At 39.3% G+C, this 54,784-nt stretch overlaps 2 long non-coding RNA genes across 3 annotated transcripts; both read right to left on the bottom strand.

Moving 5' to 3' along the window:
* Nucleotides 1-2,787: 2,787 nt before the first annotated feature.
* On the bottom strand, nt 2,788-8,181 carry LOC140138395 (uncharacterized). Its single transcript, XR_011856993.1, has 4 exons — nt 8,072-8,181; nt 6,668-6,722; nt 4,119-4,266; nt 2,788-3,620 (listed from the first exon to the last, which is right to left on the bottom strand). It is a non-coding gene; the product is annotated as an uncharacterized lncRNA (long non-coding RNA).
* Nucleotides 8,182-19,022: 10,841 nt separating this feature from the next.
* LOC140138394 (uncharacterized) lies at nt 19,023-28,960 on the bottom strand. 2 transcript variants are annotated; one of them, XR_011856991.1, is made up of 6 exons: nt 28,849-28,960; nt 27,441-27,495; nt 24,881-25,028; nt 22,978-23,032; nt 20,426-20,573; nt 19,023-19,077 (listed from the first exon to the last, which is right to left on the bottom strand). It is a non-coding gene; the product is annotated as an uncharacterized lncRNA (long non-coding RNA). The 2 variants fall into 2 exon arrangements; XR_011856992.1 differs by lacking the exons at nt 19,023-19,077; nt 20,426-20,573; nt 22,978-23,032 and adding an exon at nt 23,856-24,382.
* Nucleotides 28,961-54,784: the final 25,824 nt, after the last annotated feature.

Genomic DNA, 54,784 nt, shown 5'->3' with positions numbered 1-54,784 from the left:
TAAAACTAATGCTAAGTTCTTAAAGGGATTATACACTACGATACAGTTCAGACATTTGACATTAAAAATATTCCATTAAAGACCCATTCAGTGATCCTAGCGAAAGTTTTAAAAATTAAATTGTTTATAAATTGCTTAATAAAAGTGAAAGATAAGTCATTCATTGTCATTTGGTACTTTTGAAATGAAAACATTGGCAAAAAAAACTAATAAAATAGCAGTATTGACCCATTGAAATACATGTAGCTAATTATAGGCCTACTGTCAGTAGGCCTATATAAATTACAGATTCATGTGAATTCTTTATTTTTGTCTTAAATGACAAAGCATTGGTACCAAAATCTGAAGATTTTTACGATCGTCCGAATGAGCAAATCACTTTATGGGCCTTTAAATTCCACAATGAATATTCTCTAAACGCGACCCGGCACGGTCTTGGAAGAATTGAATTACATTTATACAGCATGTTGTAATGTGCACTGGGACCCTATAAACATGATAAAGTATTGACAATAATTTACAGGGAAAACTAGAGGTAGACTTGCTGCAAGTGAGTCCTCAGGTTTTCTGTGAGAGGATGCATTTTCGCCAGCCCATTCGGGGCTGGTACCTGTTTCAGGTTTGGGGTCAGTTTACTCAAGAGATTATATTTTAGTGGTATTGGAATGATTTATTTTTTTTACTTTTTGTGGTTAAATTTTTTTTTAAATATTTTAATTCGATTTGTTAGGAAAAGTAAGTATGTTTTGCCGTTTCAACGAATGAAAACGAGTGAGTATTACCAAAGTTATGTTTGAACTAATTAATTATGACTTTAAAAGTTTAAAGGCCTAAATGTAACAATAATAGTTAATATATATAGCATCATATGATCAGCAGAAGAAAATCTGACATCACCTATGATGTCATATCAGTGTCCTTGACCGGGGTCCTTACTCCTTGACCACTGAACAGCGTGATATCATGTTGATAACAGATCTATAGAATCAAAATCTTCATCATATCCCGGATCATATCACAGATTCTCAACAATCTGTGATCATATGGACCATATTGATGTGAAAGTAGTTATCTATCATATCCTGTGTCGTTTTATGGATAAAAATGACTCAAAATGTTATTGATGAAATGGTTGCTATCATAAACATCAGTTTTGTCTTTTCAACGGGAAAAATCCGATGCAAAATAAAGTTTTTAGGGCCTAGCTATAATATGGGCATAATTTATGCATATAGTATTGAACAATGTACCCCATTTGACATGCACTTATAGATAAATAAATTGTCTTACTTTATTAATTTAATAACTTCTTTATTATAAATAAAATGACACATAACTATTTGATTCATAAAATTACATTCAACAAAATGATTGAAGAGAAAACACACAAGGCACTAGGCAGACTGTTATAGAATGGAGTATGTAAGATGCCATGTCCATAGCTTCATGCAGGAGTTTCCGACTAGCAATCAACATGATCAGCACATTCAGAAAAACACAGTTTAAGAGTGAAGATTGTAGTGAGTAACCAGTCCTTTATAAATGTGCTGGCCACTATCTATTATAATATAGTAGGCTTAAACTATACATTGCGAATTAATTAAGTTATTTTAAAATAAAATGAACATGTAAGTTAACTCAAACCGGCAGTGTATATATCGAAAGCAGTGAAATCGGACATTCCTAAGCGAAGATATTGAGTTCGTAAGTTCTGGTATTACAAAATTGGAAATTGAGATATCGTGGGTAAAAAGCTGAAAAGACAAAAAAAACCAACGACAACAACAACAACAACAACAACAAAACAAACAGACCAGAACAATTTGGAGTACATGTAATGAATTAAAAGAGTTGACATGAGATTAGGAATTAATGTTTTCTGCTGTTTCAGTGTGCATGTTCTCATCGTTGATGGTTTGGTGGACTGTCATGTAGATGTAAGCGTGATCCTAAAAATGCCTTTCACATTGACCAAAACTAATTACAAGACCTCTTCTACATTGAGGCTGGCTTTCCTTTTAAAGGGAATTTTTATTCTATCAGTTGATCGTTTTTTTTGACAATTAGTGCTGTGTTGTATGGTTTGGTCGATTTTAGGATCTTTGATGAAAATGATGTACACAAACTCAATGTCTTACAAAAAGATGTGCTAGAATTATTTTGAGCGTAAATTCCCAAACCTCGTCTAATGATATGTTTCCAGTATTAGGATCAGTGGTATTCACTTTATGATCGTTGCACTTATTTTAAAGCTTCACTGCGCATGCGTGTATCGCACGGGATGTGATGACGCAATCACCCAAATCCTTTTTTTTTTCTCACCGCTTTTGTCGACTTTTTTTTTTTTCAATTTTAATGTATACTTTTATACAGAGTTGGTGGGGCAATTCACTCTCACACCAGATGTCTAGTCCGTGGATTTTTGTATAGGCCAGTTTGTCACTTTTAAATTGGACCATCATCTAATGAAATGCTTGTAACTTTGCTTCTTGGAGTCACATTGGATTCAATGGTGTCATAATGTGCCGGATTAGATAGTGCATCTATTAAAAGAAATTGCCCAAATATGGTTAAGTGTTAAAATTAGGATTTTTTTCCAAGTGTAAGGATACTTTTTTGGCGCAGTATATTTACATTTGGAAGAAAGATATGATGGCGCCAGGCCATTAAAAGATTTAAATATCAATACTCAGTAGTGCTTTTTTTTAAAACTCATCAGTGAGGCAAAATAAAACACGGAGAGATTTCTATGTATATGCTGATGACACTATAGGGATCACACCACTAAATCAAGTTCCTATTCTTTTATGTGTTAAAAGGTACACAAGAAAACGTCATTTTCTCATGGATATAGCGTCATCGTTCATTCAAAACACCATTTTTCTAAAAGTTTATGATATATTCTACCCTAGAACCAGCATTTTTTTGGTAGTTGAGCGGCTCGATTTTTCGCAGTGGTGCATTGAACATGATGTAAACCATACCAAAGCCTACATCTCAGCGCCCCTATGCTGTGACGTCATTTGGTGCATGGAATTAAAAAACCTTCCTAAAATGTCAGAATTGTAATATTTTTATTATTTTATGCTTGGATGATAAGAAAAACATCCACAGAGCACAACTATCGCCAAAAAATGGGCACATCAGCCTTCATTTCAAACTTTTTTTCCATTAAAATACACCTGGTATGGTTAGCGAATTAAACACTGGTTCTTTTTTCTTCAGTCAGATAGGGTTGGACCCGATTTAGTGGTGTGATCTCTTAAGGGGGACAAAAAAGTTTTAAAACATCATATAACATGAACTGCATGCTTTCTTAACATAAACAGACCATTAAAAGTGAAATGGTTCAAGTTTAAGTATGACAACATGCCGATTCAAATCAACAGCATACCTGCTATCTACTGAAGATAGCAACATTAAAATAGCCATGTACTGTAATACAAATCATGCTTTTTAAACAATTTCATTTGAGACTCTCAGTTTTATAAGAGCAGTCTTTCATTGAATTTAATATTTCTTGTGTTATTGTGTCCTCCCTGTTTGTTTCCTGTGAGTAGACCACTGTGAAATAAATTTTGATCACTTTCTTTGTAAACTGTCTTCTGATGCCTTTGTTTCTGTTAAAATTAATCAAAAATTTCAAAATTAGCTATCTAATTAAGGTGCATACAAAAAAAAAAAAAAGATATTTTGTGTGAATTAGCTGTCTCTGGTATATAAAGCAAGCATGAGTTCAGGGTGTGGGTGATGTGAAGGGATAATCAATACCTTCTGAATAGGGTTTTAATAGAAAATCAATGGGCGATGCACTTGACTTTTGTCTGGTTGGGATCACTTCTGTGAATTGGCATCATGGGAAAGCACAACTGATGAGAGCCATTGCAAACATATGTAAGACTGTTGTGTACCTGTGGTTCTACAGAGGTCTATTTGTTTGAGATTTGTTCTTAAATTCTATCACTACTCATGGGTCGCACATACAAAGGTCGTGGAGCAGCTAAGCGCAAGGAGACTGGATTTCAGAAGAATAATACCCCATGGAACAAGGGACTCGATTTCCAAGGACTTAATAATGAGACAGCTAAATCCACACCTAAATCAATCAAAAGACTTACTAAGCAAGAATTTGAGAGGACCTTTTCATACACTGCCAAGGGAGAGTTTGTGCCATTTGCTGATAGACTGTTATCTTCACCTGCTGGGTATTCTCCTGGTGCACGTTTAAGGCCCCAATTGGTTGAAGATTCTGATGTGGAGAAAATTCTGAAAGAGAAAAAGATGAAGCAGACATTGGTGGTTATACAGAAGTTCATTTGCCCACTACTGTGAATGCTGTTCAGGACTGCATCGTTGAGCACAATGAGACTACACCGAGATGCACAGGTCGTCTTGTAACTGCAGTGAACCTTGTTGTAAAATGGGGTCTAAGCGCCATCATGCAGCTGAAATGTAACACCTGTGCCTTTGTTTCTAGAAAACACAAACTGTATCGCGAGGTGCCCGTGTCGGACGAGGGCGAAGATCCGCCGAGCCAAACCGCGCTCTTGCTGTGGGTTTGCTTTCCACCAGTATTGGCATAGCAGGTTCACAGCGCCTATTCTCCTCAATCGGCAAAACCACACCAGCCCCTCCAGCATGCAACGACAGCTGAACATAGTTGGTGAAAAGATATGATCCCTAAAAGAGAAAAACATGGCTATGCATCGAGGAACATGTAAAGATACACTAGAGCATGCTGGTCATGAGCGTGATGCACCCATCCCAGCTGAAGCTGACCGCCAATACAACAACAGTCTACGAGGTGGGCGCCGCCACACTCCATTCGCACCTGCCACACAGACACGTGATGTGTTAGCAGAGAATCTGACGCCAGCTAAGAAGATAATAGCCTACAATCATGAGAACAAGCTGTGCAAACCTGGTGAGTTAGCAAGGACTAGAGGTGAAGATGTTACGTGTCCAGGTCACCCAGGATGCACTGCCACAATTTCGACAAGCGACAATGTTGGCGATGAGAAACGTGGTGGCAGGAAACTTGCAACATCTGCGACAAGTGGGGTTGAGCCGCTAACTGTGAGTATGCTCGTCACCGATGCCGATGGACGCATGGCGAAGGCTTCAATGAGGAAATGACAAAGGCTAGCAACGTTACCACTGAACACTTTCTGGACACTGTTCATTTAAATAGATCCGTGTCGCGTGCCATCAGCAAAGTGCGAATTGAACCACAGCTTTCAACATCAACACCTTGTACTAGTGCGCAACGACGCCAAGCCAAAGAAAGACTTGCTGACAGCATGGCGTGGCGTGCCGAGAGAGAGATTCGTGCTGCTCTCGCCAAATACACCAACAATGAGATCAAGACAGCAGTGGCGCACACAATCCCTGCCATCATATGGTGCTACCAGGGTAGACATTCACTGTGTAAAAAATTCTCCTTAGTATGTGATGGCCTACATGTTCATTATGAGTACTTACCTGATTATGCAAAGGGAACATTTCGCTTCTCCCAGGAAGACACTAGACTGCTCACAACCATCTTGTCAAAGCGATTAGGGAGAGAGGCACTACGTAAAACCCGGCTTGGACTGACAACACAGAAAGCCGAATCTATGAACCATGCCTTCTGCACTACCAACCCCAAGCACTCCATGACATGTTACAGGAATGCTGCCAGTCGCGACCACAGCGCAATACACATGGTCAATAATCTTGTCGGAGATTCCATTCTGATGAAAGCCAGAGCATGTGGTGTGCCCATCTCACCCAATGCACTTTGCCTTCCTACCTTGCTTCAAATGAACAGGCGCCAGGTGTATTTTCGCCTTCGCAAACATTCAAAGACCTTCAGGAGACGACGGTCACAGATCCGAAGGAAGCGCTTCTCATTGTATGACAGGACAAAAATGAGAGTTATTACAAGAAAGATCAACTTCTACCAAAGTAACAGACATTTTGCTCCTGCATTCATCAGCATGGAATCGCCGACAAGATTATTGACCATGTGTACATCGTGTTGAACTTGGAGAACCTTCAAATTTGGCTCGTGAATATCTGTAGCAACTTTACCCAATTTTTAAATATTGAAGAAATATTATTATCTTATTTTGTTTGCATTAGTATTGATGAAACCATTGTGTAAAATATCAAAGAAATTGTTGACCTTTCTTTGGAAATGAGCCTGATGTGAAGCTCCTCAAGTATCATTTTTAAGTACATGTAGTAGGTCTATCTAATTTTGGCGGGAAAATTAAAATCATGTAAATAATAAACCCATTTGAAGTTAAAACTCACCTTATTCCTCTTTTTTGGCTCCAGGATACATGCCGTTAATACTTTCCCATCCATTTCATGACCAGTGCACTCACCTGCCTCACGACATCTCTCTCTGTCAATGTTGATGGTATGCAGTTCATGTGACAGATGGTCCGGGTTCACACACTGAGGTTGATGGCAACAGTGAGAGATGTCGTAAGGCAGTAAAAACTCGGTGTGGAATGCAATATATGACGCTCTGTGGGCATGGACCGTCATCCTATCAGGCCCGATTTTTAAATATTCAATGCCATATGACTTGGGGTTGGTCTTATTTTGAAACTACCACCCCACGCCCAGCAGTCCTTTTAAAGGCTTTCTTGTTTGGCGTTTTTTTAATTATTCTTACTTTTAGATTGTCGTAAAAAGCTTGAGGAATTTCTTCATCCATGATATCATCAAACCTGAACAAAAACAAAATTTAAATCAACCAGATTGCTACAGTGCATACAATGTACCCAACATGGATTGATGTATTTTGACTCAAACCTGATTTGTCAGTGTAGGCCTTATACAGCTCACTGCATACATTTCATCTCAGAGAGTTCTGTGTGCGAGAAGACTCTTTTGTTGGCTATCTGATTAATAATTACATAAGCATTTGGAACTTCTCCAAGTTCCACTTTTAATTTTTCATGCTGTACAGACAGTGTAAGTAAGCTTAAGTTTCAACATGTTTAACAGCACTTCAGTCTACACCGATCCATTTTGAGCACATTTAGCATGTTTAATGTAAATTTAATAGAAAACTTACTCCAAAACAGGAAAAAATCAATCAAACAGTGAGCAATCTGGTTAAATATTAGTTGATATTGCTGAACAATTTAAATTTTCTATCACGGACATGTAAACACAGCGTCGCCCACCACAAGTATTTCTAGATACCATACACATAGCAAATTAAAGGGGACAAAAAAGTTTTAAAACATCATATAACATGAACTGCATGCTTTCTTAACATAAACAGACCATTAAAAGTGAAATGGTTCAAGTTTAAGTATGACAACATGCCGATTCAAATCAACAGCATACCTGCTATCTACTGAAGATAGCAACATTAAAATAGCCATGTACTGTAATACAAATCATGCTTTTTAAACAATTTCATTTGAGACTCTCAGTTTTATAAGAGCAGTCTTTCATTGAATTTAATATTTCTTGTGTTATTGTGTCCTCCCTGTTTGTTTCCTGTGAGTAGACCACTGTGAAATAAATTTTGATCACTTTCTTTGTAAACTGTCTTCTGATGCCTTTGTTTCTGTTAAAATTAATCAAAAATTTCAAAATTAGCTATCTAATTAAGGTGCATACAAGTAAAAAAAAGATATTTTGTGTGAATTAGCTGTCTCTGGTATATAAAGCAAGCATGAGTTCAGGGTGTGGGTGATGTGAAGGATAATCAATACCTTCTGAATAGGGTTTTAATAGAAAATCAATGGGCGATGCACTTGACTTTTGTCTGGTTGGGATCACTTCTGTGAATTGGCATCATGGGAAAGCACAACTGATGAGAGCCATTGCAAACATATGTAAGACTGTTGTGTACCTGTGGTTCTACAGAGGTCTATTTGTTTGAGATTTGTTTTTAAATTCTATCACTACTCATGGGTCGCACATACAAAGGTCGTGGAGCAGCTAAGCGCAAGGAGACTGGATTTCAGAAGAATAATACCCCATGGAACAAGGGACTCGATTTCCAAGGACTTAATAATGAGACAGCTAAATCCACACCTAAATCAATCAAAAGACTTACTAAGCAAGAATTTGAGAGGACCTTTTCATACACTGCCAAGGGAGAGTTTGTGCCATTTGCTGATAGACTGTTATCTTCACCTGCTGGGTATTCTCCTGGTGCACGCTTAAGGCCCCAATTGGTTGAAGATTCTGATGTGGAGAAAATTCTGAAAGAGAAAAAGATGAAGCAGACATTGGTGGTTATACAGAAGTTCATTAGCCCTCTACTGTGAATGCTGTTCAGGACTGCATCGTTGAGCACAATGAGACTACACCGAGATGCACAGGTCGTCTTGTAACTGCAGTGAACCTTGTTGTAAAATGGGGTCTAAGCGCCATCATGCAGCTGTAATGTAACACCTGTGCCTTTGTTTCTAGAAAACACAAACTGTATCGCGAGGTGCCCCGCATCGGACGAGGGCGAAGATCCGCCGAGCCAAACCGCGCTCTTGCTGTGGGTTTGCTTTCCACCAGTATTGGCATAGCAGGTTCACAGCGCCTCTTCTCCTAAATCGGCAAAACCACACCAGCCCCCGCCAGCATGCAACGACAGCTGAACATAGTTGGTGAACAGATGTGCTCCCTCAATGAGACAAACATGGCTATGCATCGAGGAACATGTAAAGATACACTAGAGCATGCTGGTCATGAGCGTGATGCACCCATCCCAGCTGAAGCTGACCGCCAATACAACAACAGTCTACGAGGTGGGCGCCGCCACACTCCATTCGCACCTGCCACACAGACACGTGATGTGTTAGCAGAGAATCTGACGCCAGCTAAGAAGATAATAGCCTACAATCATGAGAACAAGCTGTGCAAACCTGGTGAGTTAGCAAGGACTAGAGGTGAAGATGTTACGTGTCCAGGTCACCCAGGATGCACTGCCACAATTTCGCAAGCGACAATGTTGGCGATGAGAAGCGTGGTGGCAGGAAACTTGCAACATCTGCGACAAGTGGGGTTGAGCCGCTAACTGTGAGTATGCTCGTCACCGATGCCGATGGACGCATGGCGAAGGCTTCAATGAGGAAATGACAAAGGCTAGCAACGTTACCACTGAACACTTTCTGGACACTGTTCATTTAAATAGATCCGTGTCGCGTGCCATCAGCAAAGTGCGAATTGAACCACAGCTTTCAACATCAACACCTTGTACTAGTGCGCAACGACGCCAAGCCAAAGAAAGACTTGCTGACAGCATGGCGTGGCGTGCGAGAGAGAGATTCGTGCTGCTCTCGCCAAATACACCAACAATGAGATCAAGACAGCAGTGGCGCACACAATCCCTGCCATCATATGGTGCTACCAGGGTAGACATTCACTGTGTAAAAAATTCTCCTTAGTATGTGATGGCCTACATGTTCATTATGAGTACTTACCTGATTATGCAAAGGGAACATTTCGCTTCTCCCAGGAAGACACTAGACTGCTCACAACCATCTTGTCAAAGCGATTAGGGAGAGAGGCACTACGTAAAACCCGGCTTGGACTGACAACACAGAAAGCCGAATCTATGAACCATGCCTTCTGCACTACCAACCCCAAGCACTCCATGACATGTTACAGGAATGCTGCCAGTCGCGACCACAGCGCAATACACATGGTCAATAATCTTGTCGGAGATTCCATTCTGATGAAAGCCAGAGCATGTGGTGTGCCCATCTCACCCAATGCACTTTGCCTTCCTACCTTGCTTCAAATGAACAGGCGCCAGGTGTATTTTCGCCTTCATAATCATTCAAAGACCTTCAGGAGACGACGGTCACAGCTCAAGGAAGCGCTTCTCATTGTATGACAGGACAAAAATGAGAGTTATTACAAGAAAGATCAACTTCTACCAAAGTAACAGACATTTTGCTCCTGCATTCATCAGCATGGAATCGCCGACAAGATTATTGACCATGTGTACATCGTGTTGAACTTGGAGAACCTTCAAATTTGGCTCGTGAATATCTGTAGCAACTTTACCCAATTTTTAAATATTGAAGAAATATTATTATCTTATTTTGTTTGCATTAGTATTGATGAAACCATTGTGTAAAATATCAAAGAAATTGTTGACCTTTCTTTGGAAATGAGCCTGATGTGAAGCTCCTCAAGTATCATTTTAAGTACATGTAGTAGGTCTATCTAATTTTGGCGGAAAATTAAAATCATGTAAATAATAAACCCATTTGAAGTTAAAAACTCACCTTATTCCTCTTTTTTTGGCTCCAGGATACATGCCGTTAATACTTTCCCATCCATTTCATGACCAGTGCACTCACCTGCCTCACGACATCTCTCTCTGTCAATGTTGATGGTATGCAGTTCATGTGACAGATGGTCCGGGTTCACACACTGAGGTTGATGGCAACAGTGAGAGATGTCGTAAGGCAGTAAAAACTCGTTGTGGAATGCAATATATGACGCTCTGTGGGCATGGACCGTCATCCTATCAGGCCCGATTTTTAAATATTCAATGCCATATGACTTGGGGTTGGTCTTATTTTTGAAACTACCACCCCACGCCCAGCAGTCCTTTTAAAGGCTTTCTTGTTTGGCGTTTTTTAATTATTCTTACTTTTAGATTGTCGTAAAAAGCTTGAGGAATTTCTTCATCCATGATATCATCAAACCTGAACAAAAACAAAATTTAAATCAACCAGATTGCTACAGTGCATACAATGTACCCAACATGGATTGATGTATTTTGACTCAAACCTGATTTGTCAGTGTAGGCCTTATACAGCTCACTGCATACATTTCATCTCAGAGAGTTCTGTGTGCGAGAAGACTCTTTTGTTGGCTATCTGATTAATAATTACATAAGCATTTGGAACTTCTCCAAGTTCCACTTTTAATTTTTCATGCTGTACAGACAGTGTAAGTAAGCTTAAGTTTCAACATGTTTAACAGCACTTCAGTCTACACCGATCCATTTTTGAGCACATTTAGCATGTTTAATGTAAATTTAATAGAAAACTTACTCCAAAACAGGAAAAAATCAATCAAACAGTGAGCAATCTGGTTAAATATTAGTTGATATTGCTGAACAATTTAAATTTTCTATCACGGACATGTAAACACAGCAGCGTCAGCCCACCACAAGTATTTCTAGATACCATACACATAGCAAATTAAGGGGACAAAAAGTTTTAAAACATCATATAACATGAACTGCATGCTTTCTTAACATAAACAGACCATTAAAAGTGAAATGGTTCAAGTTTAAGTATGACAACATGCGATTCAAATCAACAGCATACCTGCTATCTACTGAAGATAGCAACATTAAAATAGCCATGTACTGTAATACAAATCATGCTTTTAAACAATTTCATTTGAGACTCTCAGTTTTATAAGAGCAGTCTTTCATTGAATTTAATATTTCTTGTGTTATTGTGTCCTCCCTGTTTGTTTCCTGTGAGTAGACCACTGTGAAATAAATTTTGATCACTTTCTTTGTACACTGTCTTCTGATGCCTTTGTTTCTGTTAAAATTAATCAAAATTTCAAAATTAGCTATCTAATTAAGGTGCATACAAGTAAAAAAAAGATATTTTGTGTGAATTAGCTGTCTCTGGTATATAAAGCAAGCATGAGTTCAGGGTGTGGGTGATGTGAAAGGATAATCAATACCTTCTGAATAGGGTTTTAATAGAAAATCAATGGGCGATGCACTTGACTTTTGTCTGGTTGGGATCACTTCTGTGAATTGGCATCATGGGAAAGCACAACTGATGAGAGCCATTGCAAACATATGTAAGACTGTTGTGTACCTGTGGTTCTACAGAGGTCTATTTGTTTGAGATTTGTTTGTAAATTCTATCACTACTCATGGGTCGCACATACAAAGGTCGTGGAGCAGCTAAGCGCAAGGAGACTGGATTTCAGAAGAATAATACCCCATGGAACAAGGGACTCGATTTCCAAGGACTTAATAATGAGACAGCTAAATCCACACCTAAATCAATCAAAAGACTTACTAAGCAAGAATTTGAGAGGACCTTTTCATACACTGCCAAGGGAGAGTTTGTGCCATTTGCTGATAGACTGTTATCTTCACCTGCTGGGTATTCTCCTGGTGCACGCTTAAGGCCCCAATTGGTTGAAGATTCTGATGTGGAGAAAATTCTGAAAGAGAAAAAGATGAAGCAGACATTGGTGGTTATACAGAAGTTCATTTGCCCACTACTGTGAATGCTGTTCAGGACTGCATCGTTGAGCACAATGAGACTACACCGAGATGCACAGGTCGTCTTGTAACTGCAGTGAACCTTGTTGTAAAATGGGGTCTAAGCGCCATCATGCAGCTGAAATGTAACACCTGTGCCTTTGTTTCTAGAAAACACAAACTGTATCGCGAGGTGCCCCGTGATCGGACGAGGCGAAGATCCGCCGAGCCAAACCAGGCGCTCTTGCTGTGGGTTTGCTTTCCACCAGTATTGGCATAGCAGGTTCACAGCGCCTATTCTCCCTCAATCGGCAAAACCACACCAGCCCCTCCAGCATGCAACGACAGCTGAACATAGTTGGTGAACAGATGTGCTCCCTCAATGAGACAAACATGGCTATGCATCGAGGAACATGTAAAGATACACTAGAGCATGCTGGTCATGAGCGTGATGCACCCATCCCAGCTGAAGCTGACCGCCAATACAACAACAGTGTACGAGGTGGGCGCCGCCACACTCCATTCGCACCTGCCACACAGACACGTGATGTGTTAGCAGAGAATCTGACGCCAGCTAAGAAGATAATAGCCTACAATCATGAGAACAAGCTGTGCAAACCTGGTGAGTTAGCAAGGACTAGAGGTGAAGATGTTACGTGTCCAGGTCACCCAGGATGCACTGCCACAATTTCGCAGCGACAATGTTGGCGATGAGAAACGTGGTGGCAGGAAACTTGCAACATCTGCGACAAGTGGGGTTGAGCCGCTAACTGTGAGTATGCTGCGTCACCGATGCCGATGGACGATGGCAAGGCTTCAATGAGGAAATGACAAAGGCTAGCAACGTTACCACTGAACACTTTCTGGACACTGTTCATTTAAATAGATCCGTGTCGCGTGCCATCAGCAAAGTGCGAATTGAACCACAGCTTTCAACATCAACACCTTGTACTAGTGCGCAACGACGCCAAGCCAAAGAAAGACTTGCTGACAGCATGGCGTGGCGTGCCGAGAGAGATTCGTGCTGCTCTCGCCAAATACACCAACAATGAGATCAAGACAGCAGTGGCGCACACAATCCCTGCCATCATATGGTGCTACCAGGGTAGACATTCACTGTGTAAAAAATTCTCCTTAGTATGTGATGGCCTACATGTTCATTATGAGTACTTACCTGATTATGCAAAGGGAACATTTCGCTTCTCCCAGGAAGACACTAGACTGCTCACAACCATCTTGTCAAAGCGATTAGGGAGAGAGGCACTACGTAAAACCCGGCTTGGACTGACAACACAGAAAGCCGAATCTATGAACCATGCCTTCTGCACTACCAACCCCAAGCACTCCATGACATGTTACAGGAATGCTGCCAGTCGCGACCACAGCGCAATACACATGGTCAATAATCTTGTCGGAGATTCCATTCTGATGAAAGCCAGAGCATGTGGTGTGCCCATCTCACCCAATGCACTTTGCCTTCCTACCTTGCTTCAAATGAACAGGCGCCAGGTGTATTATCGCCTTCCCAATCATTCAAACACATTCAGGAGACGACGGTCACAGCTCCGAAGGAAGCGCTTCTCATTGTATGACAGGACAAAAATGAGAGTTATTACAAGAAAGATCAACTTCTACCAAAGTAACAGACATTTTGCTCCTGCATTCATCAGCATGGAATCGCCGACAAGATTATTGACCATGTGTACATCGTGTTGAACTTGGAGAACCTTCAAATTTGGCTCGTGAATATCTGTAGCAACTTTACCCAATTTTTAAATATTGAAGAAATATTATTATCTTATTTTGTTTGCATTAGTATTGATGAAACCATTGTGTAAAATATCAAAGAAATTGTTGACCTTTCTTTGGAAATGAGCCTGATGTGAAGCTCCTCAAGTATCATTTTTAAGTACATGTAGTAGGTCTATCTAATTTTGGCGGGAAAATTAAAATCATGTAAATAATAAACCCATTTGAAGTTAAAAACTCACCTTATTCCTCTTTTTTTGGCTCCAGGATACATGCCGTTAATACTTTCCCATCCATTTCATGACCAGTGCACTCACCTGCCTCACGACATCTCTCTCTGTCAATGTTGATGGTATGCAGTTCATGTGACAGATGGTCCGGGTTCACACACTGAGGTTGATGGCAACAGTGAGAGATGTCGTAAGGCAGTAAAACCTCGGTGTGGAATGCAATATATGACGCTCTGTGGGCATGGACCGTCATCCTATCAGGCCCGATTTTTAAATATTCAATGCCATATGACTTGGGGTTGGTCTTATTTTTGAAACTACCACCCCACGCCCAGCAGTCCTTTTTATTGGCTTTCTTGTTTGGCGCTTTTTTAATTATTCTTACTTTTAGATTGTCGTAAAAGCTTGAGGAATTTCTTCATCCATGATATCATCAAACCTGAACAAAAACAAAATTTAAATCAACCAGATTGCTACAGTGCATACAATGTACCCAACATGGATTGATGTATTTTGACTCAAACCTGATTTGTCAGTGTAGGCCTTATACAGCTCACTGCATACATTTCATCTCAGAGAGTTCTGTGTGCGAAGACTCTTTTGTTGGCTATCTGATTAATGATTACATTAGCATTTGGATCTTCTCCAAGTTCCACTTTTAATTTTTCATGCTGTACAGACAGTGTAAGTAAGCTTAAGTTTCAACATGTTTAACAGCACTTCAGTCTACACCGATCCATTTTTGAGCACATTTAGCATGTTTAATGTAAATTTAATAGAAAACTTACTCCAAAACAGGAAAAATCAATCAAACAGTGAGCAATCTGGTTAAATATTAGTTGATATTGCTGAACAATTTAAATTTTCTATCACGGACATGTAAACACAGCGCGTCCGCCCACCACAAGTATTTCTAGATACCATACACATAGCAAATTAAGGGATCACACCACTAAATCAAGTTCCTATTCTTTTATGTGTTAAAAGGTACACAAAACGCTCATTTTCTCATGGATATAAAGCGTCATCGTTCATTCAAAACACCATTTTTCTAAAAGTTTATGATATATTCTACCCTAGAACCAGCATTTTTTTGGTAGTTGAGCTGCTCGATTTTTCGCAGTGGTGCATTGAACATGATGTAAACCATACCAAAGCCTACATCTCAGCGCCTCTATGCTGTGACGTCATTTGGTGCATGGAAACAAAAAAACCTTCCTAAAATGTCAGAATTGTAATATTTTTATTATTTTATGCTTGGATGATAAGAAAAACATCCACAGAGCACAACTATCGCCAAAAATGGGCACATCAGCCTTCATTTCAAACTTTTTTTCCATTAAAATACACCTGGTATGGTTAGCGAATTAAACACTGGTTCTTTTTTCTTCAGTCAGATAGGGTTGGACCCGATTTAGTGGTGTGATCTATAAAAAAAAAAAAAAAAAGTTTTAAAACATCATATAACATGAACTGCATGCTTTCTTAACATAAACAGACCATTAAAAGTGAAATGGTTCAAGTTTAAGTATGACAACATGCCGATTCAAATCAACAGCATACCTGCTATCTACTGAAGATAGCAACATTAAAATAGCCATGTACTGTAATACAAATCATGCTTTTTAAACAATTTCATTTGAGACTCTCAGTTTTATAAGAGCAGTCTTTCATTGAATTTAATATTTCTTGTGTTATTGTGTCCTCCTGTTTGTTTCCTGTGAGTAGACCACTGTGAAATAAATTTTGATCACTTTCTTTGTAAACTGTCTTCTGATGCCTTTGTTTCTGTTAAAATTAATCAAAAATTTCAAAATTAGCTATCTAATTAAGGTGCATACAAGTAAAAAAAAGATATTTTGTGTGAATTAGCTGTCTCTGGTATATAAAGCAAGCATGAGTTCAGGGTGTGGGTGATGTGAAGGGATAATCAATACCTTCTGAATAGGGTTTTAATAGAAAATCAATGGGCGATGCACTTGACTTTTTGTCTGGTTGGGATCACTTCTGTGAATTGGCATCATGGGAAAGCACAACTGATGAGAGCCATTGCAAACATATGTAAGACTGTTGTGTACCTGTGGTTCTACAGAGGTCTATTTGTTTGAGCTTTGTTTTAAATTCTATCACTACTCATGGGTCGCACATACAAAGGTCGTGGAGCAGCTAAGCGCAAGGAGACTGGATTTCAGAAGAATAATACCCCATGGAACAAGGGACTCGATTTCCAAGGACTTAATAATGAGACAGCTAAATCCACACCTAAATCAATCAAAAGACTTACTAAGCAAGAATTTGAGAGGACCTTTTCATACACTGCCAAGGGAGAGTTTGTGCCATTTGCTGATAGACTGTTATCTTCACCTGCTGGGTATTCTCCTGGTGCACGCTTAAGGCCCCAATTGGTTGAAGATTCTGATGTGGAGAAAATTCTGAAAGAGAAAAAAAGATGAAGCAGACATTGGTGGTTATACAGAAGTTCATTTGCCCACTACTGTGAATGCTGTTCAGGACTGCATCGTTGAGCACAATGAGACTACACCGAGATGCACAGGTCGTCTTGTAACTGCAGTGAACCTTGTTGTAAAATGGGGTCTAAGCGCCATCATGCAGCTGAAATGTAACACCTGTGCCTTTGTTTCTAGAAAACACAAACTGTATCGCGAGGTGCCCGTATCGGACGAGGCGAAGATCCGCCGAGCCAAACCGCGCTCTTGCTGTGGGTTTGCTTTCCACCAGTATTGGCATAGCAGGTTCACAGCGCCTATTCTCCTCAATCGGCAAAACCACACCAGCCCCCTCCAGCATGCAACGACCGCTGAACATAGTTGGTGAACAGATGTGCTCCTCAATGAGACAAACATGGCTATGCATCGAGGAACATGTAAAGATACACTAGAGCATGCTGGTCATGAGCGTGATGCACCCATCCCAGCTGAAGCTGACCGCCAATACAACAACAGTCTACGAGGTGGGCGCCGCCACACTCCATTCGCACCTGCCACACAGACACGTGATGTGTTAGCAGAGAATCTGGCGCCAGCTAAGAAGATAATAGCCTACAATCATGAGAACAAGCTGTGCAAACCTGGTGAGTTAGCAAGGACTAGAGGTGAAGATGTTACGTGTCCAGGTCACCCAGGATGCACTGCCACAATTTCGACAAGCGACAATGTTGGCGATGAGAAACGTGGTGGCAGGAAACTTGCAACATCTGCGACAAGTGGGGTTGAGCCGCTAACTGTGAGTATGCTCGTCACCGATGCCGATGGACGCATGGCGAAGGCTTCAATGAGGAAATGACAAAGGCTAGCAACGTTACCACTGAACACTTTCTGGACACTGTTCATTTAAATAGATCCGTGTCGCGTGCCATCAGCAAAGTGCGAATTGAACCACAGCTTTCAACATCAACACCTTGTACTAGTGCGCAACGACGCCAAGCCAAAGAAAGACTTGCTGACAGCATGGCGTGGCGTGCCGAGAGAGAGATTCGTGCTGCTCTCGCCAAATACACCAACAATGAGATCAAGACAGCAGTGGCGCACACAATCCCTGCCATCATATGGTGCTACCAGGGTAGACATTCACTGTGTAAAAATTCTCCTTAGTATGTGATGGCCTACATGTTCATTATGAGTACTTACCTGATTATGCAAAGGGAACATTTCGCTTCTCCCAGGAAGACACTAGACTGCTCACAACCATCTTGTCAAAGCGATTAGGGAGAGAGGCACTACGTAAAACCCGGCTTGGACTGACAACACAGAAAGCCGAATCTATGAACCATGCCTTCTGCACTACCAACCCCAAGCACTCCATGACATGTTACAGGAATGCTGCCAGTCGCGACCACAGCGCAATACACATGGTCAATAATCTTGTCGGAGATTCCATTCTGATGAAAGCCAGAGCATGTGGTGTGCCCATCTCACCCAATGCACTTTGCCTTCCTACCTTGCTTCAAATGAACAGGCGCCAGGTGTATTTTAAGCCACATAATCATTCAAAGACCTTCAGGAGACGACGGTCACAGCTCCGAAGGAAGCGCTTCTCATTGTATGACAGGACAAAAAATGAGAGTTATTACAAGAAAGATCAACTTCTACCAAAGTAACAGACATTTTGCTCCTGCATTCATCAGCATGGAATCGCCGACAAGATTATTGACCATGTGTACATCGTGTTGAACTTGGAGAACCTTCAAATTTGGCTCGTGAATATCTGTAGCAACTTTACCCAATTTTTAAATATTGAAGAAATATTATTATCTTATTTTGTTTGCATTAGTATTGATGAAACCATTGTGTAAAATATCAAAGAAATTGTTGACCTTTCTTTGGAAATGAGCCTGATGTGAAGCTCCTCAAGTATCATTTTAAGTACATGTAGTAGGTCTATCTAATTTTGGCGGAAAAATTAAAATCATGTAAATAATAAACCCATTTGAAGTTAAAACTCACCTTATTCCTCTTTTTTGGCTCCAGGATACATGCCGTTAATACTTTCCCATCCATTTCATGACCAGTGCACTCACCTGCCTCACGACATCTCTCTCTGTCAATGTTGATGGTATGCAGTTCATGTGACAGATGGTCCGGGTTCACACACTGAGGTTGATGGCAACAGTGAGAGATGTCGTAAGGCAGTAAAAACTCGTTGTGGAATGCAATATATGACGCTCTGTGGGCATGGACCGTCATCCTATCAGGCCCGATTTTTAAATATTCAATGCCATATGACTTGGGGTTGGTCTTATTTTTGAAACTACCACCCCACGCCCAGCAGTCCTTTTAAAGGCTTTCTTGTTTACGTTTTTTAATTATTCTTACTTTTAGATTGTCGTAAAAAGCTTGAGGAATTTCTTCATCCATGATATCATCAAACCTGAACAAAAACAAAATTTAAATCAACCAGATTGCTACAGTGCATACAATGTACCCAACATGGATTGATGTATTTTGACTCAAACCTGATTTGTCAGTGTAGGCCTTACAGCTCACTGCATACATTTCATCTCAGAGAGTTCTGTGTGCGAGAAGACTCTTTTGTTGGCTATCTGATTAATAATTACATAAGCATTTGGAACTTCTCCAAGTTCCACTTTTAATTTTTCATGCTGTACAGACAGTGTAAGTAAGCTTAAGTTTCAACATGTTTAACAGCACTTCAGTCTACACCGATCCATTTTTGAGCACATTTAGCATGTTTAATGTAAATTTAATAGAAAACTTACTCCAAAACAGGAAAAAATCAATCAAACAGTGAGCAATCTGGTTAAATATTAGTTGATATTGCTGAACAATTTAAATTTTCTATCACGGACATGTAAACACAGCGCGTCGCCCACCACAAGTATTTCTAGATACCATACACATAGCAAATTAAGGGGGACAAAAAAGTTTTAAAACATCATATAACATGAACTGCATGCTTTCTTAACATAAACAGACCATTAAAAGTGAAATGGTTCAAGTTTAAGTATGACAACATGCGATTCAAATCAACAGCATACCTGCTATCTACTGAAGATAGCAACATTAAAATAGCCATGTACTGTAATACAAATCATGCTTTTTAAACAATTTCATTTGAGACTCTCAGTTTTATAAGAGCAGTCTTTCATTGAATTTAATATTTCTTGTGTTATTGTGTCCTCCTGTTTGTTTCCTGTGAGTAGACCACTGTGAAATAAATTTTGATCACTTTCTTTGTAAACTGTCTTCTGATGCATTTGTTTATGTTAAAATTAATCAAAAATTTAAAAATTAGCTCTCTAATTAAGGTGCATAAAAAAAAAAAAAAGATATTTTGTGTGAATTAGCTGTCTCTGGTATATAAAGCAAGCATGAGTTCAGGGTGTGGGTGATGTGAAGGATAATCAATACCTTCTGAATAGGGTTTTAATAGAAAATCAATGGGCGATGCACTTGACTTTTGTCTGGTTGGGATCACTTCTGTGAATTGGCATCATGGGAAAGCACAACTGATGAGAGCCATTGCAAACATATGTAAGACTGTTGTGTACCTGTGGTTCTACAGAGGTCTATTTGTTTGAGATTTGTTTTTAAATTCTATCACTACTCATGGGTCGCACATACAAAGGTCGTGGAGCAGCTAAGCGCAAGGAGACTGGATTTCAGAAGAATAATACCCCATGGAACAAGGGACTCGATTTCCAAGGACTTAATAATGAGACAGCTAAATCCACACCTAAATCAATCAAAAGACTTACTAAGCAAGAATTTGAGAGGACCTTTTCATACACTGCCAAGGGAGAGTTTGTGCCATTTGCTGATAGACTGTTATCTTCACCTGCTGGGTATTCTCCTGGTGCACGCTTAAGGCCCCAATTGGTTGAAGATTCTGATGTGGAGAAAATTCTGAAAGAGAAAAAGATGAAGCAGACATTGGTGGTTATACAGAAGTCCATTTGCCCACTACTGTGAATGCTGTTCAGGACTGCATCGTTGAGCACAATGAGACTACACCGAGATGCACAGGTCGTTGTGTAACTGCAGTGAACCTTGTTGTAAAATGGGGTCTAAGCGCCATCATGCAGCTGAAATGTAACACCTGTGCCTTTGTTTCTAGAAAACACACACTGTATCGCCAGGTGCCCCGTATCCGACGAGGGCGAGGATCCGCCGAGCCAAACCGCGCTCTTGCTGTGGGTTTGCTTTCCACCAGTATTGGCATAGCAGGTTCACAGCGCCTATTCTCCTCAATCGGCAAAACCACACCAGCCCCTCCAGCATGCAACGACAGCTGAACATAGTTGGTGAACAGATGTGCTCCCTCAATGAGACAAACATGGCTATGCATCGAGGAACATGTAAAGATACACTAGAGCATGCTGGTCATGAGCGTGATGCACCCATCCCAGCTGAAGCTGACCGCCAATACAACAACAGTCTACGAGGTGGGCGCCGCCACACTCCATTCGCACCTGCCACACAGACACGTGATGTGTTAGCAGAGAATCTGACGCCAGCTAAGAAGATAATAGCCTACAATCATGAGAACAAGCTGTGCAAACCTGGTGAGTTAGCAAGGACTAGAGGTGAAGATGTTACGTGTCCAGGTCACCCAGGATGCACTGCCACAATTTCGCAAGCGACAATGTTGGCGATGAGAAACGTGGTGGCAGGAAACTTGCAACATCTGCGACAAGTGGGGTTGAGCCGCTAACTGTGAGTATGCTCGTCACCGATGCCGATGGACGATGGCGAAGGCTTCAATGAGGAAATGACAAAGGCTAGCAACGTTACCACTGAACACTTTCTGGACACTGTTCATTTAAATAGATCCGTGTCGCGTGCCATCAGCAAAGTGCGAATTGAACCACAGCTTTCAACATCAACACCTTGTACTAGTGCGCAACGACGCCAAGCCAAAGAAAGACTTGCTGACAGCATGGCGTGGCGTGCCGAGAGAGAGATTCGTGCTGCTCTCGCCAAATACACCAACAATGAGATCAAGACAGCAGTGGCGCACACAATCCCTGCCATCATATGGTGCTACCAGGGTAGACATTCACTGTGTAAAAAATTCTCCTTAGTATGTGATGGCCTACATGTTCATTATGAGTACTTACCTGATTATGCAAAGGGAACATTTCGCTTCTCCCAGGAAGACACTAGACTGCTCACAACCATCTTGTCAAAGCGATTAGGGAGAGAGGCACTACGTAAAACCCGGCTTGGACTGACAACACAGAAAGCCGAATCTATGAACCATGCCTTCTGCACTACCAACCCCAAGCACTCCATGACATGTTACAGGAATGCTGCCAGTCGCGACCACAGCGCAATACACATGGTCAATAATCTTGTCGGAGATTCCATTCTGATGAAAGCCAGAGCATGTGGTGTGCCCATCTCACCCAATGCACTTTGCCTTCCTACCTTGCTTCAAATGAACAGGCGCCAGGTGTATTTTCGCCTTCGCAATCATTCAAAGACCTTCAGGAGACACGGTCACAGCTCCGAAGGAAGCGCTTCTCATTGTATGACAGGACAAAAAATGAGAGTTATTACAAGAAAGATCAACTTCTACCAAAGTAACAGACATTTTGCTCCTGCATTCATCAGCATGGAATCGCCGACAAGATTATTGACCATGTGTACATCGTGTTGAACTTGGAGAACCTTCAAATTTGGCTCGTGAATATCTGTAGCAACTTTACCCAATTTTTAAATATTGAAGAAATATTATTATCTTATTTTGTTTGCATTAGTATTGATGAAACCATTGTGTAAAATATCAAAGAAATTGTTGACCTTTCTTTGGAAATGAGCCTGATGTGAAGCTCCTCAAGTATCATTTTTAAGTACATGTAGTAGGTCTATCTAATTTTGGCTGGAAAATTAAAATCATGTAAATAATAAACCCATTTGAAGTTAAAAACTCACCTTATTCCTCTTTTTTTGCTCCAGGATACATGCCGTTAATACTTTCCCATCCATTTCATGACCAGTGCACTCACCTGCCTCACGACATCTCTCTCTGTCAATGTTGATGGTATGCAGTTCATGTGACAGATGGTCCGGGTTCACACACTGAGGTTGATGGCAACAGTGAGAGATGTCGTAAGGCAGTAAAAACTTCGTTGTGGAATGCAATATATGACGCTCTGTGGGCATGGACCGTCATCCTATCAGGCCCGATTTTTAAATATTCAATGCCATATGACTTGGGGTTGGTCTTATTTTTGAAACTACCACCCCACGCCCAGCAGTCCTTTTTAAAGGCTTTCTTGTTTGGCGTTTTTTTAATTATTCTTACTTTTAGATTGTCGTAAAAAGCTTGAGGAATTTCTTCATCCATGATATCATCAAACCTGAACAAAAACAAAATTTAAATCAACCAGATTGCTACAGTGCATACAATGTACCCAACATGGATTGATGTATTTTGACTCAAACCTGATTTGTCAGTGTAGGCCTTATACAGCTCACTGCATACATTTCATCTCAGAGAGTTCTGTGTGCGAGAAGACTCTTTTGTTGGCTATCTGATTAATAATTACATAAGCATTTGGAACTTCTCCAAGTTCCACTTTTAATTTTTCATGCTGTACAGACAGTGTAAGTAAGCTTAAGTTTCAACATGTTTAACAGCACTTCAGTCTACACCGATCCATTTTTGAGCACATTTAGCATGTTTAATGTAAATTTAATAGAAAACTTACTCCAAAACAGAAAAAAATCAATCAAACAGTGAGCAATCTGGTTAAATATTAGTTGATATTGCTGAACAATTTAAATTTTCTATCACGGACATGTAAACACAGCGCGTCGCCCACCACAAGTATTTCTAGATACCATACACATAGCAAATTAAGGGATCACACCACTAAATCAAGTTCCTATTCTTTTATGTGTTAAAAGGTACACAAGAAAACGTCATTTTCTCATGGATATAGCGTCATCGTTCATTCAAAACACCATTTTTCTAAAAGTTTATGATATATTCTACCCTAGAACCAGCATTTTTTTTGTTTTTTTGCTGCTCGATTTTTCGCAGTGGTGCATTGAACATGTTGTAAACCATACCAAAGCCTACATCTCAGCGCCCCTATGCTGTGACGCCATTTGGTGCATGGAATTAAAAACCTTCCTAAAATGTCAGAATTGTAATATTTTTATTATTTTATGCTTGGATGATAAGAAAAACATCCACAGAGCACAACTATCGCCAAAAAATGGGCACATCAGCCTTCATTTCAAACTTTTTTTCCATTAAAATACACCTGGTATGGTTAGCGAATTAAACACTGGTTCTTTTTTCTTCAGTCAGATAGGGTTGGACCCGATTTAGTGGTGTGATCTCTTAAGGGGGACAAAAAAGTTTTAAAACATCATATAACATGAACTGCATGCTTTCTTAACATAAACAGACCATTAAAAGTGAAATGGTTCAAGTTTAAGTATGACAACATGCCGATTCAAATCAACAGCATACCTGCTATCTACTGAAGATAGCAACATTAAAATAGCCATGTACTGTAATACAAATCATGCTTTTTAAACAATTTCATTTGAGACTCTCAGTTTTATAAGAGCAGTCTTTCATTGAATTTAATATTTCTTGTGTTATTGTGTCCTCCCTGTTTGTTTCCTGTGAGTAGACCACTGTGAAATAAATTTTGATCACTTTCTTTGTAAACTGTCTTCTGATGCCTTTGTTTCTGTTAAAATTAATCAAAAATTTCAAAATTAGCTATCTAATTAAGGTGCATACAAGTAAAAAAAAGATATTTTGTGTGAATTAGCTGTCTCTGGTATATAAAGCAAGCATGAGTTCAGGGTGTGGGTGATGTGAAGGGATAATCAATACCTTCTGAATAGGGTTTAACTAGAAAATCAATGGGCGATGCACTTGACTTTTGTCTGGTTGGGATCACTTCTGTGAATTGGCATCATGGGAAAGCACAACTGATGAGAGCCATTGCAAACATATGTAAGACTGTTGTGTACCTGTGGTTCTACAGAGAGGTCTATTTGTTTGAGATTTGTTTTTAAATTCTATCACTACTCATGGGTCGTACATACAGAGGTCGGGGAGCAGCTAAGCGCAAGGAGACTGGATTTCAGAAGAATAATACCCCATGGAACAAGGGACTCGATTTCCAAGGACTTAATAATGAGACAGCTAAATCCACACCTAAATCAATCAAAAGACTTACTAAGCAAGAATTTGAGAGGACCTTTTCATACACTGCCAAGGGAGAGTTTGTGCCATTTGCTGATAGACTGTTATCTTCACCTGCTGGGTATTCTCCTGGTGCACGTTTAAGGCCCCAATTGGTTGAAGATTCTGATGTGGAGAAAATTCTGAAAGAGAAAAAAGATGAAGCAGACATTGGTGGTTATACAGAAGTTCATTTGCCCACTACTGTGAATGCTGTTCAGGACTGCATCGTTGAGCACAATGAGACTACACCGAGATGCACAGGTCGCCTTGTAACTGCAGTGAACCTTGTTGTAAAATGGGGTCTAAGCGCCATCATGCAGCTGAAATGTAACACCTGTGCCTTTGTTTCTAGAAAACACAAACTGTATCGCGAGGTGCCCCGTCTCGGACGAGGGCGAAGATCCGCCGAGCCAAACCGCGCTCTTGCTGTGGGTTTGCTTTCCACCAGTATTGGCATAGCAGGTTCACAGCGCCTATTCTCCTCAATCGGCAAAACCACACCAGCCCCCCCCAGCATGCAACGACAGCTGAACATAGTTGGTGAACAGATGTGCTCCCTCAATGAGACAAACATGGCTATGCATCGAGGAACATGTAAAGATACACTAGAGCATGCTGGTCATGAGCGTGATGCACCCATCCCAGCTGAAGCTGACCGCCAATACAACAACAGTCTCACGAGGTGGGCGCCGCCACACTCCATTCGCACCTGCCACACAGACACGTGATGTGTTAGCAGAGAATCTGACGCCAGCTAAGAAGATAATAGCCTACAATCATGAGAACAAGCTGTGCAAACCTGGTGAGTTAGCAAGGACTAGAGGTGAAGATGTTACGTGTCCAGGTCACCCAGGATGCACTGCCACAATTTCGGCAAGCGACAATGTTGGCGATGAGAAACGTGGTGGCAGGAAACTTGCAACATCTGCGACAAGTGGGGTTGAGCCGCTAACTGTGAGTATGCTCGTCACCGATGCCGATGGACGACATGGCGAAGGCTTCAATGAGGAAATGACAAAGGCTAGCAACGCGTTACCACTGAACACTTTCTGGACACTGTTCATTTAAATAGATCCGTGTCGCGTGCCATCAGCAAAGTGCGAATTGAACCACAGCTTTCAACATCAACACCTTGTACTAGTGCGCAACGACGCCAAGCCAAAGAAAGACTTGCTGACAGCATGGCGTGGCGTGCCGAGAGAGAGATTCGTGCTGCTCTCGCCAAATACACCAACAATGAGATCAAGACAGCAGTGGCGCACACAATCCCTGCCATCATATGGTGCTACCAGGGTAGACATTCACGGTGTAAAAATTCTCCTTAGTATGTGATGGCCTACATGTTCATTATGAGTACTTACCTGATTATGCAAAGGGAACATTTCGCTTCTCCCAGGAAGACACTAGACTGCTCACAACCATCTTGTCAAAGCGATTAGGGAGAGAGGCACTACGTAAAACCCGGCTTGGACTGACAACACAGAAAGCCGAATCTATGAACCATGCCTTCTGCACTACCAACCCCAAGCACTCCATGACATGTTACAGGAATGCTGCCAGTCGCGACCACAGCGCAATACACATGGTCAATAATCTTGTCGGAGATTCCATTCTGATGAAAGCCAGAGCATGTGGTGTGCCCATCTCACCCAATGCACTTTGCCTTCCTACCTTGCTTCAAATGAACAGGCGCCAGGTGTATTTTCGCCATTCGCAATCATTCAAAGACCTTCAGGAGACGACGGTCACAGCTCCGAAGGAAGCGCTTCTCATTGTATGACAGGACAAAAAATGAGAGTTATTACAAGAAAGATCAACTTCTACCAAAGTAACAGACATTTTGCTCCTGCATTCATCAGCATGGAATCGCCGACAAGATTATTGACCATGTGTACATCGTGTTGAACTTGGAGAACCTTCAAATTTGGCTCGTGAATATCTGTAGCAACTTTACCCAATTTTTAAATATTGAAGAAATATTATTATCTTATTTTGTTTGCATTAGTATTGATGAAACCATTGTGTAAAATATCAAAGAAATTGTTGACCTTTCTTTGGAAATGAGCCTGATGTGAAGCTCCTCAAGTATCATTTTTAAGTACATGTAGTAGGTCTATCTAATTTTGGCGGGAAAATTAAAATCATGTAAATAATAAACCCATTTGAAGTTAAAAACTCACCTTATTCCTCTTTTTTTGGCTCCAGGATACATGCCGTTAATACTTTCCCATCCATTTCATGACCAGTGCACTCACCTGCCTCACGACATCTCTCTCTGTCAATGTTGATGGTATGCAGTTCATGTGACAGATGGTCCGGGTTCACACACTGAGGTTGATGGCAACAGTGAGAGATGTCGTAAGGCAGTAAAAACTCGTTGTGGAATGCAATATATGACGCTCTGTGGGCATGGACCGTCATCCTATCAGGCCCGATTTTTAAATATTCAATGCCATATGACTTGGGGTTGGTCTTATTTTGAAACTACCACCCCACGCCCAGCAGTCCTTTTTAAAGGCTTTCTTGTTTGGCGTTTTTTTAATTATTCTTACTTTTAGATTGTCGTAAAAAGCTTGAGGAATTTCTTCATCCATGATATCATCAAACCTGAACAAAAACAAAATTTAAATCAACCAGATTGCTACAGTGCATACAATGTACCCAACATGGATTGATGTATTTTGACTCAAACCTGATTTGTCAGTGTAGGCCTTATACAGCTCACTGCATACATTTCATCTCAGAGAGTTCTGTGTGAGAAGACTCTTTTGTTGGCTATCTGATTAATAATTACATAAGCATTTGGAACTTCTCCAAGTTCCACTTTTAATTTTTCATGCTGTACAGACAGTGTAAGTAAGCTTAAGTTTCAACATGTTTAACAGCACTTCAGTCTACACCGATCCATTTTTGAGCACATTTAGCATGTTTAATGTAAATTTAATAGAAAACTTACTCCAAAACAGGAAAAAATCAATCAAACAGTGAGCAATCTGGTTAAATATTAGTTGATATTGCTGAACAATTTAAATTTTCTATCACGGACATGTAAACACAGCGGCCGTCAAGCCCACCACAAGTATTTCTAGATACCATACACATAGCAAATTAAGGGGGACAAAAAAGTTTTAAAACATCATATAACATGAACTGCATGCTTTCTTAACATAAACAGACCATTAAAAGTGAAATGGTTCAAGTTTAAGTATGACAACATGCCGATTCAAATCAACAGCATACCTGCTATCTACTGAAGATAGCAACATTAAAATAGCCATGTACTGTAATACAAATCATGCTTTTTAAACAATTTCATTTGAGACTCTCAGTTTTATAAGAGCAGTCTTTCATTGAATTTAATATTTCTTGTGTTATTGTGTCCTCCCTGTTTGTTTCCTGTGAGTAGACCACTGTGAAATAAATTTTGATCACTTTCTTTGTAAACTGTCTTCTGATGCCTTTGTTTCTGTTAAAATTAATCAAAAATTTCAAAATTAGCTATCTAATTAAGGTGCATACAAGTAAAAAAAAGATATTTTGTGTGAATTAGCTGTCTCTGGTATATAAAGCAAGCATGAGTTCAGGGTGTGGGTGATGTGAAGGATAATCAATACCTTCTGAATAGGGTTTTAATAGAAAATCAATGGGCGATGCACTTGACTTTTGTCTGGTTGGGATCACTTCTGTGAATTGGCATCATGGGAAAGCACAACTGATGAGAGCCATTGCAAACATATGTAAGACTGTTGTGTACCTGTGGTTCTACAGAGGTCTATTTGTTTGAGATTTGTTTTAAATTCTATCACTACTCATGGGTCGCACATACAAAGGTCGTGGAGCAGCTAAGCGCAAGGAGACTGGATTTCAGAAGAATAATACCCCATGGAACAAGGGACTCGATTTCCAAGGACTTAATAATGAGACAGCTAAATCCACACCTAAATCAATCAAAAGACTTACTAAGCAAGAATTTGAGAGGACCTTTTCATACACTGCCAAGGGAGAGTTTGTGCCATTTGCTGATAGACTGTTATCTTCACCTGCTGGGTATTCTCCTGGTGCACGCTTAAGGCCCCAATTGGTTGAAGATTCTGATGTGGAGAAAATTCTGAAAGAGAAAAAGATGAAGCAGACATTGGTGGTTATACAGAAGTTCATTTGCCCACTACTGTGAATGCTGTTCAGGACTGCATCGTTGAGCACAATGAGACTACACCGAGATGCACAGGTCGCCTTGTAACTGCAGTGAACCTTGTTGTAAAATGGGGTCTAAGCGCCATCATGCAGCTGAAATGTAACACCTGTGCCTTTGTTTCTAGAAACCACAAACTGTAGCGCGAGGTGCCCCGTATCGGACGAGGGCGAAGATCCGCCGAGCCAAACCGCGCTCTTGCAGTGGGTTTGCTTTCCACCAGTATTGGCATAGCAGGTTCACAGCGCCTATTCTCCTCAATCGGCAAAACCACACCAGCCCCTCCAGCATGCAACGACAGCTGAACATAGTTGGTGAACAGATGTGCTCCTCAATGAGACAAACATGGCTATGCATCGAGGAACATGTAAAGATACACTAGAGCATGCTGGTCATGAGCGTGATGCACCCATCCCAGCTGAAGCTGACCGCCAATACAACAACAGTCTACAAGGAGAGCGCCGCCACACTCCATTCGCACCTGCCACACAGACACGTGATGTGTTAGCAGAGAATCTGACGCCAGCTAAGAAGATAATAGCCTACAATCATGAGAACAAGCTGTGCAAACCTGGTGAGTTAGCAAGGACTAGAGGTGAAGATGTTACGTGTCCAGGTCACCCAGGATGCACTGCCACAATAGCGGCAAGCGACAATGTTGGCGATGAGAAACGTGGTGGCAGGAAACTTGCAACAAATGCGAAAAGTGGGGTTGAGCCGCTAACTGTGAGTATGCTCGTCACCGATGCCGATGGACGCATGGCGTCAAGGCTTCAATGAGGAAATGACAAAGGCTAGCAACGTTACCACTGAACACTTTCTGGACACTGTTCATTTAAATAGATCCGTGTCGCGTGCCATCAGCAAAGTGCGAATTGAACCACAGCTTTCAACATCAACACCTTGTACTAGTGCGCAACGACGCCAAGCCAAAGAAAGACTTGCTGACAGCATGGCGTGGCGTGCGAGAGAGAGATTCGTGCTGCTCTCGCCAAATACACCAACAATGAGATCAAGACAGCAGTGGCGCACACAATCCCTGCCATCATATGGTGCTACCAGGGTAGACATTCACTGTGTAAAAAATTCTCCTTAGTATGTGATGGCCTACATGTTCATTATGAGTACTTACCTGATTATGCAAAGGGAACATTTCGCTTCTCCCAGGAAGACACTAGACTGCTCACAACCATCTTGTCAAAGCGATTAGGGAGAGAGGCACTACGTAAACCCGGCTTGGACTGACAACACAGAAAGCCGAATCTATGAACCATGCCTTCTGCACTACCAACCCCAAGCACTCCATGACATGTTACAGGAATGCTGCCAGTCGCGACCACAGCGCAATACACATGGTCAATAATCTTGTCGGAGATTCCATTCTGATGAAAGCCAGAGCATGTGGTGTGCCCATCTCACCCAATGCACTTTGCCTTCCTACCTTGCTTCAAATGAACAGGCGCCAGGTGTATTTTCGCCTTCGCAATCATTCAAAGACCTTCAGGAGACGACGGTCACAGCTCCGAAGGAAGCGCTTCTCATTGTATGACAGGACAAAAAATGAGAGTTATTACAAGAAAGATCAACTTCTACCAAAGTAACAGACATTTTGCTCCTGCATTCATCAGCATGGAATCGCCGACAAGATTATTGACCATGTGTACATCGTGTTGAACTTGGAGAACCTTCAAATTTGGCTCGTGAATATCTGTAGCAACTTTACCCAATTTTTAAATATTGAAGAAATATTATTATCTTATTTTGTTTGCATTAGTATTGATGAAACCATTGTGTAAAATATCAAAGAAATTGTTGACCTTTCTTTGGAAATGAGCCTGATGTGAAGCTCCTCAAGTATCATTTTTAAGTACATGTAGTAGGTCTATCTAATTTTGGCGGAAAATTAAAATCATGTAAATAATAAACCCATTTGAAGTTAAAAACTCACCTTATTCCTCTTTTTTTTGGCTCCAGGATACATGCCGTTAATACTTTCCCATCCATTTCATGACCAGTGCACTCACCTGCCTCACGACATCTCTCTCTGTCAATGTTGATGGTATGCAGTTCATGTGACAGATGGTCCGGGTTCACACACTGAGGTTGATGGCAACAGTGAGAGATGTCGTAAGGCAGTAAAACTCGCTAGGAATGCAATATATGACGCTCTGTGGGCATGGACCGTCATCCTATCAGGCCCGATTTTTAAATATTCAATGCCATATGACTTGGGGTTGGTCTTATTTTTGAAACTACCACCCCACGCCCAGCAGTCCTTTTTAAAGGCTTTCTTGTTTGGCGTTTTTTTAATTATTCTTACTTTTAGATTGTCGTAAAAAGCTTGAGGAATTTCTTCATCCATGATATCATCAAACCTGAACAAAAACAAAATTTAAATCAACCAGATTGCTACAGTGCATACAATGTACCCAACATGGATTGATGTATTTTGACTCAAACCTGATTTGTCAGTGTAGGCCTTATACAGCTCACTGCATACATTTCATCTCAGAGAGTTCTGTGTGCGAGAAGACTCTTTTGTTGGCTATCTGATTAATAATTACATAAGCATTTGGAACTTCTCCAAGTTCCACTTTTAATTTTTCATGCTGTACAGACAGTGTAAGTAAGCTTAAGTTTCAACATGTTTAACAGCACTTCAGTCTACACCGATCCATTTTTGAGCACATTTAGCATGTTTAATGTAAATTTAATAGAAAACTTACTCCAAAACAGGAAAAAATCAATCAAACAGTGAGCAATCTGGTTAAATATTAGTTGATATTGCTGAACAATTTAAATTTTCTATCACGGACATGTAAACACAGCGCGTCGCCCACCACAAGTATTTCTAGATACCATACACATAGCAAATTAAGGGATCACACCACTAAATCAAGTTCCTATTCTTTTATGTGTTAAAAGGTACACAAGAAAACGTCATTTTCTCATGGATATAGCGTCATCGTTCATTCAAAACACCATTTTTCTAAAAGTTTATGATATATTCTACCCTAGAACCAGCATTTTTTTTGTATTTTATCGGCTCGATTTTTCGCAGTGGTGCATTGAACATGATGTAAACCATACCAAAGCCTACATCTCAGCGCCCCTATGCTGTGACGTCATTTGGTGCATGGAATTAAAAAACCTTCCTAAAATGTCAGAATTGTAATATTTTTTATTATTTTATGCTTGGATGATAAGAAAAACATCCACAGAGCACAACTATCGCCAAAAAATGGGCACATCAGCCTTCATTTCAAACTTTTTTTTCCATTAAAATACACCTGGTATGGTTAGCGAATTAAACACTGGTTCTTTTTTCTTCAGTCAGATAGGGTTGGACCCGATTTAGTGGTGTGATCTCTATACATTGCATGTCAATGAAAGTAATGTTAATATATGTCGAACGGAAGATCTTGAAGCGATAACTGAATGGCTAACATAGTTAACAAGGCTAAATGTTTAGGTACCGTATTGTAGTTATCATGGTTATAGTGAATTATTGTGGCATAACCAAGTAAATTTTGTTATTCAGAAATTGTCCTGTAAAATATCTCTTTTAAGACGTCTGAGCACATTTCTTGATAGAAATACCCTTAATATCTTGTACAAGTCATTGATGCAACCCCCCTGTTGTAACTATTGCTGTGTTGGTCGATATGAAAATGATGTACACAAACTGAAACTCAATGTCTTTACGAAAAAGATGTGCTAGAATTATTTTGAGCGTAAATTCCCAAACCTCGTCTAATGTTATGTTTCCAGTATTAGGATGGAATTCACTTTATGATCGTCGCACTTATTTTAAAGCACTACTGAGTACTGATGTTTAAATCTTTAAATGGCCTGGCGCCATCATATCTTTCTTCCAAATGTAAATATACTGCGCCAAAAAAGTATCCTTACACGTGGGAAAAAATCCTAATTTTAACACTAAACCATATTTGGGTAAATTGATTTTTTTATAAATAGATGCATGAATCCAATGTGACTTCAAGAAGCAAAGTTACAAGCATTTGATTAGACGACAGTCCAGTTTTAAAAGTGACAAGCTGGCCTATACAAAAATCCACGGACTAGACATCTGGTTTGAGAGCGGCGATTGGCTAATGGGCGCCTTTAATTTAAAACAAAGGGAACAAAAGAAAACTGAAACAAAAGAAATGACAAATAAATTTAAAGTTATTAAAAGTAAACAGAGAAGTAAAAACTCAACTGCTTTAAATAAAGCTGTATTAAAAAAAACCAGCTGTGTTGTCTCTTTGTTGCGCTTGTTGGAATCTTTTCGCCTTGGACAGGTTGGACGAGCTTATAAAGCTTTATAAGCCAGTTTGTCACTTCGTTTGACCTTCGTCCAATCAAATGCTTGTAACTTTACTTCTTGAGTTCATATTGGATTCAATGGGTGTCATAATGTGCAGGAAGATACTTTTTGGCGCAGTATACTCGTATGTATGGTATGTATCTGATAATCATGGAATTAATACAAAACAAGCTGCAGCTGGTCTGTTAGCGCTGCCATATTGCTCCGATGGTAATGATACCACATATTTTTAATTTCTTTCTCCTACAGTGGTGTTGAGGTATAGATGATGTAAGGAACGCCTCAAATATACCATGTTTTATGAATATGTATAAATTTAAGGGGGTACTACACCCCTGCCCAATTGTGTGCCTATTTTTGCATTTTTCTCCAAAATTATAGCGCATTGGTGACAAGTAAGATATGTAATTATAGGGGCAAGGATTACAACTACTGCACTGGAAATTTTATTTCAGCACAGACAACAGTTGTGGAGTTACAGTCAAAAATGAGGGAAAATCAATATTTGATCAATAAATCAATAACTACTTGCCTTGAGTTGCTGAATTTTCAGTGCAGTAGTTGTAGTCCTTGCCCCTATAATATACATATCTTACTAACCACCAATGCGCTATATTATAAATTTTTGAGAAAAATGCAAAAATAGGCACAAAATTGGCCAGGGGTGTAGTACCCCCTTAAGTTATAATGTGATGTTATTAGTGGTTCCATATGTATTTAATAGTGTATTTATACAGAGTGAGTAAAAAAAGTGCAATATTGCAAAGAATCCACCTTTATTTTAGAACCAGCTTGAACTTTTTAGATTTAAAACGTTATGTGCATGATACGTACTATATATGCATTAGTGACCTTATGTGAAGAAATGAAGTAATTAGCATTTACCGTTCTGTTTTTATGACGCATTTTATAGCGATACCCAATTTTAATGTTTGTCCATTAGACATGTAAATTTTGAATGTCAGCACACTCTATGTAAGAAAGGTTTGGAACAACTGCCATTTTCTTAACCTCATTGGCACTGAAGTAGAATGGAGCACCCAAAGTAGTAATATTGCATGTAGGGACGTTTACTTCCGGATAACGAGGTCAAAGGTCAACCGAGGTCAAAGGTTAACCCAGGTCAAAGGCCATGAAGTCACTTCAGAGTCATGGATTATGAGGTCAATCGGAAGTGGTCAAAAGGTCCACCGGAAGTGGTCAAAGGACAACCGAAAATACCGCCATTTTGAAAGGTCAACCGGTAATACCGCCATTTAAAAGGTCAAGCTTATTTTGCTCTGAGCTTGTTGTCTATTTTGCTACTGAGTTCTATCTAACTTGCCTTAAGTTTTTAACTTGAATTTGTTTTTAAACTACAGCATGCAGTTTTTGCTGTTTGACTTTATATTTAGTTGTCTGTCGATCCCTGAAGAAAGAGCAGCCTGCTCGAAACGTCGGTTTTTTGTTGTTGGCTGTTTGGTCTGCTTGTGTGCATAGTGATTGCATCACTTGTACACTTTTGTAATGTTTTCCTGACCCTTCTGTGGGCTCTGGAATTGGCAATTTCTTGCCATCGAACTTTGCTTGTTTTTGTACCTACATTGGTTGGTTCATCGTGTCTGCTTATGTGCATATCGTCTGTTTGTTTGCATTTGTCTGGGTTACTCATTCAGCTCAGTGGATGTTTAAAGGTATCCTCTGTTCTTCCATGAGGCCCAGGGGTCACATTAAAATATACATCAAAATAATTAAACAAAATATTTAAATGCATAGTATACATAAGCGGAAGAGGTTGGGAGTGACTTGTACGGCAGTGGTACCCCATTCGTAAATATATTTATAAGCATACACAATCATGAACTTAAAATGGGGGGATACTAACCCATATTTACAATTATAAAATAAATAACCAACACAGCGCCTCAAATTTAAATACATAGTAATTTTATCAAATATAAAATTAAGAATTCAGAATTTGCAAGCAAAAACCCAACAAAACTTGGGAAACTTTTCAAGAAAGAAAGATTTCAGATTTCCACCATACTATAGCCAAAATACAACAAAAAGACATGTTTTTGAAACTAAATAATTACACAGTTTAAAGATTTAAGGGGGTTCGAAACGATGTTTCTGGAAAACAGAAACTGAATTTAGAACCATTTGAATAGATTGAATAAGTTAAGCTAAATACACTGAGCAAAATAGTTTTTGTTTGAAGGAAATCGGACATACGGTTGTCAAGATATACATGTTTTTAGTTTCTTTTTATTCTATTGTTTTTGCCAATATATTGATGAAGTTAATGAGGAAAATTGGCAAAATATGCTCATGAATATTCATGTTTACCAATATTATACCAATATCTTATGAATAAACCTTCATACTACTTTTATTTTATATAATTTTGACATGAAACTTTGCCAATGTGTTTTTATGGCCTAAAACATTAACATGTGATTTTCCCTCCCATCTAATTTGCATATTTGCATAATTAATTAGCATTTTACTTAAGGCTAATTAATTATGCAAATATGCAAATTAGATGGGCGGGAAAATCACATGTTAAAGGTTTAGGTCATAGAGACACATTGGCAAAGTTTCAGGTCAAAATTTTAAAGGTAAAAGTAGTATGAAGGTTTATTCATTAAATATTGGGAAAATATTGGCAAAAATTAATATTAATGAGCACATTTTGCCAATTTTCCTCATTAACTTCATCAATATATTGGCAAAAACAATAGAATACAAAGCATCTTTCAACAGCAATATCTCAAAAACCGTTTGTCCGATTTGGCTCAAATTTTAGAATTAAGATTATTTTGCATATCTCTCTGCAACAAGTCTATTTTAACCTCAATCAGAGCAACTTGATTTTGCCTTTCGTACCACCTTAAGACACAATAGAATTTACATAACAAAAAAAATCATCATTTAGTATTTAAATTAAATAAACACATTTCTCAAATTATAAAACAATTAAAGATTTAAACATAATAAAAATTGATACAGTAAGAAATTTCATCAGCATTTCAATTTTATATACACATTTGAAAACTAAAATTTAGATTTCAACATTGGCCAAGGTTTGCTACTTATTACACAAATGGTAATATTACACTATTAAATATTGCTAATATTACACACTTAAAAACCTGTTTTTGAAAATGGAAGTACTGGTTGGTATTGGATATTTCAGATCAGATTGCAGATTATTCCATGCTTTGGCCCCCCTGAACAGGAAAGAACGTCTTCCAGCTTCAGTTCTGGGTCTAGGAGTCCAATTTTAAAGAATACAATGTGTCGGGCCTGTTTGTAATTCATGTGTTTGTAATGGAAATAAAACTTAACGTCTAAGATGTTCAGTATAGTGAATGTGTCCTCTACACTGTTAACAAGTGAATTACAACATCGGTGCATGATGTTTATGAAAGTTCGGATCCGCTGCTGGTTTCAGCCGCTGCTGGTTTTCACTTCTCCTGTCAATGACTTTTCACATGTGATGAACTACTGGCGATGTATGTTCTATTCTCACTGCAGTACATATCCCGCCCAATTCAGCCATTTGTCATTAAAAAAGAAAAGATTTAACATTTTGCCTTCGAAAATGACGAATACCAAAGATTAAGTTTTCTTTAACAAACACATGAATATTCCTGTATTGTTTGAGAATTGACTCCTATGGACTCAGATGCAACTTTTAACACTGTTAAAAACGGTCTCTTTTTTTTACATAATAACCCATTGTAACTGAACGCAATGACGTGTGACGCTATAATTTGCACCATATGTGTAAAACAAATAAAGCTACCCATAGGGGCCTACACTGCAAATAATGTTGGTCAAAAAAATGACCAACAGTTTGGTCTATATACAACACATGAAACAGTTGGTCAAAATTTGACCAACAAGAGTTGTACAAAAATTATGACCAACAGTTGGTTTACAAAAACTTGCTCAAATATTGGGCAAAGTATTTACCCAACATAGTTGGGCAATTTTTTTACCAATTATTGTTCAAAATTTGAACAAACTGTTGGGCATTTTTACACGGTATTGGTTCATATGTTGGTTTATTTTTGCATAACTGTTAAGCAAAATGTTTGACCAACATAGTTGGGTAAATATTTTTCACTAATTGTTGGGCAATATTTAATAAAACTGTTGGGCAAATTGTTGATTGTACCAATTGTTGGACAAAATTTGATTAAACTGTTGGGCATTTACACATTATTGGTTCATATGTTGGTTTATTTTTTGCTTAATTATTAAGCAAAATATTTGCCAAATTAGTTGGGCAAATATTTTTCAATTGTGAGGTGAGTTTTCTCTAAATTAATTATAAATACATACATTATTACACGGTGTTACTTGCCTCATTTCATTCTGACCACCGTGTATGAAAAAATACTGAGAAATTTAGTGAAGTTATTTTCAAATACTTGATTGATTAATAAAAACTGATACGTAAGCTTATTAACTTCTCAGTGCAGACTGCCATTATGCATGCATGGCCATGCGTGCATATCACGAGTGTCTGACTCGTACATGTCGAAAAACAACTTCACTAAATTTCTCAGTATTTTTTCATACACAGTGGTCAGAATGAAATGAGGCAAGTAACACCGTGTAATAATGTATGTATTTATAATTAATTTAGAGAAAACTCACCTTTAAAGGTGTCAATTAGCTGTGCCAGCCCCCACTCTGCCAGCACCCATGTCATCCGCCATTTTACGATAAGATCGAAAATGTGCTTTCCAGAACTGAACCGCGCGAATGTTGACCAACTGTTGTTCAATGAAAAGACAACAGTGCGCATGATCGAAAACTTTGCTCAACATTTTACATCTTTTTGCCCAACAACTTGTAATTCACGCAATTTACTACAAAGTTGCCCAACTGATGTGATTTATATTGCACAACAGTCGTATATAAATTACGTGGCCAAAAACTTAACCAACTTTACTCCTCTCGTAGTAAAATAAAGATAAATAAATGGTCAAAATAAGAGGTTGCCCAATAAGAATTTAGATTTAACTATTATTGGGCAAGCCGTGACCAACAAATAAGTAAAAGACTTTGCCCAACCAAGTAGGTAGAAAAATTTGACCAACTTTTTTGCAGTGTACCTTTTTACGCGAGTGAATAGATCGCGCGTCCAAAGATTTTGCCGCTAAGCCATACGAGTGGTCCATAGTTTGATTTTAAAAGGAATCTTAATCTCACTCAATAGCTCACTCGTGTATACTTTTTATGGAATTAATTTACATCATCCAAATAATGAAATACCAACATTTATGCTGACTTTAAAATTGTTTAACCGTTCAAGGTAGATGACCAACAACAAGAACAACTAGATATATTGCATCCTCAGAAGGCTGCGAAGTCCAGCCGTGACCTTGAAGTGACTTCACAGTTATCTGACATGCAGTGTTTGAAATTGGTGCCTCCGATCCCATATAGGCCTACGCTAATTCTTTAGTCATAATGAAGTTAATTATTGTGATTTTTATAACATACATATCTCTAACATTAATATAATAAGGCGTAATCGTGTTGTTGTTTTCCTTGAAAGACGGTATAAAAAGAACACAGCAAAAATGTACATACCTTATACGAGAGCTCATAGCATAGCAATGTGTTGCAATAGAAAAATGTACCATGGCGTCCGACTTTAGAAAATTAATAATGTGATGGTAATCGGTCAGTGCCATTGAGTGCTATAGAGTGCTTGCACGGAAGGTCATTAGTTCAAATCATCCTCCAGACACGCTCCAGAAGACATGCAAATGCATGCAGCACAATACCAATCACCTGTGTAACTGGTATTGATCAAAGTAATTCTTTTGTACTCCATGCATTTGCATATCTTCTGGAGCGTGTCTGGAGGATGATTTGAACTAATGACCTTCCGTGCAAGCACTCTGTATGGGATTTAAATAAAGTGCATCAAGTCAGTTTCTTTAGTATTATTAACATGCATGACTGACCAAGAGTAAATAGAACCTCTGAATAGAAAGGACAATTATCTGTTTACCAAAGCGGACAATCTACATTCATAGATTATCTTCTATGAATAGCTGTCTATAAGATGATTATGTAACAGTATCAATAACTTGTGATCTACTCTGTCGTTTAGTGCAGTATGCTCTCACATTTTTTCCTAATCTATACATCTTATGATTTTTAACGGTGTGTAGAGTAGCCTGCATTAGTGCCTAACTCTGTTATATTGGCTGTTAAGTTAGGCAAATTGTTTTACAATCACCGTTAGAAAGTGTCTGGTTTGCGAAATTGCAGTTTTCATTTTAAATCATTCAAATTGGATAAAATGTTCAATTTTACCCCTTTTGACCTTTGGTTGACCTCTGGTGACCTTGAAAAGACCTCCATTATATTTTGAATCATACTAGAATTACAAATAACAATTTTTATTCAAATTGGATAAACTTTTAAATATTACCCCTTTTGACCCCAAAACAGACCCCTCCCCATGTTCAAACCAAATCTGATAATAACCCTATATGCACCCAATGCTATAGTCATTTTGGCATTATTCTGATGATCACATCACTTAATATGCAGGAAGAAGTGAACTTTAAGGTGATTTTCAGTAATCAACCCTATTTTACCCCTTCATGACCTTGAACTCAAAATCCGTGTTTACCCTATAGACACCAGCTAATGTCAGTGCATATGTGTCAATCTCATCTCTGTACTATGTAATCTGTAGGAAAGGAAGCATTTTGAAAGTATTTGGTTATGTGCAGAAAAATTCCCCTTAATGACCTTGACCCCAAATCTGTGTTTACCCCATAGACTCCAACTATAGTCGATGCCGATGACCAAGTCTCATTGCGCTACCATGTAATCTGTAAAAGAAGAAGCATTTTTGGTAAAAATCGCATTTTTAGCCAAAATTACTCATGCGTGACATTTGACCCCAAATGGGTCATGTCAAATGTAAAGCCTGGTGTAGTGGAGCCTTTGCCCAAGTTTGGTCAGAATCGGTCAAATAATTAGGGAGCTAGAGCCAATTATGTTAAATGTTGACAGAAAGAAAGAAAGAAAGAAAGAAAGAAAGAAGAAGAAACCACTGGGATTCAAGAGTCCAGCCGTTGCTCGGCTGGACTAATGAACCATTAACAACGGAAGTCTGTTTATTCGCTACTTGCACGGTTCCGCCATTATGCACTATGTGCGGGAGAGCCTCGAACTGGCAGCATACATGAATGGGAATTGAACTAGTCATAACGTTCTGTGTAAGGTTACATAATTCTTCCTTTCATGTATGCTGCCAGTTCGAGGCTCTCCCCACACATAGTGCATAATGGCGGAACCGTGCAAGTAGCGAATAGGGAACAATCATGATAATACATCGCGTGACAATAGTCACGCACAGAGATACTCAGAAAGCCAATATTTCAACATGTTCAATATACGGCTAGGTATATACAGCTACCAAATTTCATGAATTTTTCAGCCAAGCTAACTTTAGTTATTATCTAACATGACACCCGTTTTGACGCCCGCGCTTTTTCTTGCCTGGTGCTATGAACGTTTTTTGTGATTGGGTCACGTATTTTTCTCATTTTCCTGCTACTTTGGGCATGTTCAACTTGAGCTTCGTTATTTACCATATAGTTCAACTTTTACACGTTATTTGTTGCTTTACATGAATGTTCAATATCTTATCCGTGGTCGTGGTGCGTAATTTAAGTAGAAACGACCCATGTCTTCCATTTCAGAAGCTAAAACGCGTGTGCCAGCTAAATTTTCAATGACCTGTTGGTGACGCTGTGTCTGGTATTCTGATTTAAAGTCTGATAATTACAGGGTCTCAACCTTAAATGGGTAATTAATCCTGTATTAAACATCACTACTACTATACTTCTACGGCGAATTCAAAGTCCCTCATGGAACTGATTTTCAATTGATTTATATGCCCATATTTTATGTGGAATTTTTTTTTTCTGTTCATTTACCAAAACAAAATCTTGTAGGAATAAAGGCTCAATTTCCAGCATTGCTATGTATACTTTTGCGCCTACTGAAAACGCCGCAAATTCCACAGATAATTGTGTATGCTGTTAGTTAAAAGTATGGTAATGGCACGTGCCCGGAGGATTTAAATCAACACGAGATCTGGGCGACCAATCACAAGCCAGATCCATTTAAAGATGCGTTCCATCATGGCTAATTTTAGTAGGCCAAAAATCCGACAGGCTTTCCATAGACACCCGTGTTAAGCATCTTAACCGCAATCCGAAGTAAGTAGGGGAGACCGGGGTAAAGCGGAACACAGGGCAAAACGAAACACCCACATTAACTTCTTTATATGCTGCCCTCAATCTCCAAGCTCATGTATTTAGAACACGGCATAGATCCAGCATTGTTTGTGATAGGGGGCAATCCACGTTTCACTCTACCTCACCCTACCCTGGCCCAGATGAACCTGAGGCAAAGCGGAACGACTCCTTTCAAGTTCACACCATTTAATAAAACTGTATGTTTGATCAACTTTGTCATTTGTTATTTGTCATTTGTTAGCTACATTTCTAAGGTAAGATTATAAACCTTAGGTTTTGCTTTGCCTTGCTTCGTAATCCTGTTTGGGCTGGACAAAAAAAATTGGTCCACTCTACCCCGGTCTCCCCTAGTCCACTTTAGAAGTAACTAAACAGAGGGAGTATCGTGACTGAAAAGTGGACTGCAGAGAAGTCACTTGGGAAGCTAGCATACAGACGGTGACTGAAAACATCAGATGTTTAATGCATATAAATAGCCAGAGCTAGTAATGTACAATGGGCAAGTGGACTACAGACATTATGACAGAGGTCTACATCTGCCCCCAGAAAGAACCCATTTGTAGGAACTTCCCTCAAACATGTCAAAAGACCCATAGCCTGTTCTCCCAAAAGACTCCCATTTTTTTAGCATTTACCCCACCCTATTTTCCACAAAATGCTGTCCTCGAAAGACGCACATTTTTGAAAGTTTTAGTCGCTCATGCATGTCACTTTATTTACTATTGGAGTGCCCCCCCCCTGGTATTTGCCAATACCATATCCTACCATGATAACTAAATTTTGGATATGGTTCTGAAATTACCAATAGGTCTACTATGAATAAGGGTCAAAATATCATCATGTAGTTATTGTTAACTACATGTATGCACACAACACAGGGGCGCTCACAATAGGCAATTGACCCCTACACACCGACACCGCCTGGCTAATAATTATTTGGTGCAGAAGGGACACTAAAATGAATACACGGGATCGATACACGTGAATTGCTATGCACGATTTTGATATCAGACGAAAATCGTCTGATACCGGGTTAGAAAATGATGAATATCTCCCGTCATGATTTTTTTCTCAAGAAACCAGATTTGGTCTCATAAACTTGGAAATACGTGTTGAACAGATATGATAGTCGCTAGAATGCGCTTTGAAAATTGGCCGTGCGCTTTGAACTCAAAATTTGACCATTTTATATTGCGTTGGTCCTGTTATGGACTACAGCGTGCAGCGTGTAGTACAGCTGCACTCACTGTAGGCAGTATAAAAGTCGATGACCATTGACCTCAATGGGGTATACAAGCTTAATCACGCACAACCAAGATCGATTACCCGGCTATTGTGAGTAGCCTTAGTTATGTCCCTCGACTAATTATTAGTTTAAAAGAGCTTTAAAGGTTTGAACCAAATGGCTAATCGTGGCTGTGGATTTAACCTACCATGGCGATTCCTGCCATGAAGATATAGGGTCGAAGACACTGTGCCCTACTGGTAGCGCTGTGTTGTAGATATAGGAGATGAACTAGTTAGCGTCATATATCAAAAAGTATAAAGGCTATTATTTTAGTACTTGCTCTATGTTTCAATTACTTATTCTTTTCAAAATATCTGAATTTTCAACCCGGTACAAGCTTTAATAACAATGCACACTGGCTTGGTCGTATTTGGAAGATTGGTGCCACAAAACCGTAATAGGTAGAAATTTAGTACTTTCTGTGAATCAAGTATGGTTTATTCTCTATATGTCAATTTTTAAATCTTTAGCATAGTCCTTATAATAACGGGGGACCGCCTTGATTAGTAAATGACAGCAAACCAGTGAAAAATACCCCAAAACTCGGTCAGTGGAGCTACCTCCGTACATGTCAATAGCGACATTATCGATTGGTTTAGTCGACCGTAGCGGACAATTCGATATCGCTCATTGGATTAATATTATCACGTGGTAATAAATTTGCATTGGACAATAGATTACTATAATGCTTTAGTACTGCATATATCGGTTTAATCTTCACGGTGAATTTGCCGTGGACATAACTGCACTATGTTATGTCACACGTTAGTCGGACTAGTACTTTTAGAATATTAACTAGAGCCCCAGAGCAAAAGTACACGCCATTGGCGTGCAGGCAGACCGTGAAAAAGTTAGCCCTATATGTAATACATGTAATAGATCTTCATTTTGCAAAACTTTCTCACTTCTCACTCAGACCCCACCCCACGACGTCCCAGTATTACAATGAAGGCTGACGACAATTGAACACAAAAAACCATTACGTCATTGCACTTAGACAATTTCGGTGCGAATTTTGAATATCGCGTATTGAGAGCCGACTGTTTTTATTCGTTATTATGGTCAACACGAGTTTGTTTTAAATAAAACCATGTGATTCGTGCTTGATAATTTATTTTTCTAAAATATAAGCATAATGTTATGATTGCCGGAGACTCCCTTTAATTGCGTATCTTAATTTGATACATTTCATTCCTTAATCTTACGAATGGTTCTATCCAGAGTATGATATGTGTGTAATCTCAACTATCAGCTACTGTCGATCGGTACTGCGCACATAACATAACATGAACAGTGCAGGTGAGTAACGTTGAGTTCTTCTTCTGCTGGCCCCAGTGATTTGTTTAAAATTCATTACTTCTTTTGGGAGAGACGTTTATCAGTGTCATGTCTCAAAATTATACGACTCTCAGAAATCAGAATTGGATTTTGCCGCGATTTTCTTCTCGTAATTCACATTGTTAGTGCCAATTTCAGGCAAAAATAGAAGATTTTCCGTTTGGGCTACTGGAATTAAAATACCAGTCTTAAGGAGTATTTCGTGATCCTAGCATCCTCTTTTTATGACATTTTTTCAGTAGATATCCACGAAAAAACCAAACGAATTAATCTGCAAGAAATATTTTGTACATAAACATTATGTAGCCAGAGGTTTCCAGTGATACAAAAATCTCTTTTTTTTTGTTGAGAAAAGTGGGGGGGATGAGGCTGTGGATCACGAAATGCCCTTTTAATTAGCCTTTAAAAGAAACACTCTGAGACACAAGTATAACTAGACTAAGCTGTGGTCTAACCCACGAACACAGCCGTGTTGTTACCCCTAATGACCTTTGACCACAAAATATATGAAAACGGCCAAAGACATTGGCTAATGTCAATGCATGGGTGCATGTGGCACCACTTTGCTATGTTACTTGTGGCAGAAGGGGCATTTTGAAGGTTTTTCGTCTCAGACCGGAAGTGACCCCTTAATGACATTTGACCCCAAATAAAAAATACCACATATGAATTGGGTACCCATAATTCATGTGTGAACATACCGTTACTGTCCTATGTTTTTCTTAGCAAATAAAAAAAATTGAAGGTTTTTCGTTTTATACCGGAAGTGACCCCTTAATGACCTTTGACCCCAAATCTGTGAGGACCCCATAGACACTGGGTAATAACAATGCATGTATGCAAGTGGTGTTACTGTCCTACGTAATTTGTGGGAGAAGAAGCATTTAAAAGGTATTTCGTTTTGTACCGGAAGTGGCCCCTTAATGACCTTTGACACTTAATAAAAAAATACCACATATACACAGGGTAACTACAATGTATGTGTGAACATACCGTTACTGTCCTATGTTTTTCTTAGCAAATAAAAAATTTTGAAGGTTTTTCGTTTTATACCGGAAGTGACCCCTTAATGACCTTTGACCCCAAATCTGTGAGGACCCCATAGACACTGGGTAATAACAATGCATGTGTGCAAGTGCTGTCACTGTCCTACGTAATTTGTCGGAGAAGAAGCATTTTAAAGGTATTTCGTTTTATACCGGAAGTGGCCCCTTAATGACCTTTGACCCTAAATAAAAAATACCACATATACATAGGGTAACTACAATTTATGTGTGAACATACCGTTACTGTCCTATGTTTTTCTTAGCAAATAAAAATTTTTGAAGATTTTTCGTTTTATACCGGAAGTGACCCTTTAATGACCTTTGACCCCAAATCTGTGAGGACCCCATAGACACGGGATAATAACAATTCATGTGTGCAAGTGGTGTCACCGTCCTATGTAATCTGTGAGAGAAGAAGCATTTTGAGTTGAAATCACGTTTTGACCCCTATGACCCCTGCGTGACCTTTGACCCCACGAGTTTCATATGACATGTAGGGGCATGGTCAATGATGGTTATGACCAAGTTAGGTCAAAATCGGTGTAAGCATGTAAGTGCTAGAGCAAATGAAGTGGTCGGCAGAAAGAAGAAAGAAAGAAAGAAAGAAAGAAGAAAGAAAGAAGAAAGAACCTGTAAGAAAAAAGACACAGCCGTGACTAACGTCACGGCTGTGTTAACGTCACGGCTGTGTAATTCTCCATATTTTAGAAAGATTTAATTGCTTATCTCAATTTGATACATTTTATTCCTTAATCATTTGTTAATCTTACGAATGGCTATATCCAGAATATAATAACGTGATTATTGTTCACCCAAAATTTTTCCAGATTGTTCTGAGAGGAAAGTATAGGTTGATCGGTTTCTGCTCGCATTTTATAATCGTGTTTTGAGGAACTCCAAGAACTCACCGTTATCTCGGAAACGTTAGAGCGAAACATTTTAAAGAAGAAAAAACATTTCATTCAGGGGCGTAGCCAGCTTTCTTGGACCGGGGGGGGTGCTAAATAAAAAATTCGGGCATAGACGAAAATATAATTCCTGGTTGCATCATTTTGCCCTGGTAATATCGGTGGGATACATATTATTGGACTATGCCATTGAGATTAGGCTATTGTGGTCCATAGTGTTGGTCACCGTCTACCGGGTTCTAAGAGGCGGTAAACTGGTTTAAGCCATACAAAGGTCTTGGTTTATTTGGTGTTTTTATAAGTCCATTAATTTTGTATTTTAAACAAAGAATAGGCTATACGCACAAGATTTCATCCCATGCATATTAGTAAACAATAATAAAATAAAATCCAGGCAAATTGTGGTTTTATTTCTAAGCTGCGCATACTACTACACCCCTGGTCAATTTTGTGCCTATTTTTGCATTTTTCTCAAAAATTATAGCGCATTGGTGACAAGTAAGATATGTATATTATAGGGGCAAGGACTACAACTACTGCACTGAAATTTTAGCAATTCAAGGCAAGTAGTTATTGATTTATTGATCAAATATTGGTTTTCCCTCATTTTTGACTGTAACTCCACAACTGTTATCTTTGCTGAAATAAAATATCCAGTGCAATAGTTGTAGTCCTTGCCCCTATAATGTATAGGCTATATCTTACTTGTCACCAATGCGCTACAATTTTTGAGAAAAATGCAAAAATACGCACAAAATCGGGCAGGGGTGTAATACCCCCTTAAGCAAAATAATTGCAAAGTAAATCTAGCAAGAGTGAAATTAGAAGCTTTTTACAAAGTCATGCCAAATAAGGGGGCCCGCCGTTGCGGGTGCCCTAAAAAGATAAAATTAGAATACCAATTAATTAACCTGCATGGTCACCAAGTATAGGCCTATTAGTAGGCCTACACTAGAACAGTAATCTGGTTTAGCATTGGTCCTAGACTTAATAAGCTGTGCAAATTGCAAATATAACAGCAGCAACTACAACGGTGAAGTTGATGGCAAACCCTTTTATACCGCCATTGCATAAGTTGCCGTTGCAGCAATTAACTTAGAGAGATATCGTCTACTGTAGAAGTTCCAGCCTTGCTAGCTACAAGAAGTCAAATCATCACGGTTGTCACATCCTCGGCTTCCAACAGTTTCTCCTATTTTTCTTTTCTGAGACATAAGAGAGAAAGACATTTTCAAGTAATTATTCAAGTGAAATCTTTTTCTTCGTTACCAGACTATCTACTCCCCCCCGGGGGGGGAGCCGGATCTACTCAGACTCTGATCACAAACTATGTTAGAAATGACGCAAGAAAGACAATACTAACGAGATCTGATTGCGTTCGCCTGCGACCGCGAGAATGCACAGCCAGCAGTGACAAATGAGTTATGACCCCGAATCTGTGAGAACCGGAAGTGATCCCTTAATTACCTTTGACCCCGCAAAAATATTACATAGTGCTTAGGATGTCATAAGGAATATTCCTGGTGAATTTCAGGTTAATCGGAACTTATACATGGATTTTGATTTTTTTTTAAATTTATGATTGACCTTTTGACCCCTTTAATGACCTTTGACCTCAATGAAAAAAAAACCACATGTACACTGACAAAATGCATTGTTCCAATTTTAATTTTAAAATTTTCCTATGTTTATTTGTCGAGATAAAAATTTTTAAGTTATTTAGCTAAAAACAGGAAGTGACCCCTTAATGACCTTTGACCCCCAAAATAAAAAATACCATGCATACATGAGGTAACACTAATTCATGTATGATGATTATATTACTCTGGTCTGTTTACATTTTGAGATAAAAAATGTTTAAATTTTTTTGATAATTTTGGTTTTTGACCGGAAGTAACCCCTTAATGACCTTTGACCCCAAAACTGTAGGCATCCTAAAGACCCTAGCTAGTAGCAATGCATATGTGCTAATGGCGACTCTCTGCTATGTAATTTGTAAAGACAGTGATTTTTTGAATATTTTTACAAATTTGTCAGACTTTACCGGAAGTGACCCCTTAATGACCTTTGATCCCAATTCTGTGAGGAACTTTTAGACACTGGCTATAGGTGATGCATGTGTGTAAGTGACGTCACGGTGCTATGTAATATGTGGGAGGAGTAGCATTTTAGTGAAAATCCAAGTTTTGGCCATTGACCGGAAGTGGATGACATTTGACCGGAAGTTAATCATGTGACATCTGTGGCACCACCAAACGGTTCTGCTGACCAAGTATGGTCAACATGCCTGAAAGCATGTGGCTGCGATGGCTGATTTAATGATGTTGACAGAAAGAAGAAGAACTAGACTTAGCTGTGGTCTAAGACCACGAACACAGCCGTGTTTTGATGCCTTAATGACCTTTGACCTCAAAATATATAAAACGCCCATAGACATTGGCTAATGTCAATGTATGGGTCCAAGTGGCACCACTTTGCTATGTTATTTGTGGCAGAAAGGGGCATTTTGAAGGTTTTTCGTCTCAGACCGGAAGTGACCCCTTAATGACCTTTGACCCCAAATGAAAAAATACCACATGTACAATAGGTAAACACAATTCACGTGTGAATATGCCATCACCCTCCAATGTTTTTCTTAGCAAATAAAAATTTTTGAAGGTATTTCGTTTTATAAGGGAAGTGACCCCTTAACGACCTTTGATTCCAAATTTGTGAGGACCCCATAGACACTGTGTAATAACAATGCATGTGTGCAAGTGGCGTCACTGTCATACGTAATTTGTGGGAGAAGAAGCATTTTAAAGGAATTTCGTTTTATACCGGAAGTAGCCCCTTAATGACCTTTGACCCCAAATCTGTGAGGACCCCATAGACACTGGATAATAACAATCATGTGTGCAAGTGGTGTCACTCTCCTACGTAATCTGTGAGAGAAGAAGCATTTTGAGTTGAAATCACGTTTTTGACCCCTATGACCCCTGCTTGACCTTTGACCCCACGAGTTTCATATGACATGTAGGGCATGGTCAATGATGGTTGTGACCAAGTTAGGTCAAAATCGGTACAAGCATGTAAGTGCTAGAGCAAATGTAGTGGTCGGCAGAAAGAAAGAAGAAAGAAGAAAGAACCTGTAAGAAAAAAGACACAGCCGTGACTAACGTCACGGCTGTGTAACTAGACTAAGCTGTGGTCTAACCCACGAACACAGCCGTGTTGTTACCCCTAATGACCTTTGACCCCCAAAATATATGAAAACGGCCATAGACATTGGCTAATGTCAATGCATGGGTGCATGTGGCACCACTTTGCCATGTTACTTGTGGCAGAAGGGGCATTTTGAAGGTTTTTCGTCTCAGACCGGAAGTGACCCCTTAATGACATTTGACCCCAAATAAAAAATACTACATATGAATTGGGTACCCACAATTCATGTGTGAACATACCGTTACTGTCCTATGTTTTTCTTAGCAAATAAAAAATTTTGACGGTTTTTCGTTTTATACCGGAAGTGACCCCTTAATGACATTTGACTCCAAATAAAAAAATACCACATATGAATTGGGTACTCACAATTCATGTGTGAACATACCGTTACTGTCCTATGTTTTTCTTAGCAAATAAAAAATTTTGACGGTTTTCGTTTTATACCGGAAGTGACCCCTTAATGACATTTGACCCCAAATAAAAAATACCACATATGAATTGGGTACCCACAATTCATGTGTGAACATACCGTTACTGTCCTATGTTTTTCTTAGCAAATAAAAAATTTTGACGGTTTTTCGTTTTATACCGGAAGTGACCCCTTAATGACATTTGACCCCAAATAAAAAAAAACCACATATGAATTGGGTACCCACAACTCATGTGTGAACATACCGTTACTGTCCTATGTTTTTCTTAACAAATAAAAAAATTTGAAGGTTTTTCGTTTTATACCGGAAGTGACCCCTTAATGACCTTTGACCCCAAATATGTGAGGACCCCATAGATACTGGGTAATAACAATGCATGTATGCAAGTGGTGTTACTGTCCTACGTAATTTGTGGGAGAAGAAGCATTTTAAAGGTATTTCGTTTTGTACCGGAAGTGGCCCCTTAATGACCTTTGACCCGAAATAAAAAAAATACCACATATGAATTGGGTAACCACAATTCATGTGTGAACATATCGTTACTGTCCTATGTTTTTCTTAGCAAATAAAAAAATTTGAAGGTTTTTCGTTTTATACCGGAAGTGACCCCTTAATGACCTTTGACCCCAAATCTGTGAGGACCCCATAGACACTAGGTAATAGCAATGCATGTGTGCAAGTGGGGTCACCGTCATACGTAATCTGTAGGAGAAGAAGCATTTTGAGTTCAAATCACGTTTTTGACCCCTATGACCCCTGCGTGACCTTTGACCCCATGAGTTTCATGTGACATGTAGGGGCATGGACAATGATGGCTGTGACCAAGTCAGGTCAAAATCGGTCTAAGCATGTGAGTGCTAGAGCAAATGTAATGGTCGGCAGAAAGAAGAAGAACTAGACTAAGCTGTGGTCTAACCCACGAACACAGCCGTGTTGTTACCCCTAATGACCTTTGACCCCAAAATATATGAAAACGGCCATAGATATTGGCTAATGTCAATGCATGGGGCATGTGGCACCACTTTGCTATGTTACTTGTGGCAGAAGGGGCATTTTGAAGGTTTTTCGTCTCAGACCGGAAGTGACCCCTTAATGACATTTGACCCCAAATAAAAAAATACCACATATGAATTGGGTCCCCACAATTCATGTGTGAACATACCGTTACTGTCCTATGTTTTTCTTAGCAAATAAAAAATTTTGACGGTTTTTCGTTTTATACCGGAAGTGACCCCTTAATGACATTTGACCCCAAATAAAAAATACCACATATGAATTGGGCATCCACAATTCATGTGTGAACATACTGTTACTGTCCTATGTTTTTCTTAGCAAATAAAAACATTTGAAGGTTTTCGTTTTATACCGGAAGTGACCCCTTAATGACCTTTGACCCCAAATATGTGAGGACCCCATAGACACTAGGTAATAACAATGCATGTATGCAAGTGGTGTTACTGTCCTACGTAATTTGTGGGAGAAGAAGCATTTTAAAGGTATTTCGTTTTGTACCTTAATGACCTTTGACCCTAAATAAAAAAAATACCACATATACACAGGGTAATTGTAATTTCTGTGTGAACATACCGTTACTGTCCTATGTTTTTCTTAGCAAATAAAATTTTTTGAAGGTTTTTCGTTTTATACCGGAAGTGACCCCTTAATGACCTTTGACCCCAAATCTGTGAGGACCCCATAGACACTGGATAATAGCAATGCATGTGTGCAAGTGGGGTCACCGTCATACGTAATCTGTAGGAGAAGAAGCATTTTGAGATGAAATCACGTTTTTGACCCCTATGACCCCAGCGTGACCTTTGACCCCACGAGTTTCATGTGACATGTAGGGGCATGGTCAATGATGGTTGTGACCAAGTTAGGTCCAAATCGGTGTAAGCATGTGAGTGCTAGAGCAAATGTAGTGGTCGGCAGAAAGAAAGAAAGAAAGAAAGAACCTGTAAGAAAAAAGACACAGCCGTGACTAACGTCACGGCTGTGTAAAAAAGAAACAAAAAAGCAAAAACCTGTAAGAAAAAAGACACAGCCGTGACTAACGTCACGGCTGTGTAACGAGATCTGATTGCGTTCGCCTGCGACCGCGAGGATGCACAGCCAGCAGTGACAAATGAGTTATGACCCCGAATCTGTGAGAACCGGAAGTGATCCCTTAACTACCTTTGACCCCGCAAAATATTACATAGTGCTTAGGATGTCATAAGGAATATTCCTGGTGAATTTCAGCTTAATCGGAACTTATACATGGATTTTGATTTTTTTTTAAATTTATGATTGACCTTTTGACCCCCTTAATGACCTTTGACCTCAATTAAAAAAAAACACATGTACACCGACAAAATGCATTGTTCCAATTTTAATTAAAAATTCTACTTTGTTTAGTTGTTGAGATAAAAATTCTTAAAGTTATTTAGCTAAAAACAGGAAGTGACCCCTTAATGACCTTTGACCCCCAAAATAAAAATACCATGCATACATCAAGTAACACTAATTCATGTATGATGATTATATTACTCTGGTCTGTTTACATTTTGAGATAAAAAATTTTATTTGATAATTTTGATTTTTGACCGGAAGTAACCCCTTAATGACCTTTGACCCCAAAACTGTAGGCATCCTAAAGACCCTAGCTAGTAGCGATGCATGTGTGCTAATGGCGACTCTCTGCTATGTAATTTGTAAAGACAGTGATTTTTGAATATTTTTTACAAATTTTTCAGACTTTTACCGGAAGTGACCCCTTAATGACCTTTGATCCCAATTCTGTGAAGGACTTTTAGACACTGGCTATAGGTAATGTATGTCTGCAAGTGACGTCACGATGCTATGTTATATGTGGGAGGAGTAGCATTTTTAGTGAAAATCACGTTTTTGGCCACTGACCGGAAGTGGATGACATTTGATCGGAAGTTCATCATGTGACATCTGTGGCACCACCCAATAGTTCTAGTGACCAACTATGATCAACATGGCTGAAAGCATGTGACTACGATGGCTGATTTAATGATGTTGACAGAAAGAAGAAAGAACTAGACTTAGCTGTGGTCTAAGACCACGAACACAGCCGTGTTGTAACCCCCAATGACCTTTGACCCCAAAATATATGAAAACCCCATAGACATTGGCTAATGTCAATGCATGGGTGCATGTGGCATCACTTTGCTATGTTATTTGTGGCAGAAGGGGCATTTTGAAGGTTTTTCGTCTCAGGCCGGAAGTGACCCCTTAATGACCTTTGACCCGAAATAAAAAAATACCACATATGAATTGGGTAACCACAAATCATGTGTGAACATACCGTTACTGTCCTATGTTTTTCTAATAGCAAATAAGAAATTTTGAAGGTTTTTCGTTTTATACCGGAAGTGACCCCTTAATGACGTTTGACCCCAAATCTGTGAGGACCCCATAGACACTGGGTAATAACAATGCATGTGTGCAAGTGGTGTCACTGTCCTACGTAATTTGTGGGAGAAGAAGCATTTTAAAGGTATTTCGTTTTATACCGGAAGTGGCCCTTAATGACCTTTGACCCTAAATAAAAAAATACCACATATACACAGGGTAACTACAATTTATGTGTGAACATACCGTTACTGTCCTATGTTTTTCTTAGCAAATAAGAAATTTTGAAGGTTTTTGTTTTATACCGGAAGTGACCCCTTAATGACCTTTGACCCCAAATCTGTGAGGACCCCATAGACACTGGATAATAACAATGCATGTGTGCAAGTGGTGTCACTGTCCTACGTAATTTGTGGGAGAAGAAGCATTTTAAAGGTATTTCGTTTTATACCGGAAGTGGCCCCTTAATGACCTTTGACCCTAAATAAAAAAAATACCACATATACACAGGGTAACTACAATTTATGTGTGAACATACCGTTACTGTCCTATGTTTTTCTTAGCAAATAAAAAAATTTGATGGTTTTTCGTTTTATACCGGAAGTGACCCCTTAATGACCTTTGACCCCAAATCTGTGAGGACCCCATAGACACTGGATAATAACAATGCATGTGTGCAAGTGGTGTCACTGTCCTACGTAATCTGTTAGAGAAGAAGCATTTTGAGTTGAAATCACGTTTTTGACCCCTATGACCCCTGCGTGACCTTTGACCCCACGAGTTTCATATGACATGTAGGGGCATGGTCAATGATGGTTGTGACCAAGTCAGGTCAAAATCGGTCCAAGCATGTGAGTGCTAGAGCAAATGTAATGGTCGGCAGAAAGAAAGAAGAAAGAAGAACTAGACTAAGCTGTGGTCTAACCCACGAACACAGCCGTGTTGTTATCCCTAACGACCTTTGACCCCAAAATATATGAAAACGGCCATAGACATTGGCTAATGTCAATGCATGGGTGCATGTAGCACCACTTTGCTATGTTACTTGTGGCAGAAGGGGCATTTTGAAGGTTTTTCGTCTCAGACCGGAAGTGACCCCTTAATGACATTTGACCCCATATAAAAAATACCACATATGAATTGGGTACCCACAATTCATGTGTGAACATACTACGTTACTGTCCTATGTTTTTCTAAGCAAATAAAACATTTTGACGGTTTTTCGTTTTATACCGGAAGTGACCCCTTAATGACATTTGACCCCAAATAAAAAAATACCACATATGAATTGGGTACCCACAATTCATGTGTGAACATACCGTTACTGTCCTATGATTTTCTTAGCAAATAAAAAAAATTGAAGGTTTTTCGTTTTATACCGGAAGTGACCCCTTAATGACCTTTGACCCCAAATCTGTGAAGACCCCATAGACACTGGGTAATAACAATGCATGTATGCAAGTGGTGTTACTGTTCTACGTAATTTGTGGGAGAAGAAGCATTTTAAA

This window comes from Amphiura filiformis, chromosome 17 (genome assembly GCF_039555335.1).
Source record: "Amphiura filiformis chromosome 17, Afil_fr2py, whole genome shotgun sequence".
Taxonomy (NCBI): Eukaryota; Metazoa; Echinodermata; class Ophiuroidea; order Amphilepidida; family Amphiuridae; genus Amphiura; species Amphiura filiformis.
Note: the sequence above shows the minus strand (reverse complement) of the source record. Positions and strands in the feature narration are given on the sequence as shown.